This window comes from Cupressus sempervirens, chromosome 7, assembly GCF_028749045.1.
Source record: "Cupressus sempervirens isolate cs-2001-9-10 chromosome 7, ASM2874904v1, whole genome shotgun sequence".
In the NCBI taxonomy this organism is placed as follows: Eukaryota; Viridiplantae; Streptophyta; class Pinopsida; order Cupressales; family Cupressaceae; genus Cupressus; species Cupressus sempervirens.
The window spans coordinates 39553766-39625854 of record NC_143124.1 but is presented as its reverse complement, the minus strand read 5'-3'; the positions used below and the strand labels follow the sequence as shown (position 1 = coordinate 39625854).

Below are 72089 nucleotides of genomic sequence, written 5' to 3'. Positions count from 1 at the left end.
ACTAAATGTTGTAATAGACTCCTTACAAGGTCTATCCTTTAACAAGTAATATTTATATTAGTACATCATCTTGTGGGCATCATTCTCATTGGGGTTTTCCCTCTGATCAAGAGTTTCCCTAGTTAATATATCTGGTGTAATTGTCTATGTGCATTTTATTATGGTTGTTGTTTACTCTAGTTGAATGGTTAAGTTTTTTTAAAGAAGATAAATGTCTTGATTGTTGGATAATTGATTCACCTCCCCCCCCCCCAACCCAGTTATCTTGGTGGACTATTGTTTCTAATAATTGGTATCAGAGCATCAGGTACATGAAGGAACGGTTGAATAACTTTGGGAGATCCATGTTGAACATGTTTAGAGAAGATAGTCCAACATCTAGAAGATGAAATTTTGACACCTAGAAAATGGAGCTTCTTGGTGAGAGATCAAAATTTTGTACAAAATTGAGCACTAAGTTTTTGGATAGAGGCATAAGTTTTGGATCCAAAGAAGACATGAAGATCAAGGAAGGTATTGATCTACTTATGAAAGGAGAGAAAGAAGGTATGGAAATTTTTCCTTGTTGGATATGTAATGATTTTGGTCATTATGCATTTACATGCTCTAAGAGAGTAAGGAAATGTAGAAAGAGTCTTCTTTCTAATGAAGATGAAGAATTTAAAGCAAGTATGGAAAGATTCTTAGAAGATTGTGACAATGAGCTTGAAATAGTTAAGGAAAAGGAAGTAGTAGAAGAGATAGATTTGGTAACTTTTTTTGATCTAAAGGCTAACCATGAAAATGTAGAAGTTATCATTAGTAATGATTTGCAAAATGGTCATATTATGGGTTCACCCAGGAATCAAATTGAAGAGAAAAGATTCAATCCTAGAGCAAAAGAAAGAATTGAGTTGAAAACTCTGAATAGAATGGCATTATAGAGAGAAGAAACATGTTAGTTAAAGAAGCTGCAAGAGCTACGTTAGCAAAGAATGATCTATCCAAGATATTTTGGAGAGTTGTGAATACAATAGTCTACACTATGAACAAAGTGCAAGTCAGGAAAGACACTTTATGAACTATGGTTTGGTCACTCACCTACAGTTAAGTATTTCAGAATATTTGGAAGTTAGTGTTATATCAAAAGAGATGCTGACATTGGCAAGTTTGGTGCTACATGTAATAAAAGTATATTTCTTGGTTATTTATTGTGAAGCAACACTTATAGATGTTATAATCATAGAACTAAGACTATTATAGAAAGTGCAAATGTGAGAATTGATGAGCAATTCAAAATACAAGAGAGAATAGTTGATTACAATTCAAATGATGATGTTGTTACTAAGCTAAGGAATGATGAAATATTTCTTGAGAGTAATAATTAATTGCAGAATGAAGGAGAGAAAAGGCAGGAACAAAGCTCAAAACCTTCAATAGAGCCAAGAGTTGAGATAGAAACTCCTATTTCAAGAAAGAATATGATGAAGAATCACTCATCTGAGTAGATCATCGAAAGCAAAGACAAAGGTGTGATGAAAAGAAGTGTCAATGAAGAACTATGCTTGATATCTCAAGTTGAGCCTAAGAATGCAGATTAAGCATGTAAAGATGATTATTGGAAACAAGCCATGAAAGAGGAATTGGATCAAATAGCTAACAATGAGACATAGGAATTAGTGCCTAGACCAGTAGACAAGAATTTGATAGGAACTAAATAGGTATTCAGGAACAAGATGAGTGAACAAGGCAAAGTTGTAAGAAACAAAGATTGGTATGTAAAGGTTACTCACATTAAGAAGGGATAGATTGTGAGGAAACTTATGCTCTAGTGGTTAGAATAGAAGTAGTAAGATTATTTTTAGCCAATGTAGCACAGAAGAAATTCAAGTTATATAAAATGGATGTCAAGTCAACTTTCTAAATGGAGAACTTGAAGAAGAGGTATACATTGAGCATCCTAAAGGATGTCCTTTAACAGATGACAAGGACATAATATGCAGACTAAGGAAATAATTGTATGGATTGAAGCAAGCCCCCAAAACTTGGTATGCATGGTTAGGCAAACATTTGACAAAACATAGATACAACATGGTATGGCAGATAGTAATCTATACTGGAAAGAAATTAATGATGGCTTGATGATTTTGGTAATATTTGTTGATGATATCATATTTGGAGGAAATGACAAAGGAAGTGAAAATTTTGCTGAAGATATGAAGAAAGAATTTGAAATGAGTATGATAGGAGAGATTAAAATATTTCCTAGGATTGTAAATTGTACAGAATAAAGGAGTCTTCATTTCTCAAACTAAGTACTTAAAGGATTTATCGAAAAGGTTTGGTTTGGAAATATGTAAAACCATTGGAACACCTATGGTAATTGAATACAAGTTATCTACAAAGGATGAGACAACTAAGATTGAATAGAAAAAGTACAAACCTATAATCAAAAGATTGCAATATCTGACTCACACAAGGCCAAATATAGAAAATGTAGTTGGAATTTTTGTAAGATTCTAGGCTGATCCCAGAGAAGCACATTATGTAGAAATAAAAAGGACATTTAGATATTTGAAGGGAACATTAGAGTATGGATTATGGTATGATAGATCTAATGATTTCACTCTAAGTGCTTATACTAATGCAGATTGGGAAGGTAGTATGGATGATAGAAAAAACACCAATAAAGGAGCCTTCTTTCTTGGAGGAAAATTGGTTTCTTGGTTAATCAAGAAGTAGGATTGTATATCAAAAAGTACAACAAAAGAAGAGTATGTTGTAGTAGCAAACAATTTCAATCAAGTAATTTGGATGAAGCAGATGCTGAAGGATATAAGGATAGAAATCAATGAACGTGTTGTCATACATTGTGACAACACAAGCACAATAAATATGTCTAAGAATCCAGTATTGCAGTTGAAGACTAAGCACATTTCTATCAATTATCACATGTTGAGAGAGAAAGTTGCAAATAAGGAAATTACATTGGCATATGTGATCACTAAAGAGCAAATTGGAGATATATTCACTAAGCCTCTTTCCACAGAGACTTTTGAGTATTTGTGAGGTATGCTTGAGGTTATGACCCTTCCTACATCAAAGTAGAAGATGTAATAGTGCATCAGTCCATGGTAATAGAGCACCATTATTTTTCTAGACTGAATGTTGATGATTCCTATATGGGGTAGTATCTGTGATGGACATAGTCATCTGGGACTCTTGTTGGATGTTGTTTTGAATAGTATCTTTTTACACTTGAGCTAAGTAAATATCAATTGATGTAGAGCTTGAAGCAGAGATGTTGGTTGCTAAAACCTTTGACATTGATGTCAATGGGGGAGAATATTGCATTAAAAATACTATGTTGAGGAATATATTTAGCATGATTACAATATGTACAACATGGAATGGTAGTTGACAGAAAACACATTGAGGTATATCAATAGGGGAGAATGATTGATGAAGAGGATTTGAAAAATAATCTTTTGTTGGTATTCTTGGAACTAGATGTTTTTCATCTATGTTGCCATCAATGTCAAAAGGGGAGATTGTTAGAAGATTCGTTGGAAGCATTAATTCTAATGACATTCCTATGGGGGAGTATTTTAGAGATGTTACTATGATGATATGTTACAGTCATGACTAAGTTTGTCATTGATGTCAACATAGCAATTTTTTGTGGTATCTGACAGAAGAATAGTGGAAAGATCAAGTTGATATGGATGACTAGTTGAGTGTTTACACTATCTAAGGTTATAAAAGATATGTCTAAGTGTCTGGTATATTTAGTTAACATCAAAAGAAGAAATGATAAGTCTTGAAGAAGTTATGTAAGTTTTGGTGATGTTTATTCTGAGATAGAGTTTATGGAGGCATCTTCTGGTAAACTTGTTATATCTCTTAGCAGAATTGTTGTTTTGAAAATTTAGGTTGACGACATGAAGAAGACATGTTGTTGATGATGTGGCTAAGCATGCTCTTCATAATATTGTGTGTACAAAGTTTTATTCAAGTTACAAGGTAGAAGATTAATGTTATTGCTAAGTAAAACGTGTTCTTAGTATGGTCCTATAATAATTAATTGAGAGGTCTAACAACCAACATAGGGAGTTTTTTTGAGGACTTGTATAAAGGAAGGAAATTTTCCTTTATCATGGTATGAGGTGTGACATGAATTATATTGATAATAAGCAGTAGAGAATCTGCAGAATGCAAAATTGAGCAGAGCAGTGCACAAGTGAAGGAAACTTCATTGTTGAGATTTTATTCACTAATCCGAGGTTTGGTATTTAATTATGAGGTTCATGAGTTGGTCTACAAGGTCTAATAGTGATTGGTTTAGTTGAAAAAAAAAAAAAAAGTGGAAAATAATAGTAAATTACTTGTTTGAGCAATGAGCTCTTCTTGTAATTGAAATTTCATGTTTGGGCAATGGGCTCTTCTTGCATACATTGTACCACAACTCCTAATAGGGTTAAAATATCCTAACAAGGATTCAAAGTCTCCTAATAGGAACTCATTGTACTAAATGTTGTCATAGAGTCCTAACAGGGTCCATCCTCTAACAAAGAATATTTATATTAGTACATCATCTTGGGGGCATCATTCCCACTGGGGTTTTCACTTTGATTAAGGGTTTCCCTAGTCAACATATTTGGTGTAATTGTCTATGTGCATTTTATTATGGTTGATGTGTACTTTGGTTGAATGGTTAACTTTGTTGAATGAAGATAAATGTCTTTATTATTGGATAACTAATTCATCTCCCCCTCTTAGTTATCTTGGTGGACTATTATTTCTAATAGTGAGTTCAAATTCGAAATGAGAGGGAAAGTTTTTTGAGACAAGACAAAAGGAAAGAATGCCCATTCATTCGATAAGGAAGCAGAATGATAGAGATCAGTTGAAGAGAGTAGAGCATTCAGAGAGTAGAAGGAAGGTTTAGGAAACCAGGAAGAAGATCAGAGCATGCAATAATACATGATAAGATCTTTTTATTTTCTGTAAGTTCATTTTGATTGTCCTATTGAAGTAGTGATTTCTCTAGGAATTATTGTATGTAGCCATCTTGTGTTGTGAGTTCATATCATCAATAGAAGTTTTAGATTAATGTATTTTAGTTCTGGTTGATCCCATATGCTCCCAGATCTGTAATAGTTGAATTGGTTTTTGAATAGAAAGTAAGAAAGCATGCATATTAGTCAATCTCCAATTATTTGGCTTATAGTTTTCTCCATCTCTATCTATTTTGCATTGTGTTTAGTATTTGTGCAAAATAGATTTGCAAGTCTATGTTCTTATCTTTGTATTTTAAAGGCAGAAGAAACTAGATTGTAAGTGAGTCACCAAGGAATTTGGTGCCCTTATTGATCAAGTTCTCTACTCTAACTTGAGTCTAGTGTTGACTGAGTTCTTCCTATGTTTACCAAGTTATTTGGTCTTAGTATTTGCTAAGATCACTCAATCATAATATTAACTAAGCTCACTCGGTCCCCTATTAGAACGAGTTGACTGAGCTCACTTTGTTCCTTTTTTAACCAAGTTCACTTAGTTTATGGATCGGGCTTGTTGTTGTTGATCTCTCTCTCCTTTGGTGACCGAGTAACTTGACACCCATTGCTATCGAGAAACTCAACATTTCTTGTCACTTAGCTCCTTACCATGTCACTCAGTTGCCAAGTATAATTTTGTGAGAAGTTTTTCACATTAACAATTGACTCAATTCCTAACAAAGATAGAAGGTGTCAAAAATATGCTCAAGAAAATAATGTCAATGAAATAGCATTCCATATGGGAAGTGTTGCCTAAAGAAATATTTGAATGCTGACTAAGCTCCACCTATTTCACAAAATATTTATGTGGAATGCCAATTTGTTGGATAAAATTATTCAAAAATATGCCCAAAATAACTTACACAAGTAAGCTCTCAATAGTTGTGGATCAGTGAAGCAATATTAGATATGTGAAGCATATAATTAAGGTTGCATTCTACTAAAAAAAAATTATGTGCTTTGAAAAATTAAGATGTTGGAGTTGGTTGTAACTAGCATTCCAAATTCTTAAACTCTAACTTTTGAGGTAGTTGAGAACCTAAAAAGTTGGTTATGCTAGAATGGCTATAAATTTTTGAATCTCATTGTAATGAGGGGACTTTTTGGATTTTGAGAAAAAGGAGACTTATTTTTAATAGAAGGACAAGTTTTGGAAAGTGCGTACAATTCTTGTTCTTGTAATCAACAATTTTCTTATGTTCTTGCTGCTAAGAAATAAAAGGAAGTGCATTTTGTGTTCTCTTTTCTACAAAGTATGAACTGTTAGGGTGTTGATTCTTGTTGTAATTAATGTTTTCACTATATGGTGTAGATTTTAGTGAACCATTGAATCATCACTGAGCTAATGCTAGCCTTCAAGCATAGTTCTTGATCGTTCTTATTAGCGATTTGAGTTGTTTTAGGGAAGCATTGAAGTCTTTTGGTGCATTCATTATCAATAGATTTCTTTTGATCTTCTACGCTTGATTACATTTCCATTGAAGAATCACAAATACCCATATCTTATGACAGAGATACACCTCTCGAATGTAGAGGAAGATTGTAATCTGATAGTGATCAATTACAATCTCTCCAACTGAAGGCACACTTATCATTGTTCACGGGGTGAATAGGGTCATTTTTAGAAGTAACTTTACCTTGACAAATCTATTTACAAACACTTTGTCAGATATTTTGACTTCTTTCAGCTATTATAAATTAAATGAGCTATACTTGATATAAATTTCAAGGTGTAGAAGAAGTAACCACAACTAAGATGATTTATTAAGCAATGTAAACTTTTTAATATAGTAATATCTACACTGCATTGTTATATTTAGAGAAGAGGTTTATAGGCTTCCTTATAGAAACCAACCTACTTCAAAATGTACTAACAAATAATTTAGTTATTAATAAAAGTAAGGAATGTAATACTAAGACCTATTGTGTGTTAAAGTTTCTCTTTAGTTATTATGTTTGTGTAATAACCCTGATAGGTTATAACTTCTTCAGACAACAAATTCTTTTATACTTTAGTTGTTTGACACTTCATCAAACATTTTGCAAGCAAGAGATATATTGCATATGTAAATTATGATTGCTTTCTAAATGCTAAACTTTAATAAATATGCTTCTAGAGAACACACAAAACAACAAACAATTAAGATGCAATTGTTTTTGAATAACACTAATTACAATAGATTTTACAAACTCTACTAATGCCCTAAATATCTAATGCAAAATGTAGTAGATAAAAACTTGGAATTGCTCCAAAAACATGAATTTTCATATAACAAATCATTGTAGAAAATTTCCAACTTATTTCTTACTCCACAAAATTGACCCTAAGGTAAAAATTTGGCACAATGAAAAGATTGATTTGTCTTCTCCAACAGTTGCAACCCTTTGGAAGATATCTCACCACCTCAGTCATGCAAATCAATGGGAGTGTTCGTTCCCAATGATTAATATAACAACTGCAAAAACCCTTGGCTCCACAAGCTATCTAGAAGAGTAGAGGGCAACACATTCTATGCTCAACAATGAGGCTTCCCTCCCTATTTATTCTTTTCCTTGACCCTTCTAGAAGGAAATAAAATATTATTTAATTGCACTCTCTAGAAGCTTCCCCCTTTCCAATACAATAATTAGTTGTGCTTCTAGAAAATTAAATTAATTAAATATAAAAGTCACCTTTTAATTTAATTTTATTTAATGAATTTATAAGAAATTTATTTTAATCAATTTCTTCTTATTTCTCCAATTAGCCTTCAGAGAACATAAAGGCTAAGAACTCCACTGAGATGTCAAAAAGATGGGGCATTACAATCTGTCCTCCTTGAAATTGCTTGTCCTCAAGAAATCCAATAGTATAATGAACTCCAACCTCCACCTGGATCCCAAATTAAGTAGTATGTGATATCCATGTAGACACTAAACTAATTGCAAACTAGCATCATCAAGACTAACCACATATCCTATAGTCTAGCACCCAAAACTTGTGTTGATGATGTAGAAGTCAGAATGTCACCAGAAGGAAATTCCATAGAAGATCTATGAAACCTCTTCTTCCCTATATCCACCCACATAATATATATTGGAATGAAATCCTTATCATCAAAAACATGTGTTGAAAAAGATGTAGCTACAGGTGAACCATATGCACTCATGCCAATTGTATCAACAATACGTGTAGCCACATTAAAATATATGGACACAGTAACATCACTTATTGCCACAATAGAAAACTGAAGCAACTCATCACCTGGAGAAATATAAGCCCTTGTTGTATCAATCTCCTTGAATGTCTCAGCTTCCACATCAATAGTAATATCCTATAAGCATCAACCCTGAGACCTATCCAAAACCTCCTCGAAGTCATCACTCAATATCTGAGAAGGGGTATCATACCTAGCACATCTCATAGCATCATCAAATGGATCATCTAATGTGTTATACTATCTGTATCAACATCTCCTAACAAAACCTCAACTATATACTCTTGACTTTGCATACATGACTCAATGTCAAGCTATGAATCAAAATTACTAAAGCCTAAATCCGCATCTATTGACTCTGCTGAAATATCCACATCACAGCTGAGTGACTTTGTACATGCTTTTGTACCACTTAAGGAAGCAATTTCCTCCTAAACTACAGCAACACCATGAGATCTCACATACAAATCTCCAATAATAATCCAGTCGTCGAGAGGGCCAAAAGTATTAGTAGTAAAATTTGTATCAATTGTCTTTGCACTAACTATAGCAACAACTCTGGGAGCCTCAACCTATTGAAGCTTGATGCCACTATCCTCTACTGCCATTGATACAACCACATGTCCCTATGAAATAAGTCCATCGTCAACACTGTAGATAGGACTAGCAGGTGTTGTACTAAATATAGGTACATTTGCATTAGGGAATCCTGTCGGGGAAAACTCAAGCTTCCTTCCTTGTAACCTCGATGTCCACCTCCTAATGGTATAAACCATATACCTTGGTGCCCTTTCAATTGTATTTGAATTGGACAAGCTCTCTATCAATCTCTAGTGATGAAGCTTAAGTTTCTCTATACTCTCTTGCAAAGCATTCATCTTCATGCTAAATTCGTCATTACTCCACTGACTTCTAGAACTGCCAATCCTCCAATGTCTATCTATGGTTAGAAAATGCTAGAGTGTTGGTCACTCCAAATGTAACAACAAATTTAACAATTATATAAATTTCCTACCCCACAAGATGGTAAGGAACCGCTCTGATACCAATGTAATAACCCCAACAGATTATAGCTTCTTCAAACACCAAATTTTTTTATACTTCAGTTGTTTGACATTTCGTCAAAAATTTTGTAAGCAAGATATATATTGCATATTTAAATTTTGGTTGCTTTCTAAATGCCAAACTTTAATAAATATGCTTCTAGAGAACACACCAAACAACTAACAATGAAGATGCAACTATTTTTGAATAACACTGATTACAAATAGGAAAATATGCATCTACATCAATAAGACATTAGTGCCACAAATTATGATATAAAATTCTGATATGAATTAGATTACAATAGATTTTACAAACCCTACTAATGCCCTAAATATCCAATGCAAAATGTAGTAGATAACAACCTAAAATTGCTGCAAACGAATTAATTTTCTTGTAGCAAATTCCCAACTTATTTCTTACTTTACAAAGCTGAGCCTAGGCCACAAACATGACACAGTGAAAAGAATGATTTTTCTTCTCCAACAATTGCAGCCCTTTAGAAGATATTTCACCACCTCAATTATGCAAATCAATGGGACTGTTCATTCCTAATGATCAATATGACAACTACTAAAACCCTTGGCTCCACAACCTATCTAGAAGAGTAGATGGAAACACATTCCATGCTCAACAATGAGGCTGCCCTCCCTATTTATTCTTTTCCTTGACCCTTTTAAAAGGAAATAAAATATTATTTAATTGCATTCTCTAGAAGATTCCCCTTTTGAAGGCAATAATTAGATAAACTTCTTGAAAATGAACTCTCTAGAAGCTTCCCTCTTTCCAATAAAATAATTAGTTGTGCTTCTAGAAAATTTAACTAACTAAATATAAAGTCACCTTTTAATTTTATTTTAGTTAATGACTTTATAAGAAATTAATTTATTCAATTTTTCCTTATTTCTCCACTTATCCTTTGGAGAATGTAAAGTCTATGAACTCCATTGAGATGCTAAAAAGTTGGGGACATTACAAAAAATATAGATGTGTATATTGACATAGGATTATGTGAAGCAAAGTGTGATTGAAATAGGAGTAGTTATGTGTAAATTAAAGAGAATGTGTTGCTTCTCTATGCTTCCAAATTAGCTAAGTAGAGGGGGAGCATCCTAACTAAGCAGAGAAACTTCAACTTCTCAAGTTTTCTCCAAAGCCTTGGTGAAGTCCCTTGCAAAGAGAAATCTAGTGGTCCCCCATATATAACTAACTCACTAAACAAATAAATCTTGCCATAGAATAGTAGGGAAGCATTTATAAAGTCCAAAATGTAATGTTCCCCATCTTTTAGACCCTAAATGGAGTTCTTAGCTTTTCATTCTCTAAAGGCTAAGTGAAGAAATAAATTAAACTAAAGTCAATAAATAAATCTAAAGGTGACTTTATATTTAATTAATTTAATTTTCTAGAAGCACAACTAATTAATGTATTGGGGGAAGCTTCTAGAGAGTGCAATTAAATAATATTTTATTTCCTTCTAGAAGGGTGAAGGAAAAGAATAAATAGGGAGGGCAACCTCATTATTGAGCATCAAATGTGTTTCCATCTACTCTTCTGGATAGTTTGCGGAGCCAAGGATTTTTGGAGTTGTTATATTGATTGTTGGGAATGAACACTTCCATTGATTTGCATAACTGAGGTGGTGAAAAATCTTTCGAAGGGTTGCAACTATTGGAAAAGACAAATCAAACTTTTCATTGTGCCAAATTTTTGGCCTAGGGCCAACTTTGTGCAGTAAGGAATAATTTGGAATTTGCTATAGGAAAATCCATGTTTTTGGAGAAATTCCAGGTTTTTATCTACTACATTTTGCATTGTTTGAGAGTAGATATTTAGGGCATTGGTTGGGTTTATAAAATCTATTGTAATCTGATATATATCAGAGTTTTATATTAGAATTTATTGCCCTAATATCTTATCAATGTAGATCCATATTTTCCTATTTGTAATCAGTATTATTCATAAATAATTACATCTTTATTGTTAGTTGTTTGGTGTGTTCTTTGGAAGCATATTTATTAAAGTTTGGCATTTAGAAAGCAATTAGAATATACATACACAATATATCTCTTTCTTGAAAAGTGTTTAACGAAATGTCAAACAATTGAAGTATAAAAAAAAATTGTGTTTGAAGAAGTTATATCCTATTGGGGTTATTACATTGGTATCAGAGTGGTTTCCTACCATCCTATGGTGTAGGAAAGTTATTTTATTTTTAGATTTGCTATTGCATTTGGAGTGACCAACACTCTAGCATTTTGTAGCCATGGACAAACATAGGAGGACTGATAGTTTTAGAAGTCGATGGAATAGCGAGGATGTTAGCACAAAAATAAATGCTTTATAGGAGAGTATGGAGAAACTTAAGCTTCATCAACAGAGGTTGGCAGAGAGCTTGTCAGATCTACAGATAATTGAGATGAAAGCAAGGTATATGGTTTCTGCTTTTAGAAGGCTGACATTGAGGTTGTAGGGAAGGAAGGTTGGGTTTTTCCCAACATGTGTCCATGATGTAGATGTACCTATTTTTATTATGACACCTATTTGTCTTATCTGCAATGTTGATGATGGACTTAGTGGCATCGAGCTTCAACATGTTAAGGCTCCTAAAGCTTCTATTATAGTTAGTGTATAGATAGTTGATGCAGTTGTTACCACTGATACTTTCGTCTCTCTCAAGGACATGATTATTATTGGAAGATTTGTATGGGAGATCTCATGGTGTTGCTACAATGCAGTAGGCAATTTCTTCCTCAGGTGGGATAGAGGCACATATAGAGTCACTCAGCTATGATGTAAGTGATGTGGGTGTTTTAGCGGAGTAAGTAGATGTAGGTTTATGCTCTAGTATTACTAATTCATAGACTGGTGCTGAGTTATGTGTGCAAAGTTAGGAGTCCATAGATTAGGCTTTGTCAGGGGATGGTGATGTAGCAATAATGGGATTAGGAGCATGCGAGGATATTGTCCTATCAACAACCACTTCTATGTCAGTTGAACCATCCAAAGAGGAGTTTAGCAGTATGGATACAGTTGTTGATGTGTGTTTTGATGATGGCACACAAGTTGATGTATGAGTTTTCATCAACTGTAGATTTAGTTTAGTTTTCTATTGAGATAGTGTGTGTTGTTACTGTAATCACCTAAAAATGGTCATCTAGACTATTAGCCCCCTTCTCAACATTTTGGCTAAATTAATTTAATCATTTACCTAGACCAAATTGCTAATAATCAATTTATTTGATTATAACCTATAGTTTGACTATGCTATCCTAAGTTCATTATTTGATTAAAAGAACATGTCCCCTTTTAATTAAATAAAAGATCCCATTCTTCTAACCCACTTAAAGTGCACACATAAAGTCTTTTTTCTATTTTGCAATTAAAAGAAAAGGCTTTGTGACTTTTGTCTTATATGACAAGTCAACTTATATTCTATTGGTTGACTTGTGTGTGCACATGGATCACTCCTCTTTTTGAATTCCACCGTTGATCATCCACCATCTTCATCTTGATCTCTACCGTCCATACATCTTTAAAAGGGAGAGAGCTTTCCCCCTCAATCAATCCTCATTTTGAATATTGTTATGCTGCAGGTTTTCTAACAGGTTTCTTTGGAGCTTTGTGGAGAACTTCTATTTCTTGTCTACATTCTCTCATACCATAGCATTTTAGCTTAGATTCATGTTGCATGTTAGTTTAGCTTCTATTTTGCAATAATCTATCTCACATAGCTTAATATTTGGATTGTAACACTCTCATCCATGCTTAGAATAGCTGCACTTTACATTTCATTCTAGCTTAATCTTCATTTGCATTGCATCCTTGAGGAACTCCTTGGCACATTTGCATTCTTGCATTTTGTCTTTGGAACCTCCCATTGCATGGTTTACTAGCAAGAAGAGTATCTCTAAGGCTCATCTAAGAGCTCTTGAACTTGAAATACACTCTCTTGCACTCTGTGGATAGGGAGCTCTAAGCCGGCATCCAAGCATTTTGAACTCATGGAATCGTTTGGATAGAAGGGTTTAGAGTGTGACACAAATCAAGTGTACATTTTTGGCGCCCACCGTGGGGCTTGAATCAAGTTTCTAGCTCCATTTACTTTTATTTTTCATCTCTAATTTTTTACAGCAGCATATTGGATCTAATCAAATGCTTTTGTAGAATTGTCACTTTGGTTTTAAGGCCAACCCATAAGTAAATTGGTTTGAAGGCCAAAAACTTAGTTGGTTTAAAGATTTGATCATATCTTTTAAACCGCTTAGAGTTTGGTTCTAAAAAAATTTTTCCTGATTAGGTATGTGCTCAAAATGTTTCAGTCCAATTTACAGAGCATTTTGACGTGATTTTCAGGAGTTATGATTTTTTCTTTATTTTTCATAAAAAGTCGTTTCTGATCGCAAATCAGCGTATTTTTTAGAAAAACTTACATTTTCAGAAAGATTTTTCAATTCTAATAGGAGTTTTTTCTTTGTGTTTTGAATTTTGAGGTCGTATTAAAGATCAAAAATTCGATTTGATAAATTTGGCCTATTTTGACAAAATTGATCTCTAGAGCGCAAATGAAGAGATTTTTTTAAATTTCTTGCATTTTTGGAAAGCTCTCTAATTTTTAATAGGGGTCTCTTCTTTTCATTTTTATTTTTGGATATGAAATCATAGCAAAAAAGTCCAATCTTGTTGACTAGGTCAAAATCAAAGAGTAAAAATGAGAGCATTTGTGATTAACTTGCACTTTCTTTGCATGCACTTGGTTGGAAGATAAATTGGATTTTTGAGGCAACTCACCACTTTTTATTGCAGATTTTTATGTTATTTCATACTAACTTTTGGTGCTAACAAGTTGTGATTACAGGTTGCCATCCTTATGAAAAGAAATTGAAACATTGCATAAAAAGAACGTATGTCAAAGCTTCAAATGCGCAAGGGCTACTAACATTGTTTGCAGGGCTGCCCAAAGCATAAAAACCCAAAATTTCTTGCTTTTTTTTTTTCATGTGTGGCATTGACTAATTGTTCATTTTTCATAGGCACATAAAACTTGTGATTGGAGTCTTTTGGTAATAGGAGAGTATGCTCTTCACCCTTGTGGTGAATCAGAAATCTTGACTTGCCATTTGGTTTCAAAAGCAAGGGGTAACTGAATCTTCTTGGCGTGTTTGGGAGAAAATGATTGGAATAGGAGAGTATGCTCTTCACCCTTGTGGTGAACTAGAAATCTTGACTTCCAAAAGTTGATCCACTTTGTGTAGTTAGACTCCTTTAGAGGGCCTGCTCTCGGACAACCTGAGAGGAACGACTCAAGGCTACCAAGGACACAAAACTTTGGTAGACATAGTGTTTGTCTTCGCCTAGCGTGATTGCTTATGGGATTTCGACCATAGGGAGATCACTAGGCAAGAATGCTTAAGGTACTCTTGTGATCGCGAGATCGGTTACTCATCGCAAGGTGAGGTGTCCCGTAATTGGGAGCAAGAGGAACACTATGAACGGAAGCCCTATCTAAACACCCTAAGTTAGTAACTACCTTTTTTAGCCGCTCAACTTCTTGGTGCAAGGATCGATCCTAGTGGACTACCCGGATCACCCCAAGATTTTACACTCACCATATGTGTTCCCTTGGTTGTGCTTATGGCACTTCCATGACAAAGCCAATATCTCTTGTGGGAAACCACTTGGTGTGAGGCAAAGGAGCATCAAGTGTGGGCCAAGTTGTTGAGTAATGAACCATGACTTCTAGGTAGATATTGCTTGATGTGTTTTCAAATGTGGTATACTTGTAAAAAAAAATTTGAACATACACATGACGATAATTCTAGGGAATTCTTTTGAGACGTCACATATGCTTGTATCATGCAAGGTTGCTTTGTCCCTTGCTTGATTGTTTGAAGACTACTCTATGTGTCACTATCTTGCTTGGAAAGAAATTTCTTTTGAACATCAAACTTGTTATGCTATCAACTATTGTCAAACTTTGTCAACCAAGTCAAAACATCAAATGCAAACATTTTCTTGTGTTGCTTGCTAAGGGGAGTCTCATCATTTGACTTTGATTTGCTATGTCTCTAGTTTTTGAACATGCTTAAAGTGATTCTTTGGTCTTAGTGCTCTTGGTCTTTTTGTCTTCATGGTCTATGCATGCTTGCTAGTTATCCTTTTGCTAAAATGGTTACCTTGATTTCTTGACTACACTCTTGGGTTGGAGAGTTGTTCACTCGTCACCCTGCTTGCTCTATCTATTTGGCTAATTGGGCATCTTGCCTAGCTATTGACTTGACTCATTCATGTCGTAAGTTTCTTGGACATATTGTTTGACAAGTCACTTTAATCTCTCTTTACTATCTTGGCAAGTGAACACTCTACCTCCTATAGTTTCAACATCAAGTTATCTTCTAGACTATTTTATGCTTGGCTTTGCATCTAAAACTATGGGATCTAAACCTTGTGCTACCAAACTTCAACCAAATCTAGATGATCATGATATCCTCCATGTCACTAAAGAGTTTCAAGTTCTATATGCACAATACAAAGAACTAAAAGAGACAAATGATCTTTCTTACCTTCGTCTCTCTAAGCGCATGATAGAAATGAAGTCTAAACTTGAGAAAAGGTTAGAGGAGAAGATTGCATCATTACATGAATCTTCTTTAAGGTCTTTACATGCATGTGAGTCACCTTCTTTGAGGTCATCCTCTTCTTCTAGGTCTACATGCTCTACTTCAAGACATCAAATGTCTTCATCTTCTAGATCTAAAGACCTCTTTAGAGAACAAGCAAGTGATACCTTCTTAGAGCCTATGCTAAAATTTCATGATGGACCTATATTTGACCAAGATAATGATGAAGACATGGATGCATACCATTCACATGAGAAACAACAAGAAGATCCTAGACATACTTCTAATAGAACTTTTGCTCCCTTGGAAGATTCTTATGATGACACTTTGCAAAAACTTCTTAGCAATAAGATCATCATGTTACCAAAGTCTAGCTCATATGGAAACCCATTCTTGGATATCTATTGTGCTTATCATCAACATAATGAGCATAGTACTTTAGATTGCATTGAGCTAAAACATAAAATCCAAGATCTTATTGATAATGGAATTATTGGAACCTCTAGTGACTCATGTGTTGAGGATACTTCTCTTGAGAAAGATCATATTAATGAACCTATGTCTAGTAGTGGCTCTATTACATCTTCCACTTCTTCCAACACTCATGCATCTCCCAACACTTCAAATATTTCCAGCATGCCTCCATCAAATAAAGAAACTAATGCTTTCCACATAGACTACGTGTATCCTCAAAGGCTACCTCTAAAAGAAACTCAAGCTAACCTTCACTTGGCGGCAAACCTTTTCCATGCTACTAATCCTAAACATCCTCAACCTTCATGCACTACTATGCCTAATCCAAGCACTACTCCATTCACTCTTCATTCTCCCTTGTCCTTAGAAGTGGCTCCATGTCAAGAGGACTCTCAAAAAGAAAAAGCTATGAATAGAAAGAAAGATCAAGATCAAGCACCCTTTCATCTCTTTCAAGATTTTTTCCCTCCATATCCTATATCTTGTCCACCTCCTAAGTATGATGAAGATACCACTTCCATTATCTCCCTTGAGCTTACTAAAAATTATGAGAAAAGTTCTCTTCATATGCTATCCAAGGCTACTTGTCAAGATCAAAGCATCCCCTCGTGTTCTACTTCTCCATATCCACTTCAAAATTGTGCTCAAGCTTCAAGTGCTCCTATTAAAAATGTTGTTCCTATCAAAGCTACTCATGAGTCTATTGATGGCTTTGACTATGTTGCTCAATCTAAAGATGTTGATATCCCTTTTCACTATCCATTTGCATCTCCTAAGTCTATCCTTGGTCCTTATCCATCAAAGCTAAAGCCTTCAAACCTTCCATCTATATTGGGACCTTATGTTCCTTCATCTCCTACACTTTCCACTCCTAGCTCTCCCATCATACCTCAAGATCAACAAAGACACTCATCCTTGATGACTTTTCACCCATCTATCCATCTAAACCAATCATATCATCCTTATTCATCCACAAATCCCAAGTCCTTTGGAAGTGAGAATAAACATAAGAATCCATTGAAAAATAAAGATCACTATGTCCCATCTAATCGACATGTGAATGCTAAGAAGGAAAATGCACAAAAGAGACTACAAAGGTCCACTATTAAGAGAGCTAAATCAAAGAAAATGTGGGTTCCTAAATCCATCATTGAAGAAATGCACTCTCAAGCACCCAAAGAACGAGGAAAATCTAAAGCTATGTGGATTCCCAAGTCTCTTTTAAAATACTTGAATATTGAAAATACTTCAAAGTTGACATTCAAGCTTCCAAAGGCTTCCATTCCATCTTCTTCCAAAAATCTTCCTAAAAATATTCCAAAGCCTTCCACTCCACTTTTTTCCAAATCTTTTCTACCACCTCATACATCTAAACCTCAAGCTACTTCATCCATGATTCCTCCATTGTTCCAATACCCTTCAAGGTGTGTGTCAATGTTGATCTTGTCCAATATTTTAGCTACCCACATGAAATCCTCTAAAGCTTACACCTCCTTTCTATACATGAACTCTTATCCTCCATATATTCTTCCTACTACCATTTCCCTTTCATCACCCTATCAACATCTTTGAGCATACCTTTCCATGGTCTTGGCTTATCATGGCTTATCTTTCCTATAGGAGCACTATCTAAATATACAAAGCTTGAGCTCTTTCTAAAAATTCAAAAAATAAAATAAAAAAATGAAAATGTGCCTTGGTGAAAACCACTTCTTGTGGCACTTTGGTAGCAAAAGTAAAGAGAAATAAATTTATCCTATGGTGAAAACTACTTCTTGTGGCACTTTGGATAAGTACCATGATGAAAACCTGGCAAACAGGCATCATGCATAATTCTTCCATCATCCATCTATCCCCTCTTCTCTCTTTGATCTTGACAATGTTGAGTTATCTTTGCATATTGGCTATCTTATCCATGAGATTCTCTATTTGTGCTTTCTCATTCCCTCATAGCCTTCATCTTGAGCTTTATTTTTATTGCTCTATCCCATTGCTATACTACCTAGTTGACCCCTTGGTCTTGATCATAATAAATGAAACATGGTTCTCATAGGTCTCTTGACATGGCTACTCTTTTGGACTACATGCTTTCATGCTATCTTACTCATTAGCTTCCATCGCTTATCTTATATGCTATCCCACTTGTTGGCTTCACCGCTTATCCTACATGCTATCTTTCTCATTACTTCCATTTCTTATCCAAAACATGCTTCATATGACTATTTCACCTCTTTCCCTAGCTTGGGTACTCTTGAGGAGTCAGTCCTTGAGGATCACTTTCACTTGCTTCACATTCCTTTCTTATGCATCTTTGCTTATCCATCGGCTTGTTTCTCCATCATGTCCTATACCTTGCTAGACATTGGGAGAAAATGATGTGATCTTGCTTGAAAACTAGTGATCTCTAAAACCTTCTAAAAAATTCCAAAAAAAAAATCATATATGATCCTGAAAAAATCCTAAAAATTAGAAAATGTCTTGAAAAAAAGATCTTAGTGAAAACCTAGCAATAGGCACTTTGATGTATCACCAAAAAAATAAAAAATACAAAAAAAATAAAAATTGAAAAAAGTCCTGAAAAAATCTGTCAAGTGGTGAAAACCTGGAAACAGGAGCTACTTGAAACCCTTGCACCTATGCCTATCAATCTCAATCATCCACTTTGCTACACATTTCCTAGCTTGGAATTGTTTATTGTCCTCGTCTTGGGGGCACAACTGCTTAGCCTATTGAGGTATTCTTGTGCATTAGAGTTTCTTGGAAAACTCACAAAATAGTGTTTCTCAACACTTCCCCCACCTTGACATCAAGTGTTTTTCAACACTTTTCAGATAGTTTACCTATGGTCTTCGATGTTGTGATATTTCTCACTACCATAATCAAGTCTTGAAAAAATGGCCAAGTGACTTGCACACACGCACTTTAACACTTAAACGACTGAGCTATGCTGATCTTTATCTACTTTGTGTGCTGTCTATGATGATTTCTTTGCCATGTGTTCCCTCCCTAATAGTCTTTCAAGGATGTCATTGACTAGAAGATTGGGGGCATGGGGCATGTTTTCTTGATTTTTGCTTGTGGGTATACTTTGTTTGTCTATAGTGTTGTAAGCATTCGTGCTTGTCCTATTCAACACTTTGACTTATAAATGTATCATCCTTGACTGTTTTGCAAGACCGCACTCAGGGTTTATCCTAGCGCTTATGCCTTGATACAGGTGTAATCTTGCTAAATTAAACTTAGGGAATCTAATCGTGTAGTTATCTTGACTTACATGTCTCTGATGCTTAGATTGGATTTCCACATACCTATCTAATATCGATCATATTCATATCCTCATAGTTATACTAGTGATGGTTGTATGATCTCATGATGTCCCTAATAAATGCTCAATGATGAAATTAAGAGTCTAAATGTTATGCACTTCTTGCTGGTAAACCACTTTGCATATTAGCTTGCATTTTAGGTTCATTTTCTAGCTTAGTCTTGCATTCTTGCATATGGGGAGAGCTCTCTCTTCATCTTTTTGTGGACATATCGGCTAACTCCTTTCATATATTTTCTTTACTTTCTTCTTATTCATGTATTTTCACCTTCTTAATCTATCACTTCATCTCTTTTCTATCTTATCATCACATTATATAAAATTTTGACCTCTTAAATAATTTCAATGTCCTAGATTCATTTTCGGGATCGAAATCCAAATTCAAGTTCATCTTGATGGTCAAAATTGTCTTTTAAAATTCTACTTTCTTCTAAGCAGTTAGCTGACCTTTTGAGGTCTAATCTCTGAATCATCACTGGGGCATCTTCATTTCTTCATGTCTTCATCATTTTCATACTTCATATCTACTTAAATTCACTATTTCATGTCTAAAATCACCTTTCTACTCATTTCGACCTTATTTTTATGCTATATCCTTCAAGGTCAACTCTAGTCAAACTGGGGCATTTTATCAAAATTTTTTATATAGTCATTCTTGGGTTCTAATCATCTATCTGTCATCTTGGACATTGCTATACTCTAATTTTCTCATTTCTAACCAGTTTATGCTTCCTCTTACCTCATTTCAATTTTGATCTCGAGCGGGCAGAAATACTCTATTGCTGATTGTTACAGCTATCTATTTCTTAGGAGCATTTGTTTGACCTTATCACTTGCTCTCAACCTATTCGCTTTGCTAGGTGTTAAAATTCTTTTTGGATCTTAACATCATCTTCCTAATGTTCAGTACTATCGCTATCAGGTTGTGCATTTAGGACTTGCTATAGTGTGTGTTGTTACTGTAATCACCTAAAAATGGTCATCTAGACTATTAGCCCCCTTCTCAACATTTTGGCTAAATTAATTTAATCATTTACCTAGACCAAATTGCTAATAATCAATTTATTTGATTATAACCTATAGTTTGACTATGCTATCCTAAGTTCATTATTTGATTAAAAGAACATGTCCCCTTTTAATTAAATAAAAGATCCCATTCTTCTAACCCACTTAAAGTGCACACATAAAGTCCTTTTTCTATTTTGCAATTAAAAGAAAAGGCTTTGTGACTTTTGTCTTATCTGACAAGTCAACTTATATTCTATTGGTTGACTTGTGTGTGCACATGGATCACTCCTCTTTTTGAATTCCACCGTTGATCATCCACCATCTTCATCTTGATCTCTACCGTCCATACATCTTTAAAAGGGAGAGAGCTTTCCCCCTCAATCAATCCTCATTTTGAATATTGTTATGCTGCAGGTTTTCTAACAGGTTTCTTTGGAGCTTTGTGGAGAACTTCTATTTCTTGTCTACATTCTCTCATACCATAGCATTTTAGCTTAGATTCATGTTGCATGTTAGTTTAGCTTCTATTTTGCAATAATCTATCTCACATAGCTTAATATTTGGATTGTAACACTCTCATCCATGCTTAGAATAGTTGCACTTTACATTTCATTCTAGCTTAATCTTCATTTGCATTGCATCCTTGAGGAACTCCTTGGGACATTTGCATTCTTGCATTTTGTCTTTGGAACCTCCAATTGCATGGTTTACTAGCAAGAAGAGTATCTCTAAGGCTCATCTGAGAGCTCTTGAACTTGAAATACACTCTCTTGCGCTCCGTGGATAGGGAGCTCTAAGCCGGCATCCAAGCATTTCGAACTCATGGAATCGTTTGGATAGAAGGGTTTAGAGTGTGACACAAATCAAGTGTACAGTTACTATGTCCATATATACAAATGGCATGAGTGCATATGGTTCACCTATAGCTACATCTTTTTCAATGCATGTTGGTGATGATTAGGATTCTAGTCCAATATATATTATGTGGGTGGATACTAGGAAGAAGAGGCTTCATAGATCTTCTACAAAGTTTCCTTCTAGTGACATTCTGACTTCTACATCATCAACACAAGTTTTGGGTGCTAGGATGTAGGACATGTGGTTGGTCCTAATGATGTTGGTTTGTATTTGGTTTAGTGTCCACAGGGATGTCACATACTACTTCATTTGGAATCCTATTGGGGTTATTACATTGGTATCAGAGCGGTTTCCTACATTGTGTAAGAAAGTTATTTTATTTTCAGATTTGCTATTGCATTTGGAGTGACCAACACTCTAGCATTTTGTAGCCATGGACAAACATAGGAGGACTGATAGTTTTAGAAGTCGATGGAATAGTGAGGAAGTTAGCGCAAAAATGAATTCTTTATAGGAGAGTATGGAGAAACTTAAGCTTCATCAACAGAGTTTGGCAGAGAGCTTGTCAGATCTAGAGACAATTGAGATGAAAGCAAGGTATATGGTTTCTGCTTTTAGAAGGCCGACATTGAGGTTGTAGGGAAGGAAGGTTGGGTTTTTCCCAACATGTGTCCATGATGTAGATGTACCTATTTTTATTATGACACCTATTTGTCTTATCTGCAATGTTGATGATGGACTTAGTGGCATCGAGCTTCAACATGTTAAGGCTCCTAAAGCTTCTATTATAGTTAGTGTAGAGATAGTTGATGCAGTTGTTACCACTGATACTTTCGTCTCTCTCAAGGACATGATTATTATTGGAAGATTTGTATGGGAGATCTCGTGGTGTTGCTACAATGCAGTAGGCAATTTCTTCCTCAGGTGGGATAGAGGCACATATAGAGTCACTCAGCTATGATGTAAGTGATGTGGGTGTTTTAGCGGAGTAAGTAGATGTGGGTTTATGCTCTAGTATTACTAATTCATAGTCTGGTGCTGAGTTATGTGTGCAAAGTTAGGAGTCCATAGTTTAGGCTTTGTCAGGGGATGGTGATGTAGCAATAATGGGATTAGGAGCATGCGAGGATATTGTCCTATCAACAACCACTTCTATGTCAGTTGAACCATCCAAAGAGGAGTTTAGCAGTATGGATACAGTTGTTGATGTGTGTTTTGATGATGGCACACAAGGTGATGTATGAGTTTTCATCAACTGTAGATTCAGTTTAGTTTTCTATTGAGATAGTGTGTGTTGTTACTATGTCCATATATACAAATGGCATGAGTGCATATGGTTCACCTATAGCTACATCTTTTTCAATGCATGTTGGTGATGATTAGGATTCTAGTCCAATATATATTATGTGGGTGGATACTAGGAAGAAGAGGTTTCATAGATCTTCTACAAAGTTTCCTTCTAGTGACATTCTGACTTCTACATCATCAACACAAGTTTTGGGTGCTAGGATGTAGGACATGTGGTTGGTCCTAATGATGTTGGTTTGTAGTTGGTTTAGTATCCACAGGGATGTCACATACTACTTCATTTGGAATCCTATTGGGGTTATTACATTGGTATCAGAGTGGTTTCCTACATTGTGTAGCAAAGCTATTTTATTTTTAGATTTGCTATTACATTTGGAGTGACCAACACTCTAGCATTTTGTAGCCATGGACAAACATAGGAGGACTAATAGTTTTAGAAGTCGATGGAATAATGAGGAAGTTAGCGCAAAAATGAATTCTTTGTAGGAGAGTATGGAGAAACTTAAGCTTCATCAACAGAGGTTGGCAGAGAGCTTGTCGGATCCAGAGACAATTGAGATGGAAGCAAAGTATATGGTTTATGCTTTTAGAAGACCGACATTGAGATTGTAGGGAAGGAAGGTTGGGTTTTTCCCAACATGTGTCCATGATGTAGATGTGCCTATATTTATTATGACACCTATTTGTCTTATCTGCAATGTTGATGATGGACTTAGCGGCATCGAGCTTCAACAAGTTAAGGCTCCTAGAGCTTATATTATAGTTAGTGTAGAGATAGTTGATGCAATTGTTACCACTGATACTTTCATCTCTCTCGAGGACGTGATTATTATTGGAAGATTTGTATGGGAGATCTCATGGTGTTGCTACAATGCAGTAGGCACTTTCTTCCTCAGGTGGGATAGAGGCACATATAGTCACTCAGCTATGATGTTGGTGATGTGGGTGTTTTAGCGGAGTAAGTAGATGTGGGTGTATGCTCTCGTATTACAGATTCATAGTCTGGTGTTGACTCATGTGCGCAAAGTTAGAAGTCCATAGTTTAGGCTTTGTCAGGGGATGGTGATGTCGCAATAATGGGATTAGGAGCATGCGAGGATACTGTCCTATCAACAACCACTTCTATGTCAGTTGAACCATCCAAAGAGGACTTTAGCAGTATACATACAGTTGTTGATGTGTGTTTTGATGATGGCACACAAGTTGATGTATGAGTTTTCATCAACTATAGATTCAGTTTAGTTTTCTATTGAGATAGTTAGTGTTGTTACTATGTCCATATATACAAATGGCATGAGTGCATATGGTTCTCCTATAGCTACATCTTTTTCAATGCATGTTGGTTGTGATTAAGATTCTAGTCCAATATATATTATGTGGGTGGATACCAGGAAGAAGAGGTTTCATAGATCTTCTACGGAGTTTCCTTCTAGTGACATTCTGACTTCTACATCATCAACACAAGTTTTGGGTGCTACGATGTAGGACATGTGGTTGGTCCTAATGATGTTGTTTTGTAGTTGGTTTAGTGTCCAAAGGGATGTCACAAACTACTTCATTTGGCATCCAGGTAGAGGTTGGAGTTCATTGTGTTGCTATATTGCTTGAGGACAAGAAATTTTAGGGAGAGCAGACTATAATGTTCCCCATCTTTTAGACCCTCAATGGACTTAGCTTTTCATTCTGCGGAGGCTAAGTGGAGAAATAAATTAAATTAAAGTCAATAAATAAATCTAAAGGTGACTTTATATTTAATTAATGTAATTTTCTAGAAGCACAACTAATTATTTTATTAGGGGGAAGCTTCTAGAGAGTGCATTTTCTAGAAGTACAACTAATTATTGGCTTAAAAAGGGGGAAGCTTCTAGAGAGTGCAATTAAATAATATTTTATTTCCTTCTAGAAGGGTGAAGGAAAAGAATAGATAGGGAGGGCAGCCTCATTATTGAGCATTGAATGTGTTGTCATCTACTCTTTCAGATAGCTTGTGGAGCCAAGGGTTTCTGTAGTTGTTATATTGATCGTTGGGAACGAACACTCCCATTGATTTGCATAACTGAGGTGGTAAAATATCTTCTAAAGGATTGTAACTGTTGAAGAAAACAAATGAATCTTTTCATTGTGTCGAATTTGTGGCCTAGGGCCAACTTTGTAGAGTAAGGAATAAGTTGGAGTTTGCTACACTCATTTGCTATAGGAAAATTCATGTTTTTAGAGAAATTCCAAGTTTTTATCTACTGCATTTTGCATTGTTTGAGAGTAGATATTTAGGGAATTGGTAGGATTTGTAAAATCTATTGTAATCTGATATATATTAGAGTTTATATCAGAATTTGTTACCCTAATATCTTATTGACGTAGATGCATATTTTCCTATTTGTAATTAGTATTATTGAAAAACAATTTCATCTTCATTGTTAGTTGTTTGGTGTGTTCTTTGGAAGCATATTTATTAAAGTTTGGAATTTAGAAAGCAATCAAAATTTATATATGCAATATATCTCTTGCTTGCAAAGTGTTTGATTAAATGTCAAACAACTAGAGTACAAAAGAACTTGGTGTTTGATGAAATGTCCAATCTCTAGGCTTATGTATGAGTTATGAGTACTAATACATTAGAAAGAAAGTGTATATAATCACTATTACATATCTCTATCATCATTATGACCATGACTATTAATTTCATGGTAACCACTTGATTATTTTAACATTAAGAATTGTTGTAGATCACATGCAAATCCAAGTGGATGTGAATATTAGGTGTGAAAAATACTAGTACTTTCTTCCTTGAATTTGACTTGTTTAGGATTATTTATCTCAAATGTAGAAACTAGTAAATAAGAATATATATTTTTACCAAAAATTTAGAGCAAAAGACTAAACTCAATTATTATTTTTTTTTTTAAACTTACCTTGGGTTGTATTTGTGGGTGTGAAACTAGCCCTAGATAAATACCCTAGTTTTGAATTTAAATTGCCACTTTGACACACTTCCTAGTAAATTTTACCTTCCATCTTAAGTTGAAAAGTTTTAAAAATCACTAAACATGTAGAATTAATCTTTGATCTATAGACTATACATTTAATGCAAATTCAATTTGTTTGTTTCTTGAATATAGTTTCTTTCAAACTTTAAATATATAGACCTATGTCCCAAATATGGATTATATACACATTTCACTTTGAGTTTATTGTCTAATATTATCCTTTGTCAAAAACATAGATTTGGATTGATAATTTTGAGTCTTGACAATCCAACGACACTTTAAACATATATATAATGCTAAACTATATTATTGATGGAGATGTCATTGCAATTGTTTGGTAATGATGGTGCAATATGTAACAAAGCCTCTCTGCTAAGTGTCCATGTTCACTTCCATTCTACATGTGCTTTCACATGCATAGTTCAACTATAACGGGAGATTTATTATGCAATAGTTTATTTCTAGAACTATTAGTTAATTGAGCTATTTAAATAATGCATGATTTATTTTGGGTTGTGTGGGCTCTGTTTTTAGAAGTAATGAATTGAGGGTGCCAATTCTTTATTAAAATATCAAGATGTACCTCTTGAGAGACTCTACAAAATGTAGTCGATTTAAAGAATAGAGATTTTACATGTCTACAAATTGAAAACTACTCTCTATTTTATGTTTTCTCTATATAAAGGTGGTATCAAAGTCGTAAGATCGAGGGAATGTTGGGTGTTGAGGGCTTCACAAGATGATGAAGTTTGTAATGCTTGATGGATTAGCAATTATAAGAAGGCCATCGTATGATAAACCACTCGATATTGCACCATTCCAAGAATCCAGTTTGAAGAGAGGAAGTTGTAGTTAAGGGCTCTTACTTGCATTAATGACAATCAAAGTTGTCGGGAACTGTTTTGTCCTTCCTTGGGCATCTATCCCCGTATCTATTTTGGAAATGTATCTGATAGGGCAGGCTGTCAAATATTGTACCCATGTTTACCTAAAAACATTTGATTTTCCAACGTGTCAAATACTTGGAATTTGATTTTTTTAAAAGATTTGATGTAAATCTTCCCAAATTTAATTTTAAATTTTTTTATTAAAGCAAAATTATTATTTTTTAAAGTATAACCAAAACCTACGTCAAATGAAAAACACAAATAAGATGTTTTTATTATTATTTCAACAACTCTTTTTTTGGATTATCTTCTAATGCAACTCTACCATATTTACATATTGTAAAGTGTTAGATTAAATTTAAAATATTTATGTAGCATTTATGTATCAATATTGCTTTTGAAGTGATGAAAATATTCTATAATAACTTAGAAAGTTGTGTTAAATATACGTATGTGTTATTTATTAATGTCGTGTCCAACCGTATCCATATTGGGGTCTTAAAAAATGGCCATATTTGTATCAAATATTGTATGTACATTTGCATCCGTATTCATATTCATGCAACTTTGATTACGACATTACATCTTTTTTAAACCCAATTTATGATCATTCTCTACAAATTCTTCTCTTTCATCTTGACGATGTATCACAGAGTGTCATCCAAAACATTGATGATAAAAGAACATGCACAATCAAATCCAAAAACAAAAATTTTGCACTAGAAATGGATTTGGAAATCTAATAATGTTAAAACATTGTTTGTTATGCTTTCACCTTATAGATGAAAAAATGGAGGATCCATCTTCTTACAAGAGTATAATCCCAAATTATTGTTTAAAATTGAGGATAAAGTATAGATATTTTTTTTTTTAATCATTTTGAATTGAATTGTGTAAACTTCAGCTCTGTCTTATAAATATCTTGCACATTCAACTATAATATGAGATAAAGACAATCTCTTCACAAACAAACCCACGAGATATCATGTGTGAGAAATCAAGAGTCACTACTTCGAAATGCATTTTTATTTAGAAACTACATCCCACTTCATTTTACTCTATATATCAGTTTTAAAAAATGATTCAAAACAATAAAAGACAATTAATTTAATATAGATATATTGAAGAACTTTAAGTAGTACATAAATGTAACTTTCATCTTAGTTGATATGCATTTTGGATTCTTTGTAATCACACTATTCTCGATTTGGGAATCTCAAGGACAAGATTAATTAGTATTGATAGATACTCTCTCGATGCAATATTTATCCTTATGTATCCTTTTTGTATTAGACAATGACCAAAGGTTTTCATTTCTGATTCTTTTCTTAAGAAGCTATTTTGAACCAATTATTATTAATATAAATAATATGTTTTGCCAAATAAATAAATAAATAATATTGTCAGATTCTAAACTACCGAATAAGGATAAGTTGCAGAATGTAGAGAAAGGAAAGTAGTGTAATAGGAGGCGCTGATCGCTGATCAAAGAACAAAGAGAGAAGTTCAACTTATGAATAAACCAATTAAAAACTTAAACTATATAAATGTAATTCTCATCTTAATTCCTTCTTTTAATAAAATAATATTTATTTAATCATAACATCTAACATACAACAGACCACACTTTTTCTCATCTTAATTGATTTTTTTTTGGTACGAAATACTATATGTTTAATCATAACCTACATACAATAGATTGCACTTTTTCAAGCCTTTGAGAATTGATAGTTTAGAAAAGGAGAATAAGCGCACACTTTTTTGCACTACAACATGAAGGGGGGTTTAAAGACAATATTAGAGACAATTTTTAAGTGAATTTTCGTAATTTGAGACAAAAAAATAAAAAGTTGTGTATTGTCTTACATATTGTCTTTAAGTGAGTGTCTGAAACTATTGTTGTAAATGATTGTCTTATAAAGACAATAAAGAACAACACTATTATTGTCTCTTAGAGACAATTTAAATTTTGTCTTTATAGAAACTATTGTGTCTTTAATCTCACTTCTTGTATTTCTTAAGATGATTAGAGAGGATGGTACAAACTAATAAATTAAAAAAATCATATTATTTAATATTAACTAAAATATAATTAATTAATTCATGTTAAGGCAGGATGGATTCGAACCACCATCACTTACTTTTAATGCAAGTGCTCATCCATTGAGCTAGCACCTTTTAAAATAAGGAAAATTAGAAGTCTAAGGTTTTGCAAATATGAGCTACAAGAAGGGAGCAAAACAAAATTAGTTCAACGAGTAGGAACATTGGTGGTGAGCTGGACTTACGTGTGGATAGATGGTGCTAGGTTTTGACACATTCAATCTCACACTCTTTGAGGTTGCTAGCGCATCACACAAATGTTTGAACAAATGAAATGAGACTGAAACGTGTTTTAATTTTTGACTATAAAGCATGATTTCAAATGTTGATTACAAGCTTTTTTATAGTTTTAAAAAAATTGAACTCTAATTAAAAAACCTTTACCAATATGTTCTTTATGCGTGTTGACCTGAGGCTTTGAAAATGGGTATGCACATACAGTGGAGAGATTTTTGCTGCAACTGATCTGGTACACATGTACACCTAATGTGGAAGCAAAGACATGCATGTCAGCCATTTGTCATCACCACTTATGCCAAGAATGAAAGCTGTTAAAAGTAACTAATTTATTAAATCAATTGTAAATCATTGCATTCCATGAAGACCATTCAACTCCAACTCTAAACATGACAATACGCATCAAGCAGAAGTTGAGTTACCTTAGGGAAGACGAATGGAAGAAAAAAAATTTAAAAGAGGGAAGTGCATTGGAAATTAGGGAGGTTGTTGTGAACAAGAAATAGAAGTGGAGAACAAGAAATAGAAGTGGAGTTGTGGGTAATGACAGGGAGATGTGAGGAGGAAGAAAATAGCTAAGAAGGGTGCAGTAAGAGGGAAAAACTGAGTGCCTATGGACTACATGTGGGAAAATGAAAATAGAAGAAAAAAAGACAAAAGAATGCATACCAGAAAAAGATAGACTGCAAGAAGAATTATGTGTGGCTGAAGAAAGACAGGCATTGTGTTTCTTGTTTGGATTCATCATGGATTATGGAAATGTGAATCTTTGTCAAAGACAAATTTTAGAGTTCAATATTTTGTAAATTGATTCCATTATAATATAAGTTATTTTTTTGTGAGTTTGATCAAATCTTTGGATGCACAAGGACTTAAAACTATGAGCAATTTATACCAAAAACTTGCTGGTTTAAGTCGAGCATTGCCATTCCTATTTGTAGGCTGATGTATGTGAATGTCTTTGATAGGTTATAAACACTATTTTTTGGTTTTTGCGTTTCTATCACAACAAGAGAATCCATTCAATCAGATAAAGTAAATTTTAACCAACCTGGTGTGTATTTAATTCCAAAGTTGATGTTCCAGGCATGGTAGAGAAGATAAAGTTATCAATGTGATATTTGTAGTCCGGAAGAGCACTTTCCCAATCAAGAATTCCTACACAAAATAATGCATATCCAATTGCAGTCAATCCATGAAAGCAATCTGTATTAAAGCATCTACTTAGTTAGCTTTATTTTGAATAATATAAGACAAAAAAATACTGACAACGAAAACTTGAAATATAATAGTACCCACAACTTCAAGTTTTTGTACCTTCAATAAAATCACTCAGGTTCCAACATGTTTATTCAACCACCCAAATATATTTCCAATCCATGAGCTTTGAAACTCTATCCGTTTTCTTGAATGTAGATCATAAGTTTATCACTTTTTATTTCTTTCTCTATCCACCTAGCTCCCTACAACAGTTCATCATAAGAGAGCACCCAAGAAAATCAATTCAACTAATATTTTTCTGTAGTATAATCTGAAAGCATACCGCATTGATTTACTTTTACCTCTAACCCCCAAGAAGAGCAATAGAATGGATAAAATACAGACTTAAGCAAGTTATTGTAAGATCCTCGGTGCTTATCAGTGAAATAAAAAATCTAGAGTAAGGAGGTTGATGAGCTCCTCAATAGAAAATAGAATTTTGTATTGAATACATTAAGTCGCTAAAAATTTACCATGATGGAAGTGCGAATGAGCCTCCTAGAATAGGAAGGGTTTATTCTACTGAACACTAGGGATGCAACTGCAATTGTTTCAACAGCAACATCTGAGCTAGGATTTTGGCCATCAAATTTATAAGCAGCTCTGACAGTGTCCACATCCTCTGGCCTCTAGCAGCATTTGTGGCCATTGTAAGGATCACTGACCTGCATAATTTCAGACAAGCCTCAATAATGTATAAACCCACTTGAGACAATGATAGTATTTTATGACTGAAAGCATTCACACGGTTTATACCTGAGAAAAATATGCTACTTGGGTGAGTAGTAGTCTTGAGAAGATATTATGTGGTCCAGCATATGGAAATCTTTGCGTTGGAGAGCTCACAACCCATGAATCTACCAAACTCCAAACAACTCCAAGAGAGCATTGAGCTATTTAAGTTATTGTTGGGCATGAAGTTTATTGAGCTAGAACAGGAGACATTCCTAGCCACTACGGCTTGGCATAACCTTGAAAGCTAGTTGATGGGGCTTATGGGGTGTGATGCAGTAACTGTGAGACTTGAAACTGTACTTTTTCTAGATAGATCATAATAAGCTTGGTTAGGGCTATTCCTCTTTGATTGGGAATAACATGAGGAATATTTATTATGTCTCTTCTTATGAAATGATGATCTCCTATGCTATGAGAAGCTCCTTGGTCAAAATTTAAGTATTCTATTTAAATAAAAATATATGAGGAAAGAATAGACTTTGTTGAAAGAAATGTTGGAAGACTTACTTCAAAGACTAAGAACAATCTCTGCAAAGACATGCGAATATTTTATATGGTCAAAGTACGAGACAGGTGTGACTAATGTCGGTGCTCCTATTTCTCTATGTTGAAGTAACGACCCACAATTTATAACCAATACCATAGATGAATTAATCAACATTTGAATATATAATATTATCTTCATAAAGTTTAGATTTGTTTGAAAAATACATTATTAGTTTTTAATTGTTTAGGTTGTTCAATTGAATGATACTTAATAAGTGGAATATATTAGAAAAGTTTGTACAATATTAGATGAAAATAGAAAACTACATAAACAAATCAAAGATTAAAATGCATTGTTTAAACATGACCTTACTATATAAAATTTTATAGTAAAATCCTCTCCTAACATATTACTTACTTCCTCCATGGGAACCACCAGCAACAACTCGTGGATAACTTGAGCAGGCGTGTTCATCTTCATATATAAGTGATCACTGCAAGATCACCCAAGGCTTTCTCTTTAGTTAAATAAGCCAACGATCTTGCATTTTAAGTGATTATGTAAACGTAGAGCATATATAAACCACTCTTCTTCCATTGTTATTTTAATTGATTTATAAACCACTCTTCTTCCAAACAAAAAAAATATAGAAGAAAAAAAATTATGCCACTTGTAAAGTTTAAACAAATCAGCATATTGAGAAACATAATTCTGAGTAGGACATGCTCTATTAAGATGCATCTAGTTTAGAATCTTGTTGATAGTGTAGGGATATTCACTACGTTTACATTCTCCTTACAAGTTGAGAACTCCTTGTAGAGGTCTTAGTAGTCTTTCTAGTTCTTGGGACATGTTGGATTGTAGCTATGACACTAAAATTGACATCCTTAAATGCAGATAAATTTTCCTCATAACAATCACTTGTTCCAAACATATCCATACATGATTCATCTATTGTTCCTGGTAATTTTCTTCTTAATTGAGTTTCTTGCTTCACTTTCACCTCAAGTTTAATCCTCTTGATTCCTACATGTGCTTCATTTTCTCCATCAACAATTGGATGTCACTAAAGCCTTTGATTTTCTCCATCTTACTTGAGTTTCTTGCCTCAGCCTTTGATATCACTAAAACATCCCAACTCAAATCTCCACAGAGAAAACAATAACTTGCAAAAAAAAATTGAACAAAAAATAAATGGGAAAATTGATTCTCTTTTGGACAAAGGTATGTTGTTATAATAGGAGTACAAGGCCACAAAGGACACAAAGTATAGTTCATCAAAATAATGGACTTTGAAACTCTAAAACAACAAAGAATAGCTCATCACTTTTGCAACTCTAAAACAATGAAGAATATCCCTTCATTATGGTAACAAGACATCAAGGTTACAACTCATAACAGAGAGAGTACAATTATGCATATGACTATTAGTGACATTATGCAAAAGATGCAGTGACCATGGAATCATCACCAAATAATGGCATTGAACATCAAACTAAAATACATATGCAGTCGTGCTATAGAAAAGAATAATCTAACCATCAACACTAACGACATAGCAGAGATAATGTCTGAAAATAATGGCCATGGCAATCAAGTAGGCATGTTGTTTTGCAAAGGCAAAGGGGTACGAGTATGTTGTGATAAACCCAAACCAATGTTACTTGAATCACAATGATCAATCCAAATATAAGCTTGAGAAATATGTTAAGGAAATGCTATAGCAGTAAGCTTATGAAATACAATGAAGTCATTGCTATATCAATGATGATAACACTAGGGCAGCATGCTATTGTAGTGGTAATGTGCAGCTATAGGAGTTAATGCCATCATTGAGTAGTCCCAAATCAAAAGTCATTAACAATAAAAGAAATATTAATATAATGAATATCATTGATATATCATGAAAGGAAACTATGTTGTATAAAGTGACATGACAATACTATGGAGGTGTTAGCACTGATTAATAATTACATTGGCAATTGCAAGATATTATTTTTCGATGCACTATATAAGTGCACAGTCTTGAACGACAGTCGGCCATGTTTATAGCTAATAATGATGGTGATCAAAAAAGTCATATATTATGACAATGTCACCAAATATGCCATTAAAACAGAGATGACATAAAACCCCAGGATTTACTCACTAAAGTATCGTGCTAAGAATAAATGATCATTTGTGGCAATGACTAACTCACTAACATATCATGCTAATAAACAATGAGCATTTATAGTACAAAACAAATAGAAATCCCAAAGCATTTATTGTACATTTCTTCAAAATGGAGATGCATGATCATTTACTAAGTAATAGCATACAAATCAATTATGTCTTGTGGCAGATAATGTCTTCTAGAAGACCATCAACGACAAGAATCAAGTAAGCTATTGTTATTAAAAAGTGTAGGGACAAAAGGAGTTGATCAAACATTTTGAGATTAAAAATTACTTGCCTCGTGTTCATGACTAATGGCTAATATCTCCCCTCGATCTAGCTTGTGTTGTCTAAGGCCTTGGGAACCATGAAACAAAATAATTTTTAGGTCCTTCTCTGAAGCTTTTTTTGAAATTGGTGAACCTGCATAGACTGATATTAAAACAATTATAAGGTATCATGATGTTATCTCCTTATTACCAAAAAACTTGTTTGAGGATGTTTTCCACCTATGAACTACTTTTGTATATGAGAATCTTTCCTCGGCTTTTGTAAATTTTGTGATCTTATAATATAAAGGGAGTGGTCCTCAAGAATCAGAATCTAGTGATTAAAGAAAACACATAATAATCAACAATAATAAGAGTCTATAAGTCTCAAATAAGTGAGTAAAAATCCAATTCACAATGATAAAAGTTTATACTTAACATGAAAGAACATGTCTATAAAACTGCTATTTAGTCATAAATTTATTAGAGATTTGTCATAGAGAATACCCAAAATGGATTCAATCCAGATGCATTCTTCACCAAGTTAATAAGATCATAAGAGAAGATATTATCTCTCAATAATATGATATTTCCACTAACATTCAGTGTCTTCAAATTTATAACTCAACATTTATCACTTTAGTGTCAGTTTATTTTCAGCATGAATAAGACATTGAGACCAATATAAACTATGAAATCAAGCTAGAATCAACTCCAAAGGGATTGTGATGAACTGGAATCAAATACTATTCATCATATTCCGGAAAATAGTGTTCTAAAAATTTAGGGTGCACTTGTGAGAGAAGAACCTCAATTAATATCTCTTTTGCTGAATTCAAGAGACCAATTAACATTATTTGAAAACATGATTAGCTATAAGAAGTTCTTGTTTTCTCGAAGCACTCGAAAGATTTTCACCATTCCCTCCATGACCCCCAATTGCATAAACAAGACCATCCAACACTACACAAGAAAATTCATAGTGTGCCACATTCATTTTTGCTAGTTTTCTCTGTCTCATGCAATCATAAATCAAATTGATAACTCATATTCATAATTTGCATAAAGAAAAACACTCAAATTTCAAAATGTCATTACATAAGGATAATTCTAATTATAATTGACATTTCATATTCATATTATTCTTCATCAAAAGCAGTATATGTAGTCCCAGGCATTTCATATGTTGATTCTAAATATTTATAGGCATCATACAGAGCTTTGACAGGAGGAATTTAAAAGTACTGCATACTTCATTTTATATGCATGCTTATATTTTTTTAACATATTCTCTTGGGTATGGCTCTTGGGTGCTTCCTGGATGACTAGGTGCACTGTGGGTCCTCCACTGACAGACCCATGAAAAACCCAGACACCCAGGAAGTATCCATACCGTACAAATAATAGGGCTTGATTAGCAGTACCCAGTAACATAGCTTAATGGTTTCAAAATTTTTATAGATGTTTTTATTGAAACTGGCTGTGTGATATACTAGTGATTTAGGCATCAATGTGAAAGCGATCCACTAAAGTTGGCTTTCTTGAGTCCTTGAAACTCAATAGTCAAAATCAATGGATAGGTAGGAGGGAAATCCCATCTATCTATTATCTTCATAAACAAAGTGCAATCACTTTCTACCTACTTCCATGGTAAATATATTTTGTACACTGGAAAACTATTTAATACCCAAAGATATCATCATACATATTATCTATTAACCAAAATTTTAAAAAGATTTTGTATTGCATAATCTTATTTGTAATATGGTATACTATGTTTGTATCCTTTCAAGATTCTTTGATTTAATGTGAGAAAGTTTTAAATTAAATCTAGTCTTATATTTAAGCATTCTTTCTCCATTTGTGTGGTACATTCAAATGTGGATGCTTCCAACTTCCAAGTACACAAAATAGAAAAAGCTTTAAGATATACACGAATAATAAGATAGAAATCCTATCTTATGAAGATCTTTAATGTCTTGAAGCCTATGCTTGGGCTCTATAGTATGTGCAGTTTATGTAATAAAGATCTAGTCATTTTCTTCTATATGGTTTTGCATTCTGTATACTCACAAGGTTCATCTTTGCCATGCAATAATACACAGATGCAAGTCCTGTGTAAAAGATGAAAAGCACTTGGTTGTGCATGAAGCTCCAAACATTCTTACTATTGTACTGAAGTGATTTAAGGTAACAGTTTTAATTTTTCTAGACTGTCTTAATATAAACTATACTATTTTATTCCATTATATTATTTTACAAATTTTCATGGTTGTTTTCATTGTTGGAGAATGGAAAGTTTGGTAAACTAAACAAGCATGTTACTTTCCCACAATTTCTAGACATTAATTCCCAACTTTGACTGACAGGTACAACATGTGGTGATTAATACTGTAATGGCAGAAGGTGTTTACATGCTTTTGTACTCGAGGTGAACAAAAATATTGAATTCTCAGTAGTCTATCAATGATCTTATACTATTTTTGCTTTATTATTGGCTACATTGGAGTTAAAATATGCTCTGGTGCTTATGCTATGGTGTTTGTTCAGGTCTTCTCCATGACCGCCATATGTACTAAAGAAGGGAATTCCTCAAGCTCACATGCCAGCAATGTTAAATCATCCAAATAATTCTTGGCAATCATCAACAAAAGATGGATAGAATGGAAATTACAAAATGAACAATATTCAGTTTTCTCCACTGAACTTAAGAGCTACAAGAATTGATGAAATAGATCCTGATATTGTTTGGAGTTTGGATGATTATGCTGATGGTGGGTGATTTACTGGCATGTATGGTTTGGATGTATATGGTTTCAATCAAGAGAACCTTTCTACAGCCACAACTGACTGTGATGTATATTCAACTTCTAAGGGGTACACAGATTACACTACAGTGATACTGGATCTCTCCTCAGTGGCTCAAATGAAGCATCTTCGAATACAGACAGCTACAGGGATTCAACAAGCACAAAGGGATCGTGTTGAGAAAATATCTAGTTGACTCAAGCTTCATAACTTGTTTCATAGCCTATTTATAAAATTATTGTGCTGAGTTTTGCATTTCCAGTATACAGATGCGTGGTAAATTGACTTATGGAGAGTATCTTGCCTACATTTTGAAGCTCTGGATGTCAAAAAACTCCTTGCTGACTAGATATGTGGTGATCAATTGGTGATTATTTTACGATTCATCTTCCTAGAAAAACATGTTCTTCCTTTTCTAGGGTCAATACTCTTACAATTTGACAACTTGGATCAGATATTTCATATTTGTTCTTGGCACTATTGGCTACAACACTTGGAGTATACTTGGTGGCAGTGAAGCACTAAAGGCTACTGCTTAAAGGACAACATTAGAAAAAGGTAGCCTACTGCTTAAAGGACTCCCGTGCATTGATGTTGATGCCACCTCTATTTGAGGTTGTAAACTTCTTCAAATCGCTTAGGCTTCCTTCTTGACATTGCACATCTTAGTTATTCCTTTGACTGCAACTGGGTTAGTCTGCAGAGCATCCATCTGAGTAAATCAAATTATAAGAAAATAATTTTAAAAATATATTCAAACAAGTCCCTGTAAATGTCTTAAGTTCAAGGTTTCACTACATTTTAATTTTTATATTATCTTTGTCATAGTTAAAGCACTGACTAAGCACGAGTTGCTCAGGTTCATGCATACTTGTACACACAATCACCTCCTATAACACTTCAACAATGACTTATGCTTACTGAAGGCTAAATATCATGATTAATATCTTAGGATGTTAACTTATGACACTCTTCTTGTTATGTATGCTTCCATTCTGGCACTTGAGGGATCTCAGTGGCCTTGGCTGTTTGGAGATGTTTTGAGGTTGTGATTCATGCGCCTTAGATTTTAGAAAAGGCACTTACTAAGAGGGGAGAGGTAGGAAAAGGGTTCAGTGGCCTCGTATGTTAGTAATGATATTTTGGGGGATGGGGTTGGGCATTGTGGTGTGGCCTTCGATGTCAAAAGAGGTTCTAGACCAGGTTGACTTTCTTCTGGGTTTTTTCATTATGGCATTTACAGCCATACATATTTATTTAAGAGTTTTCTGAATTCTGCATTGACCCAGGCCAGAAGGCTTGCTTCAGATAATGCGTTCAATCTCCATCTCCAACTGTGGGTGGTCTTCACCAGCTCTATTCTTCATTAGGGTAATTCTTTTACTTGGTTCTCATGGTTCAGGATTGAACTGCTTGAGGTATATACGATCTCTTTACGTACAATTTTTTACTACTTAGTGTTTGATTAATTTCAGTAACCTAGGGTCTTTTCACCTGAGCACTTACCTATTGTAATTGAATATACTCTTATAACATATTAATGTACTTTGTTAATATTTGGACATTAATACATTGTCTTTCTTTCATTCCATATTTGTCTCTCACAGTCTATTATGTTTTCTAATTATACCTTCACCATACTAACTGAAATTTAACTGGGATCTCTACCTCAAGATTCGTTTTCATCACACACCTAGAGTTAAAACTTTTTTTTGACCATTTATATTTTTTGCATGTCTGTAATTCGGTTTTTAAGTTGATTGAAAGGGGATCATCCTCTGCTAAACATCCAGAATGTAATCTGGATAAAAATATGGAAAATGTGAAGGGTAGCTAAAAGACCAAATCTTATAGAAAATCATTTTAAACAATTTGAGCATTTGGTAAAATGTCACAGGCAACCTGTTGATGGGGACAATGCACTACTGAGAATGAAGAATAAAACAGGGAAATTCTATGAATAAAAATTTAATTTTTCTCATAGTTTTGAAAAAAGACATACCAATTTTCAAAAAATATTTATAAAAAACTCTAGACTGAAGTAATGTAAAGCTCTTAGAATTGCATTCTGATCCTCAAGGATACCATATAAATTCCTCCAAGCCATAGGCGGCCATAGAAAGAAGTAAAAAATCCCCTTTTATTTTTCCTTTTCTAGAAGACAATCAATCTGTAAGAAAATGTGAAACTCACCGGTAGTTTGTATTTGGAAGGAAATGAAGGAATAACCCTTAGCTTAGGAAAAATGGGCAAAAATAGAAAAACAAAGCTGTTGACCTTGAAATTGGCCTCAGCACCATCAGTATCCACCTTATTTGTGTTAGCCTCAGCACTCTAAAAATCTCCCTACACCACTTCCAACAATACCAGATCTAAGAGCTCGATCAGTGGAAACCCTGTTGCCTGGTCATGAAACACACATAAAATTGTGGAAGAGCAGAGGTTTGGCATAGAAAATAATGCTCCTATGTAGCCAGATTAAGGTCAACCATGATGACCCCTCCCGCCATTGATGCAGCTGATGATGCATTGGTCCTTGCCGCTAACTGCAAACAGAGAAATTTTTGTTTGAAGAACAAGCAGCAGACCATTAGTTTACACAGCAACACCAGCAGTTGACGGTGGTGATCGAGAGGGGATTTTAAAAGAATCTTTCCTAATATCAAAAGCTATTTGATATTTGAAGTACAAGAAGATGTAAGATGTAACAGATCTTCTAGGCAAGAAGATACTGGATGGAATGAATTTTCTCCACTAGAAGATATTATGTGGATGGATTATCTTATCTATCCACATCTAAGAATGATGATATTTTAAATCAAGATATCTGTAAGACATCAGAAAATGTATAGAAACTTGAGAACTATCGTGTAGGAATTGATAATCTTGAATGTAATTTTATTGCATCTGATAGCTCTAAAATAGAGCCTCCTCTCCTTGGTGTTGGGGACTAAGATGTTTTGTTACTTCCTTACAAAGAAGTAAACCTAATATCTAGGCAAGACCTTCAGGAAAAAGAAGATTCTTTGGAGTTGGATCGAGAGCCTGAGGAATCTTTAAGCAATCAGTTAAATGTTGATGTCTCATGTACAAACCTAGAGTCTTTTGATGGTTTTGGACAACTATTTACGGAGGAAGAAATGGTGCATATTCAAAAAAAGGAAGAAGGGTCTGAGGACTTTTTTGCAGAATGCAATTGGGAATGATATTTTGTGTACAGAAAGATTTATTGTAGCTAGTGAAACAAACAAATAAGATATGGAGACCACTGTTAAACCAATGTCTCTTGATGGTGTATAATAACCTAAGATTGTAAAATGTTAAGCATTTCCCTATAATTCCAAGCTCATGGAAAGACTAGCATTATGTACATAAACTCTTGAACAAATATTTTGTGGAAGATTTCATTGTACACATTCAACTTATTTTAGATAAAATTGAAAAATCTAGCATTTAGAACAGTCACTTAGAAACAACATTTAGTATAATATGTTGACAAAATTTAAGAAAAAATTGACCATCTTCCTTATGCACACAAGCTACTCTTTAAAAAAAATTTAAAAAAAAACTCCATAACAAAACCAAAAATAAAGTAAGCTGGGAACCTACATGTTTTTCCAACAAACCTCTGAAATTCATCATTTGATTCTTTCAAAAACTATATTTCCCTTATAGGCTGCATTTAGAGAATTCCAACCCTTCAGGAAATCAGATGTCATTGAGGAGGTACTCATATAGAAGATATAGATATGTTTCTGCTAAATATGATATATAAGGCTTGCTATCAAAACCAATAGTAGATTATCTACTATATTTTTTCATGGATTGTGAAAATTAAATGATTTACATTAGTATAAAATCTCTAAGAATAAGTCTCATTGTTAGAAAACTCTTTGGTTCAATATCTTATGTGTGTGAGTCTTGCAAACTCTGTTTTAATTTATAAAAAGAAGTTTTGAAGGATCCATCGCATACCTGAAATGACAGACATTGATGAAAGAGTCACGAGGCCCTGCCCAAGGGATATTGTGTAGCCATTAAACATGTGGGGGTTAGAAAAATCATGCATAAAGAGTAGACAGATGTGAATTACCAACACATAAAACAACTTTCACACCATATAAGTGTACCTTGATACAAATTAGAAGACTTAGTAAATAAATTTGTGTACTTCTCATCTAAAGCAAACTGCATTACTGTATATTCTTATAAAAAGAAATAAAATGAAAATAGGACTTGATATAATGTCTTTTATACCAATGCATCACTATAATTCCCACAATAGTTTAATTTTACTACTTTGTCAAACTCGTGTAGCTATTTTCCATAGAGATAACATAATGATGCAATCATTACTCTATTCATAAATACAATCGTTGCACATAAAATTTAAGTAAATTTAATGATTATCCAACCTAACAGGATTGATAGGACAAACACAAACTCTGAGTACACAATATATTAGAAAAGAAAGATTCAATCTTACCATATCAAGCTGGTTTCCATAACCTGATCCATCCAAAACACATAAAGATATGGGCAAATAGATTCTATACTAAAAGTAGCGTAAACCAAGGTGATATTCCTATGCCACTTGTTGGTCCTTGTACAAAGTCACTTGTCACTTCTAGTTTTAATTCATGTCATCCATCATTAGTTGAGGCTATAGCTGATTTCCTTCCACTACACCAAGAAAGGGGTTCTACTAACAATGCCACAAACCAAACTTTAAAATCCCTTGTACCTGTTATTAATATTGCTCTGCTACCGTTATTGTAATCCCAACATCAAAACCTCATGTAGTTGTCCTAGTTCTTAGAAACACTGAGCTAAAACATAACAGTTCTTGAATTAATCTTGAAACCTGAGGCATGTAGAGATCCAGAATTGCAATACGATAAAACCCGATCTTGCAAAATGCCTAAATTTTTTGTTATATAAGTAAAATTGAAAAAATGTAAACTTCTAAAAATCCGAAAAACTCTAATGAAGAGTTCAAATGAATTATTTTTACTGTAAGCATTGTACTTTAAATTTTAATAATGAAAAAATAGTAAACAAAAGAAAGGAATCATTTTCCTAAGGGGTAGTGGCTACTAACTCCTGTCTAGTTGATGATAGTATGAATGCTGCCATTTCAAAAACTAGACTGAAACTTGTGTAGTAGAGTTTTTTTCCAACAAAATAGGTCATTTTCTATTTACCTGGTTGTACTCTTTTCAGTCCCTTAGACACATTTGTGGTCTCTTGTTGGACATTAATAATTTTATTTTATCTTACCTACTTCAATTCTCTTCCCATCTTGCACATAACACAACTGATCCGAAATGAAGCTCCAAGAATCCGCTAATGGAATGTCATTGGTTAGGAAAAAAGTTTGTAACAAGCCATCTCAGGCTAGACAAATGATAGTGCACTAAATAGTAATGGAAGAGAATAGTATTTACCTAAGTTTGGGTTTAGATTTATTCTCATGAAATTGGCCATATAGGGTTTGCGGAAGAAAGTATTAGTTTTAGCAATTAAGGCTCTTTCTAAAATCTAAGTTTCTAGATTACATCCAACCTCCCTTATCACTACCACTACCCCAGTATGTGGAAAGCTTTAAAACCATCCTCCACAGTTATGGATCAGTGACTTTTATAGCATATCTATACTTACAAATAGAAACTTTTGTCTATCCTCCACAGTTATGGATCAGTGACTTTTATAGCATATATATGCTTACAAATAGAAACTTTTGTCTATGTAACAATATATCTAAAAATGCATCTTCAAAAAGACTTGCCAACACAGCTTACGAACCTAACAATATATTTGAAGGTGATGAGACGAAAACCATTTTATATCCACAATTGTGGTAATTACATCTATATGTATTATACCCATTATCCTTTATCATATTCTCACAGAAAGATGTCCCCGGATAATTATGCTTACTAGTAAATAGACTTATTTGCTTTTAATCATTAATGTAACCAACAATACATAGTGGGCCCATTAACTACTAACGTTTCATTCCTCCTTTGTCTCATACCTTTTTAAATCTGTAACTATTTGTTTTGCATTGATGCTGTTTTGCTTTAATCTCTTCTTTTTAAGTCGGGAGGCAGATTTTGGTTTGGTGGGGAAGTGTCTATGTTACTTCACTATGTTACAATTAGAATCAGAAATAACTTTATTGAAAATTTAAAAATGAAACAATCAAACATGATGAACAGGCCAGGAAACAATTTAGGCTGGACAATACAATAGTAGGAAATATGGATTCAACATAAAACACATTAAAAATAGAAGCCTCTAGAAACTTTTGGATTTGACAAGGCAGATCTATTCACTAATTCTTGAGGGGCAAAATATCACGGTTCTGTTCACAAAGAGTATCCACTACCTTAGAAGTTTATTACACTGCTCTAGATAAGGGTTTCACCCTTTTTCAGAGTTTACTATGTTCCAAGAGATATTTATCTTTGAAGGTCTACTTAACCAAGATCAAGTGATTGTTTTGAAGATCAAAAGATTTTCCCATAGGTGAACAACTACTCTATGAAAAGAGAGAATGACTGTTGTAAAAAACTCAAGACAGGTTGCCTGTTCTTGACAAGTTTTTCTCGCTTTTTGAAGATAATATTCATTATGAAGAGATAGAATATACTAACTATTAGAAGAAATTAAAGGTCTAAACATTTGTTATATAATGAATAGATATAGTCATAAAGGATATATGTTACAAGGATACTTGTTATCATGACAAAGAGAAGCTATGCAATTGATTGTATAAAATAGTGAAAGGAAGCCTATCTTATATCATTCAAACTTTAAAGTTGAAAGTTCAAACTTCAAATTATAACTATGCCTCATCTAGGTTATCTATGTCACTTTCTAACTGAAGCAGTCGTCATTCAATGGAAGTCTAACCAATTTCAGTAGTACCGCCTTGTCAATCTACTTAACATATTTAGAGTCAACATCCAAACATGCTATTCGAGACTATCAATATTCACCAGCCTGCCTATCCTAACATCTTAAAGCACGATGAACAATAACTTGTTTCTACTTCTTTAGAGGTAAGATTATATTTCATTAGATGTAGGATCTTATAAAAATAAGCCATCAAAAAATGTAAATTATATTTTTCTATCAATCCTCTATTTCTTTCTCCTTCCATTTGTTGTAAATTATATTTGTCTATCAATCCTCTACAATTGATGATAACAGATTATCCAAAGCTTGAAGAGCTGCATTGCTTTGTATATTTAACTTCCTTGCTGAAGACTCAAATATTCAGGTGTAATAAGTTGGAGAAAGTTACTTTGCCAAGAACGTTGAAGAATCTCATATTAAATTCTTGCAAATAACTAAAAAATAGGTCAGAAATATCTCAACTGAAGAATCTGGTTGGATTGATTATTTCTCAGTATGGGTATCTCGAGCTTGATTTGCATCTTAAGTCTATCATTTCTTTCTAGAGAATCACATTTGATGGTTGTGGGAAGCTAAAGTCTATTCAGCTGAACAAATGTCAAAATATGAAGAGAGTATCAGGAAACTTTGATGTGGACTGGATATTGATTTGTGGTTGTCTCAAGCTTGAGGAGTTGTCCATACATGTTTGTCCTAGAACAAGCTACCAAGAAATATTTTGAATCTCATTAAGTGCAACATTCCATACATTCACAAAAGATCATAAGAATGGATGATCTTTCAAAGCTGACAGAGTTGGACATCACTAAGTGTCTGGAGATGGAGTTGCCATTTCTTGTTGAATTGAGGTGCCTGGAGAGAATTACCGCTAACTCTTCTAAGAAGTTTCATATGATAATATTGCTAACATAAGTCTTTACAATCATAGTGCAGCGGAGCATAAATTTGGAAGTGGTGGGAGGGATATGAAATTTTTGAAAGCCTACAGAGCTATGCATTAGTGAGTGTCCTCGTCTTAAGAACTTGCCTATATTCTATGGTCTAAGTAGTCAAGAAACCATTACAATTGATAGATGCGGGAAGCTTAATCATCTAAAGCTGACTGATGGCAAGATTTCAGAAGGGGTGTGATGTAGATTTAGCATAAACTATTTCGTGCAGTTGTGGATATTGGATTGTTTGGCGCTTGAAGAGCTTCCTTATTTTGCACATAGAACTTGCTTGGAGGGAATTCAAATAATCAAGTGTACAAAGCTACTAAATATAACTGTTCTTTCTCGTCTAAGGAATCATGAAAGGATTAAAATTAATGGATACAAGAAGCTTAATCACCCCCAGCTGACTGACATTGATTGTGCAATTACTAAAGTAGTCTCGAGTAGCTTTTTCCCAGGTCATCTGTCACAGTTGTGGATATTGGATTATCCAGAGTTTGAAGAGCTATCTTGTTTTGTGCATCTAATTTTCCTAGAGAGGATTCACATATTGAGGTGTAGGAAGCTAAAGAAATAATATTTCCAATATCATTGAAGAATCTTCAATTGGAGTCTTTTAAAGAATTGAAAAGTGTATCAGAAATATTCCATCTGAAGAATCTGGTAGAATTAATTATCTCCTAGTGTCGGTAGCTTGAGTCTAAGTTGCGTCTTGAGGGTGTGGACTCTCTCCAGAGTATTACATTTGATGGTTGTGGGAAGATGATTGTAATTGATTCTTGTGAGAAGTTGTAGAGAACATTATTTCCAACTACACTCATCAAACTCAGAGTGTATAGGTACAAAAAAAAAAAATGGTGGCAAGAATTGGCAATCTTACAAAGTTAACAAACATGTGCATTGGTGAGTGTCCCAAACTTGAAGAGCCGCCAATTCTAACTGGACCGATCAAGTTGAAAAGTATTAATATTGAGCTACTTGGATTCACAAGACTGTAATCCTCTTAACTGACATCTTAACTTGTCCTTGATTCTTGTTGCCACAGAGATTACTAAGGTCTCTAGAAATGAATAGACTCTAAATTTCAACTCCTCTACTTCCAAGAAATTGATCACAAGACAGTATGAAATTTCACTCTCGAGTCTCCTTCAATACTCATCCAAGATAATCTCATTTAAATTTACGAACTTTTATAAGACAAATCCAGCCTATAAGATACACCAAGCTCTTCCTCCCTCTCAAGCTCCTTGATTCAACTTATAACTTTGATGATTGTATGTCAAATAAACTAGGCTTGTTGCCCACTCGTTCTTTAAGATTGTCAAATTGAAGTTAGATTTCTATTTACCAAATCTACCATCATGACCCGAGCAAGCTGGGTTGATACATATCTTTATGCTCCTTCCACTCCAAGCAAGGGGAGTACTTTCTTTACATGTTCAAGAGATAGAGACTTAGAAATCTCCTTAGATAATCATTGTCCTGATATTATTAATGAACAAATTGAACTTAGCAGATGGTTAAGAAATATAATAATCCTTGTTCTATTTAGAAACAAAGTCAACGTCAAGTCCAGTCCACTTTAGAGAATTAAAGTACTTCTCAGTATATATCAAGTCTAGATACAACTCTCACCAATACTTCACCCTTCACAGTATAAGAATAATGATTAAAACTTAAGAGTAATAATAAGACTCTGTTTAAGACTACTGATCATTGAATAAAACAATCATGTTGATCACAACATCTTGTAGATGCAAAAAATAATGGCTACAAAATGAATGAATACAATCTTAAAGATCCCCTGCTCAAATGATGATTTTTCATAGCCTACAACAACCAAGACAATGTCTTCAACTATCATGATGAATCAAAGGCCACACAAGAAGATTCCTTGATGTTCAGTTGTATAAGACTCTGTCTACTGAAGACAGTTCATGAGATAATTGCTCCAACATGTAAACTCTTAGCTTATCATAAACCACACAAGATGAGACCAACAGCTATGCGCAATCAGATTTTCCAACAACTCTTCATCCATACAAAGAGTAACTCAAATATGCAGACTATGAACTAGAAGAAAAACTAGCAGACTATGAACTAGAAGAAAAACTAGCAGCAAAATAATATCACAGAGATTAAATATACTAGTCCAACAACAAAGAATAGACTACAAAAAGCATATAAGAAGTATAAGCTCTCTCACAACTACCATGAATATTTTCCATAGAATAGTGCCAATAATAATGATAGACATTAGACATCATGAAACTTGAGGTATCCAAACATCCAATCCTAGTTCTGGATCTTTACTACAACATGGCTCTGATACCATGTTAAATTTTGTAGCCAGACTAGCATAAACAGAGAGTTAAAACTAAAACAGAATGCTATAGCAGATTAGAGTCATGACTATAACATATAATCACATACGATGATGCTTACAAAACCATCGAGAATTGAAATATGGTGAGCCTTTATTCTGAGAGAACTAGAGCATCTCTACAGCCTCAGAGCAAAATGAAAGAGGATAACACAACCAGAATGTAACGAAAAACTCCATCAAGGGGCAAAGGAAACCATACATAAAGTTCTGAGAAGCATGTTCAGCCAATTCCAGGTATAAAGATCCTTCTCACAGCTATTAACTTCAACAAATAACAACCACAACTCTAAAAGAAAAAGTGGTTAGACAACAAAAATGTCAACCTTGACTCTATATGTATGCTTCAATTAATTTATTTATTTCAGAAGGGAGAGATATACTTCGTTATATGCTTTTGAACTGTAGCTCTTCTAAGATAAAACTCTACACTGAAAGAGTTGTTTCAGTTCATAAATAGAAACTTGCCTTTTCATTCCTTATATTGCCATTTCTGTGACTCAAATCATGGGTTTTACAAATTCATTCCTCTCTATGTCACTTATCTTCTCTTGTTTGTCGCCATGATGGGTCATCAACAAGAAGACAGCGCGGTGTGTGGGATCAACAACTATCCATTTTCAAATGGCACATGAAAATGTCTTCCGGGATTCAACTTTCTGGATTACAGTAATCACACAAAGGGAAGCCATCCGACTCTATTGGAGCAACTGAGCTGCAATAGTAATGCTTAAAAATGGAGCAGTTTGAGAGAATAAACTAGCCTAGGAATGATTATGACACCATCATAAACATAACTGGCACCGAATGCTTGTAGGCATGTATAGAAGACTGCATTTGTAGAGTTTTTATCTAGAATGGAAATCGGAAATACTGTTGGAACAAGTCAATGCGTCTGCTAGGAGGCCAAGAAGATAATACTAGTATAGCTTTTGTTAAAGTCTACATGGACTCTGTCTCTGTTTCTTCCACAACTATTCCTACAGTGGCTGCTCCTTCTGTGGTATTTCCTCCAATGCCCGTACCTTCTACACCGTCCAAGGAAGGTAACGGGCAAAAGGGGATGCCTTGTAATTGTAATGTCCCATTTTTTTTAGGAGTTAATTATAAAGTTATCAATTAAAAAAATTATATATTACAAGGTAACTTTATAAATTAAATAAAAAATAATCTTCTAGAGGTTGCTGGAAGAAGCGGAGAAAAATTAAAAAGGGAGGCCAACCTATCAAGGAAAAAAGAATAACTAGGCATTGAGGGCTCATTGCCTATCATCGAGATTTATTATTGATTTTTGCTTATGTGCGTTGTGGAGCCTAGGGTTTCTGCAAATAGTCACAATTGGCCATTAAGAACGAAAACTCTCAATTGGTACGCAATTTTGAGAGTGTGAGAGATCACCTGAATTATTGCAACTGTGGGAAGGATATTTCAGTCCTTTCATTTGTGCTTAATTGCTGATTTGGAGTTTACAATGGAGTTGCACTTTCACCATATCATCTTCAGCATTCAGTCTCCACCATTTGATCAATCCAGTGGCCTATTGGTACGGGTCATTACAGTGGTATCAGAGCGGTTTCCTGCCAACCTGATAGGGTTACCCAACCACCATTTAATTTAGTTTACAAAAGAACCAACATAACTGAAAATATGGCTGAGAGACATTCTCAAAGCCCATCCAGAAGTGTACGAGATGATGAAACTTTACAGCAACAGGAGAGGCTTCTACAGTTAATAGAGGCAAGTACACAGGCAATGATGGTTATGATGCAACATTTGATTGGGGAAAATAGGAGGAATAATCATAATAATGACCAGGATGATAGGAGCATAGCAGGATCACAACATAGGACACGGTCTGGAACAGCTGACAAACCCACACGTCCTACATTCAGAGAAGAAACTCCAGCACGCACACTTGATGCTATGGTAACAGATATTGCAGATGAACTCCGACAAGCGAGGAATGAGTGGGATTCATTACCAGAATATGTACAGGATGGATGGACATTTAACAGGTACTTGAACTATAGAGTTGCCAGGAAGAAGCAAGTAGATAAACACAGTGAGTTGCAACAGGTCACCAATAAGTTGGTATTACCCACATTTGATGGCAGTGGAAAAATGATTGCTCGTGCTTAGATTCATAAGGTGGATACTTTCCTATCTTTGAAGACGATGAGAGAATTTGAAGCACTCAAGTATGCCGCTTTAGACTTACATGGGGCAGCACATGATTGGTGGACACATGGCATGATCACATTGCAACACAATCAGGTAACCACTTATCAGGAGTTTGTGGATAGATTGATAGAAAGGTTTGATAAAAAAAATCTTGAAGTTTATTTTCGGGAGTTAGCCCAGTTGAGACAGTCAGGAGGCTTAGAACAATTTATCAATGACTTCCAGAAGCTTGCAGTGATGGTGCCTGACATTTCAGAAAGAAGGCTAGTCATTTTATTCACAGAGGGATTAACTGAACCACTCAAGGGGTGGGTAAAGGCCTTTGATCCTCCTACATTACAGGAAGCCATGAAGAAAGCCCGCAGTATGGAACTTGCAGCTCCAGCAAACCGGTTTAGTTCAAAGAGTTCTTCATCATTTAGAGATAACAAAGGGGAATTCAGCAAGGGTAAAGAAAAGGTTAGTGACTCAAAAGACAAGCTAGTTGCACCTTGGGATAAGGAAACACTTAATGACTTGCATAAGAAGAAGCCATGCTTCTTTTGCAAAGGTCCCTATGAGTTTGGTCATGATTGTCCTATGAAGCCTAAGGGGAAGGCTAACCAGGTGATGTGGGCTTATTACGAAGGTTCAGATTCAGACATCTCATGGCACCATGATGAGGATCTTGATGAGGCAAAGGGTGAACAAGAGGTAGATAGTGCTGAGAAAAAAGAGGCTCCAGAGATGCATTTACAGGAGGCACGTCTGTCTAGTATTCAAAGAGAGGGATCTTTCAAATTTCAGGGAGTCTTGGCAGGACAAAAGATTATTACTCTGTTGGATACAGGTGCCACGCATAATTTCATTGATGCACGATTTGTGGAGAGGCGTGGACTTATTACTAAGGAGTTCGAGGGACTGAGAGTTAAGGTAGCTGATGGATATACTCTTCGTTGTGATAGGATGGTGCGAGATCTACCTTTGTGCCTGAACAACTATGAGTTTAAGGCGGACTATCATGTGGTCAACATGGGTGACATGGACATAGTACTTGGGATGCAATGGCTACATTCTTTGAAGGAGGTTACCCTGAGATTGGAGGATATGGAGATACGATTCGTGGTGGATGGCAGGACTCGTGTGCTGAAGGCTATCCGTAATGGTGATGTCAAGACTATCTCATTTAGGCAGTTGGAGAGGTTAGCCAAACATAATAATATAGAGTGGGCGGCAATATGCACTTTGATGCCTACCCAGGAGGGGCAACATAAGACTGAATATCATCCAGATATTCAGAAATTGAGAATCAAATATGGGAAGGTATTCAATGAGATTCCACCAGGCAGGCCACCAGACAGAGGTATTGAGCACATTATCGAGTTAGAGGAAGGTGCTAAGCCTGTCATGATCACACCATACCGGCACCCAAAACGACTCAAAGATGAGATCGAGAGGACCATCAACGAGTTGCTAGCAATGGGACACATCAGACCAAGTAAGTCACCCTTTGCATCTTCTGTTGTTTTGGTAAAAAAGAAGGATGGTACTCTACGAATGTGTATTGATTACAGGGTGTTGAATAAGAGAACTATAAAGAACAAGTATCCCATCCCACGCATCGATGAGCTGATAGACGAATTGCATGGGGCTTGTTATTTCACAAAAATTGATTTGAGATCAGGCTATCACCAAATCAAAGTTCGAGAGCAGGATATTGAAAAAATTGCTTTTAGATGTCATTACGGGCATTTCGAGTTTGTAGTCATGCCTTTTGGTTTGACTAATGCACCTGCCACTTTTCAGTCCACTATGAACAAGGTCTTCCACCATCAATTGAGGAAATTTGTGCTAGTGTTCTTTGATGATATTTTGATCTATAGAAGGACATGGCAGGAAAATTTAGAGCACTTGGAGACAGTATTAAGCATTTTACAGAGTGAGTCCTTGTATGCCAAGGAGTCCAAATGTGATTTGGGAATGACAGAATTGTTGTATCTTGGACACATCATTAGTGCGGAAGGAGTGCAAATGGATCCTGAAAAGATCCGTGCTATTGTTGATTGGCCACCACCAGAGAACCTTACACAGTTAAGAGGGGTCCTTGGTCTATGTGGATTCTATCGCAAGTTTGTTAGTGGCTACTCACGACATGCAGCGCCCATAACAGATTTGCTGAAGAAAGGGGCATTTGTGTGGACTCGGGAGGCACAAGAGTGTTTTATACGGTTCAAGGAAATAATGGCTAAATGCCCAATATTAGCATTACCTGATTTCACAAAGCCATTTGAGCTTCAATGTGATGCTTCTGGAGAGGGAGTTGGTGTTGTACTCATGCAAGACAAGCATCCTATAGCTTATGAGAGTAGGAAACTCAGAGGGGCTGAGAGATCATTCAGCATATATGATAAGGAGATGTTGGCCATCATGCATGCCTTGGCCAAGTTCAGATAGTATCTTGTGGGCAGCAAATTTTGTATTAAAACTGATCATAATAGTTTGAAGCACTTTTTGGGACAGCGGGACCTAAATGATCATCAGCAGAAGTGGGTGAGTAAGTTACAAGCATATGATTTTGATATCACATATGTTAAGGGGACACAGAATATTGTTGCAGATGCTTTATCCCGTAGGCCACACCTCACTTCTCTGATTCAGATATCAGAGGATTGGCGACACTTGATTGTAGCAGAATATACCAAAGACACGTGGGCCTCTGCTATAGTGGAGGGGACAACAATCGACACCAGATACACTCTCATAGATGATTTGATCATTTACAATAACAGGATTTACTTAGTCCCAAGATCGAAAGTGAAGCAGTTAATTTTGAGAGCATTCCATAATTCACCTATAGTAGGCCATTCTGGGTATTTCAAGACTTACAGGTTAGTACGGGAACGGTTCACTTGGAAGGGACTTAAGGCTGATGTTTAGCAGTATGTGCGTGAGTGTCATGTTTGCCAGCAGAACAAACAAGAGCACACTTATCCAGCAGGGCTCCTACAGCCACTTCCTATTCCTGACAGGAAGTGGGAGTGCATCTCTATGGATTTTATTACGAGCTTGCCCAGGGCCCAGGGGCGCGATTGTATCTATGTGGTGGTGGATATGCTGACAAAATATGCTCACTTCTTTCCTATCGCTACTACATACTCAGCAACTCAGGTGGCAGAGGTCTTCTTCAGGGAGATTTTTAGATTACACGATTTACCTCGGAGCATTGTGAGTGACAGGGATAGCCGCTTCATGAGTCACTTTTGGTAGGAGATATTTCGATTGTGTGGCACTGAGCTTACACCTAGTACCAGTTATCACCCATAGACTGATGGTCAAACAGAGATTGTAATCAAATGGGTGGAAGGGTATTTGAGAAATTATGTGGCAGATCAATAGCCAGCTTGGTTCAGATGGATATATCTTTGTGAGTATTGTTACAATACTACATATCATATGACTATACAAATGACACCCTTCATGGCACTTTACGGTTATGAGGCACCTAGTTTCTTAGATTTGTTGTTGGGAGACAGTCGAGTACCCCGTGCAGGTGAACTATTATAAGAAAGTAAGGATATAGTTGCTACTCTCAGAGACAACATTGCTAGAGCTCAGAACAAGCAAAAACAGTATGCAAACAAGAAGAGGACTCTGTAATGACCCTTACTATTAAGGCCACTAAAACCCTCAAACTGAACTGAGACAATTTGTCAAACACTTGGCATGTAACTGAATAGAGCTGCGAATAGGGCTAATTGTTGTGCAACGAAACCACAAAGTACAATGCCAATATCGAAATGTAATGTAATGAACAATAACAGTACCAATAACAATATTCAGAATATGGAAACTCTCAGATTTGATACTTTCAGAATATAAGGACTGTGGTGTCTAATACATATGCATATGAATATAGATTGATAACAACATATAAACCTTCATATTCAATCCTATCAATGCATGCAAATCTGATTACAACTGATTATAATGGACTGAGCTGTGCATCTACATTAATGACTGATTTTACAATATCAGATTTAGGGGACTGTCACAACTATGCACTTCTAATACATCAAACCCTTGACAATGCAATGCTATGACATGACAATAACCCAGTTCAGATTATATGATAGATGACTGGTTTACAACAGCAACTAATAACTGGAGATAACCAACAATGCAATGACAGTGCTGACTGTTCAACTATTTGTATGCAACACCTTTGACAATCAAAAACCTCAATATGTGCACCTGGTATTGCTGCTAGAGATGTCTGATGTAAACCGCTGCCAAAGACACTAAATCCTCCACAAACTGCCCCCAAACGAACCCCCAAATTGCTGTTGCTGATTCTACTGGCAAGGCCGTACCCAGGCCAGCATGTATGGCCCCTATATAAAAATAATGCTGGGGTTTTGGGACCCCCAAATGCAAGGAATATGGGCGCCTAGGGTTAGGTAGTAACCCTACCAAACCATAAAAAATAACTCCAAGGGGTTGAAAAGATATGAGCAATTATGTGGTTCCAAACCCTGATTTGACAATTCTGAAAATGCACAAATTTTGTCTTCAAACCCTGCCAAACGCTTCACCAATGCTAGGGTAAATCTGAAACCCTTATTCCAACCAAAATAAACCCTTCAAACAATTTCTCAATGAAGTTCCAATGAGATGGCTGAATACCAACTCCAATTATGCAACCCTTCAGTAGATATTTCACTACCTCAGTTATGCCAATCTAGGGGAGTGATTCGTTCCCAAAGATCGAATAGTATTTGCAGACCCAAGAGACTACAAATTGCTCCACAATGGAAGAAGTAGAAGAAATCTCAAATCCAAGCATGTCCAAAATGAGAGGCCCAGCCCTCTATTTATTCACTTTTCTAAGAAGTTTCTAGAACTTCTAGAAACATCCTTTATAAAATCTCATTATAATGCACTTTTTATAATAAAGTAATTTTATAAAACAAAAAGTGCAACTCAACTTAAAATTATAACATGTAAGCCCCAATAACACATAATAATAAAATATAACCTCTTAACACTTCTTCAAGAGCAAAATATGACCATCTGATCTGCAGAATTGACTCTCTCTCCACACCATTTGCCTACGAGAGTCGAGGATAGGCAAATCCGGCACGCTACACGAGGTCAGCCAAAAATGGGGACATTACAGACTCAGCGTAGTTTTGAGGTAAATGATATGGTTTACCTCATGTTGCAGCCATATAAGCAGTCCACTCTCAAGAAGAGTGGTGCAGAGAAACTCAAGCCACGCTATTATGGACCATTCAAGATCATCAAACGAGTTGGTGAGGTGGCTTATGAGTTGGAGCTTCCCACAGATAGTAGAGTGCACAATGTGTTTCATGTATCACACCTCAAAAAGGCGTTGGGTCAGAATGTGATGCCTTCTGCAGTATTACCTCCCTTGGATGATGAGGGGAAATTGATCTTAGTGCCAGAATCCATTCTAGATAGTAGAGAGAAGCAGCTTCGCAGGAGAGTAATCAGAGAGTATCCAGTTAAGTGGAAAGATTTACCTATTGAAGATGCTACTTGGGAGGGAGAAGTGATTTTGCAGCATCCAGCATTAAGATTGCTTGAGGCCAAGCAATTTTAGGAGGGGCGGACTTGTAATGTCCCATTTTTTTTGGAGTTAACTATAAAGTTATCAATTAAAAAAATATATATTACAAGGTAACTTTATAAATTAAATATAAAAAAATCTTCTAGAGGTTGCTAGAAGAAGCGGAGAAAAATTAAAAAGGGAGGCCGACCTATCAAGGAAAAAAGAATAAATAGGCATTGAGGGCTCATTGCCTATCATCGAGATTTATTATTGATTGTTGCTTATGTGTGTTGTGGAGCCTAGGGTTTCTGCAAATAGTCACAATTGGCCATTGAAAACGAAAACTCTCAATTGGTACACAATTTTGAGGGTGTGAGAGATCACCTGAATTATTGCAACTATGGGAAGGATATTTCAGTCCTTTCATTTGTGCTTAATTGCTGATTTGGAGTTTCCAGTGGAGTTGCACTTTCACCATATCATCTTCAGCATTCAGTCTCCACCATTTGATCAATCCAGTGGCCTATTGGTACGGGTCATTACAGTAATAGGTTGCTTTTTTGTGTTCGTAGCAATTTTGTCATTAATTTCGTTGTATACATGCAGATCCAAGATGAAAGCATTTCAAGAGCATTATAAATTTGAACATTAGGCTTGAGGGAATTTAGTTTTCAAGAGATGGACACTGCAACTAGAGGCTTCAAGGAAAAAATAGGAAGTGGCGCCTTTGGAAAGGTATACAAGGGTGTTTTATCTAATGGAAAATCTATTGTTGTGAAGAAGCTTAATGAACAGATCCTTCAAGGCAAAAGAAATGGGGAACACGAGTTCAAAACAAAGATGATATCATAAAAATCTTGTTAAACTATATGGTTTTTGTCATGAGGGCTGCCACAGAATGTTGGTGTATGAGTACATGCCCAATGGATCTCTGGACAGAGTTTTATTTAAGGGTACAAGAGTTCTTGATTGGGATCTGCACTTTAATATTGGGTTGGGAGTACATGAAGAATGTACAAACCCTATGATTCATGGTGATATAAATCCCCAAAACATCCTGCTGGACAAAAATTACCATATTAAGATTGCAGACTTTGGAATTTCAAAATCGATTGGCGCAAAACAAACAAGGACATATACTCTTTCCCGTGGCACTATTGGTTACATAACACCCGAGTAGGAAAAATATATTGGAGTTACTGTCAAGGTGGACATTCACAACTTCAGGGTAATGCTTTTGGAAATTAGTTGTAGTAAGATGCTCGAATCGGAGGCCTCAAAAAATGAAATGGTTTTATCTGATTTTCTCTACTTTGGACGCTTAACCCTGCATCCTTCAGTAGCGCGTGGCCCTACTACTCTAAAGGGAAGGGTCACTCAAGAAGAATAGTGATCGTCCTTCATTCACCTGGATGGATGGATTGGACTAAAGGTCCTCTATCTATAAACGAGTAAAGAGCAACTACCCTACTATTCTATTTTGAAAGCTGGAAGGAAGGGCCTATTAACATTTTTGCCCAAAAAATAAACTATAAAAAGCAAGAACTTACCATTTATATTCAATTGAAGGGCACGGAGATGACAAAAGTGCAACGGGCAAGGGAAAGGCTGCTGGAACTAAAACGATAAAGTAGCTAGATCCTCCTTTGATAGACGGTAGCAGTAACAAAAATCTACAAGGAGCAAAACCGTCGAAGAAGAGAACAGCTAGGGCATAGCGTACAAATATCTTGCTTCTTGTAGCACAAATACCCTGATCCAAATATCTTGCCTCTGATTACTCCATTACGATGAGTTTCCATGAGTGGGTACGCAGCTTCGGTGCCTCTGAATGCTCCATTTCAAGGAGTTTGTGCAGTGATGCCTCTGATTACTCCATTTCATCGATGAGTTTGCACATTGAGTTTACCGTAATGAGAAGAGGGAATGAGGTAATCGTCACGAATTTTTTTCTAACAAATATGCTTTTAGGTGTTCCCTTAATTAGAGACAATTAAAAAATTAAATAAAAGATATAAGTTGAATATGAAATTTTTTTTTAAGACAAAATTAAACTTTCGTCATAAATTAATGTCTTAAATACCTCTACCATGTAGTAGTGTTGGGTACCAAAACCTTGGTATCAGCCTTCGATTCATCCACATTTTCAACATTGTACGTCACTTTTTGAAAGTTGCACCATTAATCAAAAAACCAAAAAAAGTGTGATAAACATAAAAGTGAATAGAAACTTTGAACTATCTTTAGACACATCCATTGTTACAGAACAAAACTACCTTAATGTAAAGTTATCCTACTTTACACTTCTAGATACCTGCAAACCAAAACAGAGAGTGGTAGCATTGATTAAAAACACACAGATATTCTAAACATAACCTCAAAAGAGCTTCAAGGGATATGCCAATAGGATAGGAATTCAAAGATAGATTTTAATTGAATATAAATCATGAAAATGAGATTATAACAATATTTTTGTTAAATAAAATAAAAATAATTCATGAGTGCGATATAAATGCCCTTATTCCAGAGGTGATTCTATCTCAAATCTCTTTGGTGGATTAGTCCATACATATTAAAAACTCGGTGTGTTTGTCAATGATTTGAATCGTAGCAGTAAGCAAATCATGACAATGGATAGAAACACGTGCATTGATAGAAAACAAATCTTCTAAATAGGGAAGTGAAATCTAAAAATATTGATACATTCAAATCTCTGATAATTTTTTAGCTATCTCTTCTGATCGTTGAGCAAGTTTATCAATGCATTCAAATTCAACACTTAGAGGGCAAAACTCAATTAAATATTCCAAAATCCAATATAAATACCAAACTGACCTACAGATCTTGTTTCGATAGTTTTCTACAGGATAGAAAACATAATTCCAATCAACCGTAAAAGCATAAAACTACCAAAATGATTTGGTGTTGGTCCAGATTGAAAAACAAGATGAAAATATGTAGAAATTGGAAACCATTTATTATTTGATGTTCTTCTACTCAATTAGAACAATACAGCAAATTTATAAAAGAGACAGCAATAACAGTTACAAACTGTTATACAAAACTACCGGAACTTAAAACAGACTATAACAAATAAACTAATACAAAAGAAAACCTAATCTAATATTTAGAGTGTAAGAAACCTGAAGATTAATATTAACATCCCCCCCTTAATCTGAAGGGATTAAACCAAGCATTCCTCTAAACTTTTCAAACTTTTCTTTGCCCAACGCCTTAGTAAAAATATATGCTGGCTGATCTGCAGTGGGACAATATTTCAACTAATGATACTTCGTGTTGATATGCTTGGTGTGATCATGAAAGATTGGATTTTTAGCCATTTTGATAGCAGATTGATTGTCAATGAGGAGTGGTGTTGAGGAAACATGTGGTGTTTGCAAGTCTTCAAGAATCCTTCAAAGCCATAAAATTTCCTGAGTTGCTTCAGATGTTGCAATATATTCAACTTCAAAAGAAGAGACAACTAGGACAGATTGTTTTCTAGATTTCCAAGAAATTACACCAGACCCAAGGTGCATTAAAAAACTAGTAGTAGATTTACCACCTATTGAGTCACCTGCATAATCTAAATCTGAATATCCAATCAAAGAAAACTCTTTTGTTCTAGAGTATTTCAGCCCATAATGTTGTGTACCTTTCAAATATCGAAGAATTCTTTTAGCAGCTGACCAATGAGCTTGGCGGGGTTGTTGCATAAACCTTGAAAGAACTCCAACAGCAAAAGCAATGTGGCATAGATCAAATTACCAACAACTTTCCTATACAAAGTTGCATCAACCAATGCTGAGGAGTCATCTAATGTGAGTTTGATATTTTGCTCCATGTGAGTACTAAGTGGTTTGCAATCAGCCATGCCAAACTTTTGCAAAAGATCACCAATGTATTTTTACTGGGTAATAAATATAGAATAAGGTTTTTAAATCATCTCAATACCTAAATAGTAATGAAGATGACCTAAATCAGTCATATTAAAATTCTGCTTCAATTGTTGTTTCACATCTTGAATAGTATTTTCATCACTACTTGTGATAAATGTAATAACCCCAATAGGTTATAACTTCTTCAAACATCAGAAATCTTTATACTTCAGTTGTTTGACATTTCGTCAAACACTTTGCAAGCAAGCTCTGATACCACTGTAATGACCCTCTTCAAATCTGCCCTCAAAAATGCTGATGAAAGCTCAAGGAATTTTATCAAACAATTCACATGCAAGGGATGTATGACTGATATAGTATTTCAGCTAACTTAAAATGACTTTTTCTTCAATTTGCATCAATAAGAATCTTGTGCTAGAACACTACAATGGACTACAGAATGACCTAACATGAGTGTGCTACTAATTTTGACAATATTCAGTGCATATATATGATCTAAGCATGAGAAATGAACACCTACAGCCAATTGGCATTTTTACAAACAGTTCGTATGCAAACTAACTAGCTGATAAATAATGATATTAAATTGCTTAAATGACACCAGCAACTATTATCTTCTTAATTGCAATGAAAATTACAATGCTCATGAAATATGGCCAAGACTTTGGCATTTACATGGATTACAAAATGATAATGTTCGTATAATGCACACTTACAGCTGAAAGCTTATAACACCCTAAAAAACAATACTAACAAAAGAACCTAGTTGTAGATGGCTGTAATAATTTCCTTCTATGCTGCCCCTTCTGCTTTGCTTCTTTCGAACTGCTTTTTCGGCCTGCTTTTTTCGGTTCTGCTTTTTCGTACCCGCTTTTTCAGCCTGCTTTTTCGGTTCCGCTTTTTTCGGACTGCTTTTTCGTACCCGTTTTTTCAGCCTGCTTTTTTGGTTCCGCTTTTTCGGACTGCTACTATGTTGAATCTCAAGACCACATCTTTCAATGGCGTCAAGATTTCTAGCTTGAAGAGATTTCGTCCTCCAAACTATTGAGACATAATCTCCAAAAAAATTTCCAATTTTTTTGATATTTCCAAGCATGCCTAAAAGAAGCTCTTCCATTTCTTTTATAGTGTTCTCACGAGAGCTTCGTCCTTTGTTTTCTCAATGTGGGATAAAACATAACTCCTTTATGTAACTTATGTCTCCAATGTGTTATAAAATAAAGGGGACTCTTTTAATTTAAATATTTCCCACAAACTATAGTCTATGCATTAATAAAGTTAAATATTTAAATTTAACTTTATAAAATAGCTTTATCAATGCAAAACAAATCTTATCAATGATAAACAAGTCTTCTTGCCAATTTTAAACAATTACCATCGACATACCGCTGCCACTGGATGTCCACCCATGCCCAAGATGACTTACTATAAATAGTAAGTATGCCCAAAGTTGCCTCAAAACCCCTCAAAAAGACCTGCAACTGAAACTATCTAGGCCAAATGGCCTCTAAGCCCCTTTAATGTCCTGGTTAGCCTACGGGACCGTGGGGAAATAGGCTAACGACAACATCATGCTATGAATGCTAAAAAGGGGACATTACAGTCCGCCCTTCCCAAAATTGCTTGTCCCCAAGCAATGGCCAAACAACAACCCAACCAATCCACCTGGATCCCAAATGTAGTCATGAACTATACTGCTGTCAGTCAACATAGGCTCCTGCAACAACCTCTGAAAATTAACCAAGAGGAATCCATAATCAAATTGGCGAATACAACTCACCCAAACTCCAAAGTCAGGAACCCATGAGAAACAAGCTCTCAAAATATCAGAACCCAAGTAGAGTAGATAACCCAAACTGCAAACACAGTAAATACCATCAACGCATCCCACTGGTCTATATGGAATGTACAATCCAACTCTGCAACAATGGTGACCACTCCCACATGAAACTGCACCAAATACAAAGAATCCACACACTGTACATCTACTGCAATTAACACAACTCTGTAGATTATGAGCCACTGTCTCATAACCATAACTCCCATGCACCGCTAATGGTGAAAAGACATCACAAGATAAACAGCAAGAAATGGAACCCAAACCAAATCTGCCTGCCACCAACTCCTCAACACAAGGATCAAATGCTAACTGATGTACATACCCTGCAGTATAATGCTGATAAAAAGAACCAACCCCAGTCAACAGCTCACCATGAACAAGTGATACAACCCACTGTGACTGATCACCAGCTAAGTCAGGAGATGTCATAGCCAAAGGAGTAGAATCAATAACAAAAACCGTTGAAGCATCACTCCCAAACTCCTGCTCTAAGTCATGTATTATCAAGCTATCAACCGCAGAACCTATTGCCATGTCATGCCCATCAGAACTCTCATCCAGTGGCATCAAACCATCCCATAACTGATGACAAGCACTAGGAATCAAAGTATATCTCCGTATCATCATCTCATCAACATGGTCATCAAAGGTAAATTGATGAGCATACCTCACAGTGTAATGCCAATAGAATGCGCCAATCTTAGTCAGTGGCTTAGACTGCAACCCAGATGAAACTAACTACAATCGATCACTAACCAAGCTGGAACTGATTACTACCTCCGAAGACATCACCAAGGGAGTAGTATCACTAGCAAGAACCATGCCAACTATCAGCTCACCAACATCACACATGATCTTTGATACAACATCTCTAGTCTCCGTGCCATCAGTACTAGAGGCCACCACCATGTCAAGCATACCACAACAATCTGCTATAGCACCCAACTCAACTGAACCTGACTCTAGTAGGAACGGAACCGATATGCCAATGTTAGTATCAAGGGTGGATGCATCCCCATCTCCACTGTCTCTAACAATCTCGACCATGGACATCCTCGGATCACTAGACACCACAGCTTGTGACTGTATAGAATCTGGTAAAGACTGCAGTCGCTCTAACTCCATGATCACCTTAGCCAAATGAAACTGTGACTCCTCGAAAGCCAACTGTGTACTCTCAAGAATCTCAGAAGTCACCTCGAGCTGCTGAGTAAGCTCACTCACCTCATCTTCCTTGGCCAATAATGCATCGTATGCCGTACTCCCCCACTCCATAAGATAATCTCTGTCGGCTACCAACTGCATATAATCCTGTCTCAGAATCCCAATAGCCTCCCATAAAGAGTGGATCTCTGTCAAGGAAAGATAACTACCTCCCTGCTCATCACTAGTAGGACAACCCCGTCCATAAACTGCTAACAACTGATGAGCAACGTCGAAATGCTGGCAAGCGATAGAAATGTTTCGCTCACTAACTCTCAACTAACTAGACACATGATGGCACTGGCTAGACTGTCTCCTACAAACCTCCTCTGACACACTATCTAAAGGAGCATCCTCAAAGTTACTAGTCTCTAGAGTATTACCATCCATATCCTGCGAATCAACTCCAAATCTCATATCAACATACGTAGTATCAAAAACTGTAGCATCGCTGTCCAACCCCTTCGTACCATAAGAAACTACTGAGGAAACTAAGTCCTCAAAACTATCCACAACATCCCCCTGGGTGTTGTCTGTAATAATTAGATCTTGGGACTCTCCTGTAAACTCTGTCATCTTTGAGAAATCATCAACATGTAACCTAATTGTAAAAGAAAACTGAGTCCCTGCTATAAGCGCTAACTCTCGAACTGAGCTCACCTCAAGACAAAGCTCGTCCACATGTCTCTCAGAATCCTGGAGAGCCAACTGAATACACACCAAGGAATTTGAGTATCCTCTAGCTCATGAGAAAGCTGGTCAACCTCCTCCTCCTTCAATGCATCTAAATAGATCCCTGCAAGATTAAGGAGATGATCACGATCTGAAAGTCGGTGTATGTAACTTACCTTCATTGCCTCCCTTCCTTCCTTAATCTGATGTAAGTCGTCACAAGAAGAACCTGTTGTGACTCCTTTCTGTCTCTCCTGCAGTTGAATCATCCAAATGTGATTCTCAATCAATCCATACATCCTGTCATGATGAGATAAAGCCGCGACAATATCCTTGCCCCTTGTCTTCAACTGGCTTGGCAAACCAAGTGAAGAGCTACTAGCCTCTATCTCATGTGAAGAAGCATCCAACTGTGCTTGATACTCATTCTCTGCAAAGTCCTGAATGCTCACTTTCTGATCAACTGTACTATCCTCAAACATGACAGTATCCTCAACTGTTGTAACTTCATCCAGCCCAACTGTACTGGAATCACTATCTGTGTCAATCATGCAATCCAGTGTGCCTATGATATCACCTTCTGATGCAACTGGCTCAACCTGCACAACATCTGAAACCCCTTCTGCCTATGAAGATGATGCAGATAAACCATTACTTGAAGATGTGCTGAAGTCTCCCTGTATCGAATCTGCATGTCTGTTAAACTCCTCATACAAGTTTCTACCTGTCATAGGGAAGGTATGATCCTTAGGCCTATCAAAGCGTTCAATCAGTCTCTCCGAAAACTCCACATATGAGGTAATGTGTGCATGACCAATAGTGACCATACCATGATGCCACCACTTGTGTGCTAACCCATCCAGGTGAATTGTTGCATACTTAATAGCTTCTTTCTCAGGCATAGGGTTCATTTGAAAGTATGTGTCAAGCTTTTGAACCCAAGTTCTTGCTGTAGACTTCCCCGAGCCATCATAATATGGTAACTGAAGTTTCCCTACTTTCTTCTGTAGCTCATAGCTCTGGTTCCTGTCATGTCCACGTGGCATATGCTTCATCCGCACATCTATATACTCCCTAAAGGTAATTGCAGCAATAAAATCTGGACCTCCGGCTTCCCAATCTCTCCTCAGCTGGTCCTGTATATCAGTGATCTGGGGCTCTGGTACGGGCTGCTCTGGAGCTCTAGGAGGAAATATGGGAATCATGGGCCGTGAACTCACTATCCTAGTTTGCTGGGGTGCATGACCGAAATTGTTCCCAACTTGTTCGCCTCTATTATGTGCCCCATCCTGATTATTACCATTCTGATTATTTCCTCCACTCACATTAGCATTCAACCCCATTTGGCAAGCCATCATCTGCATCATAAGCTCAAATCTCTGACTCTATTCCTGTGCTCTTTGCTCTGCTGATCGCTGTCCCTGTGCTAAGGTGTCTAATAATTGTAAGAATCTTTCCTTTCCCTGATCTGGACTGGCATTCATTTTGTCAAACATTTTTCTCTCTATCTGGCTATTCCAAATTCCCTATAAGACCTCCACAGGATGGCAGGACTTATAGCGCTGATACCACTGTAATAATCTCAATAGGTTATAACTTCTTCAAACACCAAAAATCTTTATACTTCAGTTGTTTGACATTTCGTCAAACACTTTGCAAGCAAGCTCTGATACCACTGTAATGACCCTCCTCAAATCTGCCCTCAAAAATGCTGATGAAAGCTCAAGAAATTTCATCAAACAATTCACATGCAAGGGACGTATGACTGATATAGTATTTCAGCTAGCTTCAAATGACTTTTTCTTCAATTTGCATCAATGAGAATCTTGTGTTAGAAGACTACAATGGACTACACAATGACCTAACATGAGTGTGCTACTAATTTTGACAATATTCAGTGCATATATATGATCTAAGCATGAGAAATGAACACCTACAACCAACTGGCATTTTTACAAACAGTTGGTATGCAAACTAACTAGCTGATAAATAATGAGATTAAATTGCTTAAATGACACCAGCAACTATTATCTTCTTAATTGCAATGAAAATTACAATGCTCATGAAATATGGCCAAGACTTTGGCATTTACATGGATTACAAAATGATAATGCTGGTATAATGCACACTTACAGCTGAAAGCTTATAACACCCTAAAAAAAAATACTAACAAAAGAACCTGGTTGTAGATGGCTGTAATAATTTCCTTCTATGCTGCCCCTTCTGCTTTGCTTTTTTCGAATTGCTTTTTCGGCCTGCTTTTTTCAGTTCTGCTTTTTCGAACTGCTTTTTCGTACCCACCTTTTCAGCCTGCTTTTTCGGTTCTGCTTTTTTCGGACTGCTTTTTCGTACCCACTTTTTCAGCCTACTTTTTTTGTTCCACTTTTTCGGACTGCTACTATGTTGAATCTCAAGACCATATCTTTCAATGGCGTCAAGATTTCCAGCTTGAAGGGATTTCGTCCTCCAAACTATTGAGACATAATCTCCAAAAAAATTTCCAATTTCTTTGATATTTCCAAGCATGCCTAAAAGAAGCTCTTCCATTTCTTTTATAGTGTTCTCACAAGAGCTCTATCCTTCGTTTTCTCAATGTTGGATAAAACATAGCTCCCTTTATGTAACTTATGTCTCCAATGTGTTATATGATAAAGGGGACTCTTTTAATTTAAATATTTCCCACAAACTATAGTCTATGCATTAATAAAGTTAAATATTTAAATTTAACTTTATAAAATAGCTTTATCAATGCAAAACAAATCTTATCAATGATAAACAAGTCTTCTTGCCGATTTTAAACAATTACCATCGACATACCGCTGCCACTGGATGTCCACCCATGCCCAAGATGACTTACTATAAATAGTAAGTATGCCCAAAGTTGCCTCAAAACCCCTCAGAAAGACCTGCAACTGAAACTATCTAAGCCAAATGGCCTCTAAGCCCCTTTAATGTCCTGGTTAGCCTACGAGACCATGGGGAAATAGGCTAACGACAACATCATGCTATGAATGCTAAAAAGGGGACATTACAATAAATAAGTCATCCACATAAACAACAAGATAGATAACAATGTTATCAGCCTTTTTAACAAAAAGTGTTGCATCATCAAACTCAAAATGCTAGAAATCCAACTTCAACAAATGCTCAGTAAGTTTTTCATACCAAGCCCGAGGAGCTTGTTTCAAACCATATAAAGATTTGTTGAGCTTGCATAGCTGATGTTCTTTCCCATTGCTAACATACCCTTCAGGTTGAGTCATATAGATGGTTTCTTTGAGATCACCATTTAAGAATGCAGTTTTGACATCCATTTGGTGAATTTTCCACCCATTTTGAGCTGCAAGACTTAACAAAGCACGGATGGTGGTCCATTTTGTTGTAGGTGCAAATGTTTCAACAAAATCTATTCCCTCTTTTTGAGAATATGCTTTCGCAACAAGTCGAGCTTTATGTTTTTCAAGGGTGCCATCTGCTTTATATTTATTTCTAAAAATCCACTTGCAACCAATAAGCTTACAACCAAGTGGTGGATCAATCAACTCCCATGTGCCATTCTTTATTAAGGCATCATACTCATCCTGCATAGCCTGCCTCCAAACTTCACTATCTTTAGCTTCAATATAGGAAGTTGGTTCAAAGTCACTTGCAAGATAGAGTTCATCAATAGACTCTATATTATCTACAACATTGGATTGAGCTGCTAGCCTCACCTTGTAAGAACTTCTTGTACCTGTTTTTCCTATTTCATCAGGTCTTAAGTCTTTTAGAGTTTGTTGGAGTTGTTTTTCCCACTAATGAGAAGATTTTGGTTGCACAAAAGAAGCTGTAGTAGTTTCCAATGGTTCAAAAATTTCAGGCTCATTGGTTGATGGAGTTTCTTCTTGTTCATTCATAGATAGATCACCTTGATTTTGAGGTACAGATGCAACATGTGAATCCATTAAAGATGAGGCTAAATAATTAGGGTCCCCCCCAGAATGTATAATCTCACCAAGAAGTTTCTTTCCAAGGAGAAGATTTTGATAGTTCTTCTAGATGTTGACATTCAATATTTTCAACATTTTTAGAAGTTTCACAAAATGTTACATCACATGTAATGATGAGTTTTGTATTAGCTTCATCATACAACCTATAGGCTTTAGAGGATTTAGAATATCCAAGAAAGATGCATTTAAAACCATGATGTTGCAACTTATTTCTTTTGTCTTTAGGAATTAAAGCATAGCAAGTGGACCTAAAAATTCTAAGATGTTGAATAGAAGGAGGATATCTGAACCAAACCTCATATGGAATTGTCTAGTGAAGTGTTGATGATGGAGACCTATTACGAAAATAAACTGCAGTTCTTGCTACTTAATCCCAAAAATACAACTTCATTCCTTTAAAGTATAACATTGCTCTAACCATATTCATGATGGTTCTATTCATTTGTTCAACAACTCCATTTTGTTGAGGAGTACCTAGTATAGTGAGATGATGTTGAATCCCATGTTGACATAGATAATCTTTGAAAATGAGAGAAGTAAATTCTCCACCATTGCCTGTTCGGAGAGTACCAATTTTACATTGAGCCTGATTTTCAATCATAACATGAAATCTTTTGCAAGTTTCAAAAGCTTCTGTTTTTTGCTGCAAGAAATAAATCCAAGTCATACAATTGTAATCATTAATGAACAACATAAAATACTTAGATCCTCCCATAGAAGTTATTGGTAAAGGCCCACATAAATCTGAATGGATAAGCTATAATTTTCTCTGTGTCCTCCAATTGGATTGAGGGAAAGAATTTTATGTTGCTTGGCCAGAATGCATGCTTCACACTTTTCAACACATTTAGGCAAAATAAGTAAGCCATCAACACCATTCTTTTTCATGATATGAATTTTATCATAACATATATGACCTAATCTTGCATGCCACAACATAGTAGTAGATAGATTACCTTCCTCTGTAAGATATGCAAAAATTTTAGAAAGAGCGGGAGTGCCATTTAATTTTAATAATCTTCCATCCTCACTTCCAGTCAACACAATTTGATTATTATATTGCTTTCTTACAACAACTTGAGCATCTTTTAATAGAATAGAGTAACCTTGTTGGCGAATCAATACAAGAGATAGTCAATTGCGTTGTAACTGAGGAATATATAAAACATCACGAAGCACAAAATTTGAAAGATTGGGCAACTTAAATCGAACAGTTGCTTTTCCAATAGGTTTGAGACTTGATTTATCAGCTAAGTAAATCAGACCACAATCACTTTTATTAAATTCCTCAAAGTAATCATGTCTAAATGTCATGTGTTGTGTGGCTCCAGTATCTAAAATCCAAGTATCATACCATGAGGAAGTAGATGCACATTCTGAAACAGTAAGGACATATTACTATCACAAGCAAATTGAGTTGTACCTAAAATTTTATCATCTGAAGATTTATCATTATTATAAACTTTAGTTTTATCTTTTTACTTAAAAGAGTTTTCTTTAAAACTTTCTATCTTTTTCCAAGAGAGTTTGCATTCATGTGCTTCATGACTACCTTTTCTACCACATCTTTTACAATATAAAAATTGCCTATCATTTTGATTATCAATTTTCTTCCATTGACTTCTACCTTTTCCTCTATCATTGTAATCACCTCTTGAAGCTATTTTATTTATAGGATTTTCTTGATAAGCAAGACAAACATTTTCATTTGGATTATCTATTTTCCTTCCAAATGCTTTCTCACGCTCTGCTAACTTTTTGACCAATAGATCAAAGTAATGGTTTTTAATTGGTTGCTGGCCTGAAGAGACTCTAGATATGTGGAATGTGTTGGAAGAAGCGCTTTGATAAAAGTTGTGAGATAAATATCAACTTTCCCACCTGTAGCATCAACATCTTGCTTTATAGCTCTAATTTCTGAAGCTAGACTCATAACATCACCATTTTTCAATTCAAGATTGAATAGTTTTAACTGCAATTGAATAAACTCTAACTTTGAATGAGAATCAAATAATTTTTTCAATTTATCAAGGGCATCCCAGGCAAGTGTGCATCCCTGTATATGTTGATACACTTCTCCATTAACAGAAGCCCTTATCAAAGCTAAAGCTTTTGAATTTTTATATATCCATATTTCTTTTTCTTTAGCATCAATTGGCTCTATAGGTTGAGTATTTCCATCACATATTTTGAACCATAAATCATTAAATATAAGTTTATTTTCCACTTTTCTATGCCATTCTATCCAATTATCTTTTCCAAATAATGTTTTCCCAATTAATGAAACAATAGATTGCATTGTGAATATAGAAAGAAACACAATTTGCACAGATTGTAAATGATTGTTGAAATTTTCAGCCCAAAATTTAGCAATGTAATTAAGTTGTAAAAACTTTATCAAAATTAAATCAATTGCACCTGAATCTGCTTTCTTTTATTTTGCTTCTTCTAAAACACTCCAGTCTTCAGAAGCTTTGTGCATAAATTAATTCCAATGCTCTAATACCACTGTTGACCCAGATTGAAAAACAAGATGAAAATATGTAGAAAGTGGAAACCATTTATTATTTGATGTTCTTCTACTCAATCAGAAGAATATAACAAATTTATAAAAGAGACAACAATAACAATTACAAACTGTTATACAAAACTGCCAGAACTAAAAACAAACTATAACAAATAAACTAATACAAAAGAAAACCTAATCTAATATTTAGAGTGTAAGAAACCTGAAGATTAATATTAACATTTGGGTCGCACTCATTAGTGCAACTACCATGGCAATACAACCACTATATTTGGACAGATTGTCCCTTACTTAGTGAACAAAGATTGGATAATGGAAACAGCCTCGATAAGGAGCTCGAGCTAGTTTTGCTGATCAAAAGGGTGGTCTTGCATATACTATAAAGTCGATCAGATCATATACAAAAAATACTGTCAATGAAGCACCTTTTGGAATAGCATTCACAAATTGACACATGAAATAATAAGCTACACAATAGTTGTAAATAATCATGAACATGAATGTGTATGTATTGATTCAAAAATACAACAACAGAATGTTGTATGTTTAAGTAAACATAGGTTATGTAAGTTTAGACTGTCACTAACTATCAAATGAGGACTGAGCCAATGCATTTGAAACCAAAATTTTAAATCCAACTTATCTCACGTACTGCATATCCAAAATCCTCCTTGAAGGTATCACTGCAGCTCTCATCCTCTATAGCACTATGAAACTCCACAAGACTATATGCTAATAACAAGAAAGAAAAATTTAACAAAGTTGAAATAACAACCCTATCACATTGAAAATAAGGCACTTATTGTAGCTTCAAATATAAGATCACTCTAAAATTAGACACCAGATAAGAACCAAAACACTGATTTCCAAGGACATCGGTTTTCAATCCCGATAGCTAAATTACCCATCATAGATTTTGATTTTGGCAAAAATACACAAATGTGCAGAATTCATAGCCAGCCATGTAAACCATCTAAAATTGAATGAAGAAATCATCGTATATTCTGAGGAAAAAAGGGCAATTTTTCAACCATATATTGAGATCTTGAAAGCTCTTCCCAATGGCGGTTTTGGAAAGTCCCGAACAAAAGAGTCAACAATATTCTCAAAAGTGCACTACCAAATACCCATTTCAGGTGACCCAAACGTGGGTAAAATTTGTTGTACTCGTGTCCATGTTGAACTATGGATATTAGGGAAAAAAAAATGAAATATATATTTTTCCTGTGTCACACCCTGACATGTTTCGCATGATAGAAAGATATGTAAAGCTAAATGGCCTCTTGAGTACCACAACACATTCAAAAACACATTAAACATGAAAAAAATTCAGGAATACTCTAGTGCATTGTGTCAAGAGTTTAACAAAATAAATAGATTATCATATGATAAGTAGGAGATATTTTCATAGCAAGTCAAATTGTGATATTGCTATCAGGATTTAACTGTATAACTTTTCAGTCAAATTTATTGACCCATATTCTACAAGTACTGATTCATACACGAATCCATCTCTCATGAGAATAAATGGAACGCTCAACACTCATTGGATCTAGGTGATGCTCACAGAGGTGAAACACAGATCTGAGGAGGCCACCCATCGCTTGAGCGCGCTTAACTGCAGAGTTTCCTCCATAGTTAGACCACCTACTTTCCTTATTAGAACAAGTAAATACTTGTAAAAGAGAGATGGCTGAAAAGGTCTTCAGGAAGAATATGTTGCTGCAATGAAATACTCTCGCCCTGCCTGATAATGATATTGGCGATGTGCCAGAAGTTTGTTTCTTCTTATTTCTTGCTAAACTGTCATTTTTTGAAGCAGACCCTGCTGGAGATGATGAATACATTCAACATTGTAGAAATCTTGCCAATGTGGGTGAAAATGGACTTCAGACAAAAATAAAAATAAATTTTTGGGAAGCCGCTAATAAATAAGGCATTAATTTCCCAGAAATGCGAGGCTGCTTAGGTTCCATGGAACTGTAGAGGAAGTGTACAAAGTCACATTGTAAACACCTCAAATGACAGAAGATCTTGCAAAAAGACCATCGAAGTAAAGACCATACCAAAAGAGTTGCAATTCCTCTCTATCTCTTTGCAAAAGATTGTGTTGACCAATAGTCACAGATTCGCTTCAATGCAAACGATGCCCATTTGCACTCTGATTTGTTTGTCTAACTGAAAAATGGTGAACACCATATCTCAACATTTACCATGGGAAACAATTCTAATTCAAATGGCACTCATTTCCTCCTCCTTGACCTATTTACAACCCATTTGATGATTCCTCCATCAGAATAAACACTCTCTCATCTTATATCAATACGCGATTTTATACAATCTTCATCACCGTGTGCGAAGTCAACACACTTTTCCCATAACATCACTGTCAAAATTTTTGCAAATGGCAGATTGGGTGTCTGAAGAATTGAGTAAAGCCCCGCTAGTCTTCACAGTGGACAACAGTTTGAAATAATCCACTATTTGTTTGTTCTTTGCATGAGTAGGATAGAAGAGAATTCTCAACACTCGATGCTCTTAGTTGTGATTATGGTTGGAATATGAACAAGGCATAACCATTTCCTTGATCCAAACTTCTAGCACACATCAATGGGATTGCCTCATTTGATCTCTTGCTTGATGCTCTAGTTGGGAAGAGGAATCCTAATGGACCCTCTAATCTCTTCTTACCATCACGGGACTGCCAAAATAAAGATGATGATGCAGACCAAAGTTCTGAAGTTGGACAGAAAAAGGAAGAAGATGATCCAAGACTTGGAAGGTAAGCTTGGAGATACACCATTGCAGATTACCTAGGGTAAAGGAAAAAATCTGAGTAGCGATGAAGGTGATGGTGAAGAAGATGAAGGGAAAGGAAAAGAACTTGTCGTCGTCAAGCCCAAGGAAACTAAAGGCATAGAAGTTGTAGTAGTTGAGCCTAAGGTGAAGAAGAGCTTAAAGAAAGTGGCCACCCTGCACACTTCCACACCATAGAGAGTCACTAGGCAGAAAATTATGTTGCTACCGATTCAGTAAGAAAAGGGATAGTAAAGATTACAAGGCTTGTCAAGGGAAAAAATCCTAAGAAGAGAAAATCAGAAGCAAAAAAGGACAAGAAAGACCAACAAAAGAAGAAGCTTAGAAGAAAGCTAGTTGTTAAACCAAATGATGAGGATGATGAGGCTAAG

General features: G+C 35.3%; 2 long non-coding RNA genes across 9 annotated transcripts; both read right to left on the bottom strand.

Moving 5' to 3' along the window:
• Positions 1-29119: 29119 nt before the first annotated feature.
• LOC149545349 (uncharacterized) lies at positions 29120-56659 on the bottom strand. 8 transcript variants are annotated; one of them, XR_016353567.1, is made up of 8 exons: positions 56322-56455; positions 40773-40809; positions 34019-34152; positions 31098-32056; positions 30815-31006; positions 30399-30544; positions 30133-30239; positions 29120-29327 (listed from the first exon to the last, which is right to left on the bottom strand). It is a non-coding gene; the product is annotated as an uncharacterized LOC149545349 (long non-coding RNA). The 8 variants fall into 8 exon arrangements; XR_016353566.1 differs by having other exon boundaries at positions 31981-32056; XR_016353568.1 differs by lacking the exon at positions 30815-31006 and having other exon boundaries at positions 31981-32056.
• On the bottom strand, positions 38835-39196 carry LOC149545350 (uncharacterized). Its single transcript, XR_016353572.1, has 2 exons — positions 39075-39196; positions 38835-38967 (listed from the first exon to the last, which is right to left on the bottom strand). It is a non-coding gene; the product is annotated as an uncharacterized LOC149545350 (long non-coding RNA).
• Positions 56660-72089: the final 15430 nt, after the last annotated feature.